The sequence below is a fragment of the Gymnoscopelus braueri genome (assembly GCF_963280865.1).
Source record: "Gymnoscopelus braueri genome assembly, chromosome: 3".
NCBI lineage: Eukaryota > Metazoa > Chordata > Actinopteri > Myctophiformes > Myctophidae > Gymnoscopelus > Gymnoscopelus braueri.
In genome coordinates, this window is record NC_137612.1 from 4286625 (window position 1) to 4358349 (window position 71725).

At 40.4% G+C, this 71725-nt stretch overlaps 5 protein-coding genes across 9 annotated transcripts in view; 3 read left to right on the forward strand and 2 right to left on the reverse strand.

The window, feature by feature from the left end:
• Window positions 1–4496: 4496 nt before the first annotated feature.
• Window positions 4497–7851, reverse strand: LOC308082433 (cytokine-like protein 1). Of its 2 annotated transcripts, XR_013932923.1 has the most exons (5): window positions 7620–7851; window positions 6825–6869; window positions 5986–6132; window positions 5059–5874; window positions 4497–4635 (listed from the first exon to the last, which is right to left on the reverse strand). XR_013932923.1 is itself a non-coding variant. In XM_080424181.1 (4 exons), exons 1-4 carry the CDS (start codon window positions 7764–7766, stop codon window positions 5773–5775), a joined length of 441 nt encoding a protein of 146 aa, XP_080280307.1. In that variant the 5' UTR covers window positions 7767–7851; the 3' UTR covers window positions 4497–5772. The 2 variants fall into 2 exon arrangements, 1 of the variants encoding a protein (XP_080280307.1); XM_080424181.1 differs by having other exon boundaries at window positions 4497–5874.
• Window positions 7852–8607: 756 nt separating this feature from the next.
• On the reverse strand, window positions 8608–36015 carry LOC308082597 (limbin-like). 4 transcript variants are annotated; one of them, XM_080424442.1, is made up of 25 exons: window positions 34861–36015; window positions 34625–34686; window positions 34020–34080; window positions 33425–33612; window positions 32593–32649; window positions 32071–32257; window positions 31880–31980; window positions 31722–31787; window positions 31460–31594; window positions 31054–31193; window positions 30089–30413; window positions 29437–29511; window positions 27859–28098; window positions 25903–26078; window positions 25074–25233; window positions 24640–24816; window positions 23782–24095; window positions 22027–22219; window positions 19700–19843; window positions 18266–18493; window positions 16585–16808; window positions 15650–15737; window positions 13809–13984; window positions 10510–10611; window positions 8608–10093 (listed from the first exon to the last, which is right to left on the reverse strand). In XM_080424442.1, the coding sequence occupies exons 1-25, from the start codon at window positions 35759–35761 to the stop codon at window positions 9715–9717; spliced, it is 4899 nt and encodes a 1632-aa protein (XP_080280568.1). In that variant the 5' UTR covers window positions 35762–36015; the 3' UTR covers window positions 8608–9714. The 4 variants fall into 4 exon arrangements, with proteins under 4 accessions (XP_080280568.1, XP_080280566.1, XP_080280569.1 ...); XM_080424443.1 differs by having other exon boundaries at window positions 8609–10093; window positions 35101–36015; XM_080424440.1 differs by having other exon boundaries at window positions 34625–36015.
• A 651-nt stretch (window positions 36016–36666) lies between these two features.
• evc (EvC ciliary complex subunit 1) lies at window positions 36667–52175 on the forward strand. Its single transcript, XM_080424206.1, has 20 exons — window positions 36667–37166; window positions 37756–37872; window positions 38166–38255; window positions 39280–39503; window positions 40040–40124; window positions 40245–40343; window positions 40819–40959; window positions 41108–41272; window positions 41924–42140; window positions 45318–45463; window positions 47229–47327; window positions 47433–47645; window positions 47825–47934; window positions 48784–48997; window positions 49180–49395; window positions 49543–49678; window positions 50137–50239; window positions 50568–50694; window positions 51642–51741; window positions 51928–52175. The coding sequence occupies exons 1-20, from the start codon at window positions 36987–36989 to the stop codon at window positions 52074–52076; spliced, it is 2931 nt and encodes a 976-aa protein (XP_080280332.1). The 5' UTR covers window positions 36667–36986; the 3' UTR covers window positions 52077–52175.
• A 2634-nt stretch (window positions 52176–54809) lies between these two features.
• Window positions 54810–60028, forward strand: LOC308082246 (major intrinsically disordered Notch2-binding receptor 1-like; the record flags this gene model as incomplete). Its single annotated transcript, XM_080423927.1, has 3 exons — window positions 54810–56852; window positions 57833–58051; window positions 59834–60028. 3 exons carry the CDS (start codon window positions 54810–54812, stop codon window positions 60026–60028), a joined length of 2457 nt encoding a protein of 818 aa, XP_080280053.1.
• A 5048-nt stretch (window positions 60029–65076) lies between these two features.
• Window positions 65077–71725, forward strand: part of LOC308082451 (rac GTPase-activating protein 1-like) — a 12055-nt gene continuing 5406 nt past the window's right edge. The window contains exons 1-9 of the mRNA XM_080424202.1: window positions 65077–65200; window positions 66496–66607; window positions 68858–69060; window positions 69518–69663; window positions 70077–70155; window positions 70665–70718; window positions 70905–70976; window positions 71236–71350; window positions 71539–71684. Of these exons, the coding sequence (XP_080280328.1) occupies window positions 66505–66607; window positions 68858–69060; window positions 69518–69663; window positions 70077–70155; window positions 70665–70718; window positions 70905–70976; window positions 71236–71350; window positions 71539–71684 (918 nt within the window). The 5' untranslated portion in view covers window positions 65077–65200; window positions 66496–66504. The remainder of the gene's footprint in view (window positions 65201–66495; window positions 66608–68857; window positions 69061–69517; window positions 69664–70076; window positions 70156–70664; window positions 70719–70904; window positions 70977–71235; window positions 71351–71538; window positions 71685–71725) is intronic.

Sequence of the window (71725 nt, forward strand, 5' to 3'; positions counted from 1 at the left end):
AAATAAATAATTCATATTATTAGGGGGCCAAGCACATCAGTGCGAAGGCACACTTTTTTTTGTTTTTTGTTTTAATCTTCGTACGCCGTTTTTTTGCAGTTCTGGCTTAACCGTGCAGCAAACTTGGCAACATGGTAGAGGGCATGGCTAAGCCACACGGCCAAGAAATGAAACTCACAACCATTGGCCAAAGGGTATAAAGCTACAGCCATGAAACTTCATTACACATAAGCGTCTCCTTATGACGAACAACTTTGTCACTTTGACCTTTGACCTTTAGATTTTCTGCCATTTTTTATTACATGAAAAAACGTTAAATTAGAACTTCTCCTGGGAGTTTTGAGCAATCTGCATGAAAGTCTCTACATATGAACTTTGGACCAATATCTAAAATCCCACTTGGAGAGAAGTTTGTATGTGAAAAGTTTGTATGGGTCTCCATGACCATGAGCCAATGAATATTGCAATTTTATGAAAAGTATTATTCTGCTCCTAGCTACATAAATGCAGTATCATATTTTTTTCAATGCTTTGCAGTATGGTACAGGGTCATGAAAAACTACCAGTGGCTTACAGCACTCAATTGAAAGATTTTGAAATTTTGAACCTATATAACTGTTGAGCCGTTTGACCTACAGCCATGAAACTTCTTTACACATATGCATCTCCTCATGAGGAACAACTTTGCCTCTTTGACCTATGACCTCTGACCCTTAGATTTTCCACCATTTTGAATTATATAAAAAAAACGTTAACATTCTATCTCCTCCTGGGATTTTTGAGCAATCTGCACGAAACATTCTACACTCAAATTTTGGAACAATAGCTAATCTATATCGGCGTAAGTATGGGGGGATTTCTTTTAATGATTTATTTTTACCGACAGCAGCTGAAGTCCTTGTTATGTCTGTCTGTTTATCAGTCCTTCCTGGTACACACAACACCACTGCCCACTTTCTTAACACGCTGAGGAAGGCTTGACACCGAAACGCTATTAATTAAAAAGTACCAGAAGTTTTTTTTTAAAACTGCCAGTCTTGACTGAGGGGGCTCGATGGTCTGGTTCGAGCCCCCCCTCCTAATAAGTTCTAATCCTGACTTATCCACGCTTAATTTAAATTACTGCACAGAAATCATTTAATGCCATTTTGACAGTATTTATTTTCAACTTTGAGACGTATTTCCTAGTGAAACAGGGGCATGGTGCATGACTGAAGGCAAAACTTTATGCTTTTTATCAAACCTAAACAGGGCAGTTGTAGCTGAATAAGTGGAGAGGACGCCTGGGAAGCAGAAGATCACAGGTTTGATTCCGGGCCCCGGCTAAACCGACTGGCCAGGAATACTGATGAAAAGCTATAGCCTGATAGATTAGAATGCTACAATTGTTGTGTAGATGAAGCAGAGAAACTGGCAAACTTCTTCATAACTTAATTTTTAACACGAGTTTGAAATCTACCATTATAAGCAACCTAATAGAGACATGCATTTTAATATCCACAATCCCTCAGAACTCTGCTCAGCGGTTTCCAATGCTCATGTGTTAATTGCATGGTCTTCTTTCTCTCAAGTTCAGTCTAACATCTTTCTATGGCTTATTGTGCATATTGCATATTGCATATTAATCTTTGCATATTGCATTGCTTGGACCCCGTATTGCTGCTTGCAGCTATATTTATTATTATTATTAATAGTAGTAGTAGTAGTAGTAGTTGCAGTAGCCTAGTAGAGTAGAATTGAGTAGGGGACATATCATGTATATTCACATAGAGTCGCTCTGCCATGGGGCCACTCCATCGAAATCAGTAGGGTTCATCCTGCAATCTGTCTATAATGAAATATGCTGTGTAAAGATTACGTTTTGGTTATTATTGAGCACAGGAAGTTTGCTGGCAATCTACCCTTTTGATTTTGAGATATCTTGTGTTCAATTGGACATCTTGGCCCAAGGGTGGCGCTAGAGGAAAGGCCATGGGTTCACCAAAATCGTTCTCAGGAACACTTCGACACACTTGACTTTCTGATTGCCAGAAAGGCCTCTAAACCACTAAGCACTGCATGGCCAAACAGGGAACCCACCACATATAGGGGCAGGAAGTTCAAGGGATACTTCACTTTCACATAAAATAAACATTAAAAATAAATATTAAAAAAAAATTAAAGAAGTTATGGCAAAATCACGGCCCCCTCACAGGACACTCTAATGCGTGAGGGGGCCGTGATTTTTCCATTACTTTTTTCATTTATTTTTAATATATTTTTTAAATGTTTATTTTATGTGAAAGTGAAGTATCCCTTTCATACAATTAAAACATGGCAGTGTTAATAAAAAAACTGCAAAGTTGGATAAACATACCTGCAGTAGCAGTTGATGTTGAAAACAAGAGCTCCAACAGGCGAACTCAGGCTTAGCCCTAGAATGTCTGTGATCTTACATACATTTCAAGTATTCCAAATACACAGTCATAGATCTCTCTCGGTCCCCCACTGTGTAGTGCCCATCTGCGCGGCCATAACAGTGCTCTAAACTCCGTCGATTGCTGCGGGGTAATGAATCATCACCTGCCAATTGTGTGTCCCAAACATTTGTGCGTCCTAAAGGAAGTTACGTATATTCAGTGCTGCAATCATTCCTGGCCCCTCGCGTCGTACAGAAAGAAGTCCGTGTGCAGCTCGTGAAAAAGTGGAGATATTTGACTAAACACACGTTTTCTAGCAGAACTTTCACATGGATATGAAACTAGAGGACAAAATATGACTACACGTCTTAGGAATTAATTATTGGGTGAGTACAGACGGAGTTTAGAGCACTGTTATGGCCGCGCAGATGGGCACTACACAGTGGGGGACCGAGAGAGATCTATGACTGTGTATTTGGAATACTTGAAATGTATGTAAGATCACAGACATTCTAGGGCTAACTCAGGCTGAGACAGACCGGACTCATCAACTACTAAACCAACGTCATCTCAGGCTTGACTATTACAACTTACAACTCATCCTGGCTGGTTTGCCTGCATGCTCACTCTAACCCGATATATTATAACTCATGTTCAAAAACCTTCATATTGTCGTGGTTATGGTCTACAGCAGCGTCCCAAAATGTTCACATGTAACTCCTTCTGCACTCCCTTTATTAACTTCCTGTTGTTGCCTGCATCATTGTTCCAAAATGTAACAGGAGGAAGGGTATATATATACGTGGTATATAGTGTATGTATCTTCTGTAAACATGCCTTGTTTTCCTAGATATAGAGATGAAATTTGTTCTATCCTAATAAATGAACACAATTTGACTTTATCGATGTCGTGACGTCTTACCTCCTGGACAATTAAAGTAATACAAGTAGCCTATTTGTTGTGCATGCATCAGAAAATGCAACAGAGGGCACCAGAGTCCACAAATAAAACTGCAAATGTACAGGTAAACCAACCATGTCCCTAGTGGCTAGTCTTTACTGATTGTATCTCACACCACTTCACCATTACATGAGACCTGCTACTTATTGCAGACACATTAATTATCACATAGAAATATGGTAAACAAACAAACAAACAAACAAACAGAAATAAGGTAGTTCCCCAAATTACTGTTAATTTCCAGTGGGTCCCCAGACAAATTAGTTAGTATAGCATCAAAATCAGTTTAACCACTTTAACCCTATTCAATCTCACAATGCTGTGACCATTTGTAAACCTTGTAGATTATTTTCGATATTTTTGCATCATTTGAACAACACAAATCTTGTATGGGGGTCCCTGGCACACACATGTTTTCAGATGGGAATCCGTGGCCAAATACTAGTTGGGGGCCCTTGACATGAAAAAGAGGACCACTGCTATAAAGCATTGTTATCAAATGGTCCTACAGAACTTTAACTCAGCTGAAGAACCAGAAGAGAACCTCAAAAGAACTATGCATGCAGAGGCTTTAACATGTTATTTCTATGTGCTACGATGTATACTGTGGCACCTCAACCACAAAGAGCCATTGAAGAACCACTATTTAGTGTGTACTAGAATCCATCAGTGGTTCCTAACCTTGTCTGGAACAGGGCCCAGCCATCTGACCACTTAACACAGGAGCCCAATCGATCAATAGAACCAACGTAGTAAACTTTAAGTTCTTATTCAGTTCTTATTTACAATGTTTCAAAGAAGAAGAAAAAAAATATTGTGTCACATTTTTTCACATGATCCTTTAAAAATATGAATGTTATAGTTTATTATCACTAAAATCGTAGTGTTTTGCCAATTATTTGGGGGCCCACTAGCCATACCCTCCTGGGTCACTGTACTACTAGATAGACTGAAAGAAAGCTAGATAGATACATTACATGTACAGTAACAGACAGATAGAAAGATGGATACATCATGTACAGACAGATAGAAAGATAGATAGATACATGTACAGACAGATAGAAAGATGGATACATCATGTACAGACAGATAGATAGATAGATACATGTACAGATAGATAGACAGGGAATCAGGGATACACGAAAACGGATTTATTACTTAATATAAGATACACATGGAAGAATAATAAGGCATACATGAAAAGCACATCGTCACAAACTATTTCAGGATGTTTTATTCACCAAAGATGAATTGCTGAACTGTCTGACATGTAGTCTATGTCAGTGGTTCTCAAACTTTTTCATGTCAAGGACCCCCAAATTGACACTTATTACCCCGCGGACCCCCATTTGAAAAGATAAGCCAGGGACCCCCATAAGAGAAGGTTTTTACGGCTCTCTAGCAGTGATTCTCAACCATTTTAATTTCAAGGACCCCCAGTTTAACATGCATTAGGCTACGGACCCCCATTTAATGGTATTTATACCTCTGGGACCCCAATTCATATTGTAAAATCAATGTTAATTTAACTCTGAGAGTGTACAAATGGAACCAAATGGACCCGTTAGGGTCCATTTGGTTCCATTTGGACACTCTCAGAGTTACAGACCCATAAGGGTCCATTTGGTTCCTGTCCATCATTTAGCTGGGGACCCCCTGGAACCCCCTCAAGTACCCCTGGGGGTCCCCGGACCCCACTTTGAGAACCAATGGTCTCTATGTGGTAGTGAGACCAGGCCTTGTATTTGCATCTTTGCTGGAGGTAATGACTATGACTATGACTAAATCATCCCCTGGTATATTTTCATCAATTCTCACATTCATTCAAATTATATATAAAACATAATGTTAAAACATGCTAAGCTAGACTTATCATTACCCTATCTATGGTATTTCTTACAGTATGTCTTCAAACATCATGTCAAATACTCAAATGTTTACAAAAGGCAACATAGTATACCAATTAGAAACATTTTAGTCACGCCAAGGGTTAGGCCAACACAAGATATTTTTCTTAACGATACATGAACCTTTGATCAGTCCCTAGTACATAAGCAGCGCTAAGTCTGGCTCACAAACATTTCTTATTGGTTTATTATTTCAAGGTTTTCATCGGCATGGCTGGCATTCAGCAAATTTCCTGTGGAAAGTTCTCCACTCCTTGATGGAATGTAGCCACACACATGCTGACTAACACAGGCCTTCCAGTAAAGCCAATAACACAAGCTCAGCTAGGTAGGTAAGAGTTGAAAGAGCACTGCATGTTTTTGTAGCCTTTAAACATCATACGCTGTACTGACGTAAAACAAGACGTATAGGCTGTCTGATGGTGGTATATACTACCATTCTGTGTTCTTGATATGTGTAAGCTATTTTGTATTAAAGTAGTGAAGTGAATATCTGCCTCTCGTCTCATCTGTCTTCTTGCAGAAGCTGCAGTCTGTCTTCTCCATAGCGAGGGACACTATGTCCAGTATCGATGGCCTCGCAGTCATCTGTGAAAAACACAAGGTCCTGTGGGGGCATCCACACATGCAAACACAGCACATGGAGTCAAGCTTCATGTCAGTTTCAATAGTGTCAGATGCTGAACATGAATGCTATGTACGTTTATGTTTATCTTACCCGGTAACAAACTTTGTTTATGATGACATACAAGTTCTGCATTTTCTGTTTTAGCAGAAGCATTCTTGGACGGTCTTTGCAGTACTGGCTGGGATGGTTTAGCAGCACGTAGAGAAAATCACGGAGCTTGGCAGATATGCAGGCGTTCTAGAGTGACATAATTATCATATTATTTAGAAAGTGAGATCATGCCAATATAAGAATTTCATCCAAGGTGTTTCCCCCACTTGGCAGTTGGATGTCTCGTGACTGGCTGGCTAGTTTTTCATTATTAAATTAATCTTCTTCACTTGTGATTGTGTTAAAAGGTAGGGTAAATGATATTTTTTGGTAAAAAAAAAGAAAGTTATTTTGTTAAAAGGTTAAAGCCCAATATAGAGTATTTGTTCAGGGGTCTCCCCATCTCTCTTTTATAAACAGAAAATACATTTTTAGGTGGGTTGCCAATTTCACCCAATCAGAAGAGATTAACCATTTATCAGCTTCAATTTTATAGTGTTCCAGTTCCAATTGTGTCTGCTTCTTTGTGTCATCACTTCCAATTTGACTTGTTTAAATCTGTATCCTGTGTGAGTTGTCTCTCTTGATTGGATACAATCGGTAACCTGACCTGAAAATGTATTTTCTGTTTAATAAAGAGCTGGAGAGACATGGTAACAAACAGTCTATAAAGCAATGATTACTATCAGAATATAGAGCTATTTAACACTTATTTTATCAAAAACATATCACTTACCCTACTTTTGATTCTGAACTAGTCAATAGGACTATTTAAAAATCAAAACAAACAAACCAACAAAAAACACTTAGATTTCTGGCCTTTAAATGCTGTAACTTACATGTACATCAAGGAAGATGATGGGCAGTGCCTCAGCACAGGTTTTCTGTAATCAAAACCAACAGCATCATTAGGCAAATTATCATTTGTCAATTAAAAGTTAGTTGTCCAACATGCACATTATAAATTAGCAGTGGTGGAAAGTAACTAAGTACGTGTACTAAAGTACTGTAGGTACTTAAGTATAATTTTGAGGTATTTGTACTTTAATTGAGTATTTCCAATTTCCAATACTTTTACTTCTACTCAACTACATCTCAGAGGCAAATATTGTACTTTTACTCCACTACAGTTATTTGAAAACTTTACTTAGGCTACTAGTTACTTTGTAGATTTCGATTATTATTACAAAACATACATACCCACTTCAGCCCTATATCATGAAAATAGCTGATCTACAATACAAGCTTTTGTAGATTGGCTATTTTCAAAGGATTTAAATACATTTTAGACGTAATGATAACTTGTGAAACGGAACATTCTTCATAATGAGTAGCCTACTTTCTACTTTTGGTACTTTAAGCACATTTTGATACCAATACTCTTGTACTTTTACTCAAGTAAATTCTGGACTTTTACTTGTAACAGAGTATTTCTACAATGCAGTATTGATACTTTTACTTAAGTAAAAAAAATGTAAGTAGTTTTTTTCCACCACTGCAAATCACCATTTGACAATTAAAAGTTAGTTGTCCAACAACAACATGCACATTATAAATGAGTCGATCTGAAACTAGAGGTTACGTATGTAACCCCTGTTTCTTTACCTTCGAAGTAATATATTCACAACTCTTACCGTGCGATGATACGTATGCAGTCTATCGAGCAGAGTCATGATCTCTTTGCTCAAACCCAGCGCTCTAGAATAGCAGGTCGGTGGAGAACATTGTGACTCCAGCACCAAGCTGAGGAGACACAGAGAGACAGCGAGTCCAGCCTTCATTGTACAGGCTTAGGGCTGGTCAGTGATCACTGACCGTTAGTTAGTTAGAGAGCGTGTGTGGAGTGGACGGACCATAGAGTTACAAAATAAGGGACGGACTAGAGAAGCTTAATTGGCTGACGTTTTAAGGCATTGGTTCTCAAAGTGGGGTCCGGGGACCCCCAGGGGTCCTTGGGGGGGTTCCAGGGGGTCCACAGCAAAATGTGTTAATAGCATCACAATAATAGTAACTTTTTATACTTTGGCTATTCAAAAATAGCAGATCTACAAGCTCATAGCGTGGCACCGAGTGCCGTGCTATGAGCTTGTAGATCTGCTATTTTTTTAATTTGTGCAAACCCTTGAATATATATATATATACTTTTTAGTTGACATTTGTGACTAGAATCTTTGTTTCTGGTCCCTGGAACAAGATATTTGAGATGGGGGTCCGCGGCCAAATACATATCATTTTGGGGGTCCTTGACATGAAAAAGTTTGAGAATCACTGTTTTAAGGACGGTGTGCAGGGGAGGGAAAAAAAGGAAAGGACGATGACGTTGACAAGAGCAAAAACATTTAATTTTCAGTGCAATTGGGACATCACGTTATTTTTCACATGCAATATCACATAGTCAGTGGTGGAAAAAGTACTCAAAATGTTTTTACTTAAGTAAAAGTATCAATACTGCAATTTGGAAATACTCTGTTACAAGTAAAAGTCCAGAATTCTACTTGAGTAAAAGTACAAAAGTATTGGTATGAAAATGTACTTAAAAGTAGCAAAAGTATAGCCTACTCATTATGCAGAATCTCCCATTTCACACGTTTTCAAACATATAAAATCTTTTTAAAATAGCAGATTTACAAGCTCACAATGCCTCACATGAGGCATTGTGAGCTTGTAGATCGGCTATTTTCAAATGGCCGAAATGTATAGGGCTGAAGTGGTTAATGTTTGTTTTGTAATAATAATCAAAATCTACAAAGTAACTTGTAACTAAAGTTTTCATATAATTGTAGTGGAGTAAAAGTACAATATTTGCCTCTGAGATGTAGTGGAGTATATAAGTAAAAGTATTGGATATTGGAAATACTCAAGTAAAGTACAGATACCTCAAAATTGTACAGTACTTGAGTACTTAGTTATTTTCCACCACTGCATACACACTGACGATAAATCTAACAAACACAATAGGCATATGCATATATATTTTTTATTTTGTGATACAGGAAGACCATTTAAATAACTGGACACAAGGCCTACTTTTACCCGTTGCAAATGTAATGGAAGGCCTTGTTTGAGGTGGTGTTGTAGGCCCTATTTGTATCTGCATTCAGCATTCTCAGAAGAGTCAATCACTATGAGAACTTGTCATATCTGTTTAGTGACAAAAACTGTGTCAAATGACCATTTCTGCCCTGACATATCATACACAGTCTATAATAAATGATTAAAAAATATGAAAAATGTTAATGTACAAAATAAAAATCAGCTGCCTTTACTTATAAAAAGGGGGAAAAAGTCAATTACTAAACAAAATGTTAATATTGCAACATAATGTCCTATTTTGTTCCCTTTCTTTATTATTATTTAAAACAATACAAAATAGTGAAAATAGTGAAAATAGCTGATCGACAAGCTAAGCTCATAACACGAACACGATGCAGCGTGTTGTGTTTGTAGGTCTGCTATTTTCACCACTTTTGTGCGATTGATTGATTGATTGATTGAATACTTTATTAGCAGTTTGCAACAAAAAAAGCACAGGAATACAGTTCAATACAAGGTCAGCTAAGAGTTGACACTCTTGTATTTCCTGTCAGGGATAATAAAGTAGTACCTAACCATGATGAAGTAGGGCAATAATTGAAAAAATAATAATATATATATATATATATATATGGGGATACAAGGTTTCTGCCCAACAGCGACGATACAGCAAAATTAAGGCGCCGTTTGGAAAGCTCAGTGTAGGCATGTTGTTGGGGCTACTGAGCCCTTCTTCAGATTGAGAAAGTTCCTCTTCCTTTTTCTCCTGGGGGCAACCACGCGGTCATGTGACTCTGGCGGATCTCGAAACACAAACACCCGTTCGCCAGTGGCAGGGATGCCTAGGATTGTTGATGATGACCTGGTGGAAGTAGTAGCGTCTGCCTCCACTACTCCTTCTGTTACGGTGTGTTGGCGCTGCTGTATAGAAGATTTGTTAACAGGCTGCTGTATGTCAGGAGGATCACCGTCCTTTTGCTTCTCCTCAACCAACACTGGAATGACATCTCTTAGTGCCTCGAGTCGAGGACTGTGGAATAGCTTTTCCATCAGATTTGGCCTCTTCTCTTGAAGTCTGGGGGATTGGGAGGACAAGTGAACGTTTGTTAGTCAAACAACTGTGTCATTTGGTCATTTAACCACATGAACCCCAGTGCCCCCCCCCCCCATATACTGGGCATGTCATAGTAGGCTAACAATCAGGCGAAAATAGCAGATCTATAAGCTCACAACAGTTGCATCGTGTTCGTGTTGTGAGCTTTTCGATCGACTATTTTAGGCAGAGAGATGGTGTAGACTGGGAGAAAAAGGAGGGGACCTTTTCTCGAGCCTTTGGGGACCCCAGTCAACGAAGTATATAGGCTATAGGAGTTTTAAGTGGTGGGTTGAACTCATGAGATTTAAACAGAAAACTAATATTTTTCAGTGGTATGGTATTGTGCCTAGCAGATTGTAGTGTAACAGAGTAATTTGCTATGTAATTGAGCTCACCTGTGTCTGTCCTTGTTATCCATGTTATGGCTCAGCATATTCCTGACCACTATGTCTTTCCTTAGTTTGACCAGCATAGTCCTACTTGATCCTTCAGGACACCTGGTGATAAGAAATCATTGATAGTGAGCTTCAGTAGACAATGGCAGCTTTGATTTAACAGTGCAGCATGTCTCTTGAATGGAATGTTGTGTTTTTGTTTGCCTACCATTTCTGCTGAGGTAAAACCACTTAAATATTGTTCACAGTGCCTTGAATATTGTTTAACATTGCTCATAATACTGTACATTTTAGTTTAGTTACTATTAACCCATTGAGACCTGAAGCCGATTCTACATGTCTCCTAAATCTCAACAGTTTTCTGAAAAACGTATGTTTCTATATCAGTGGTGCTCAATCTTTTTCATGTCCAGGACCCCCAAAATGATATGTATTTGGCCGCGGACCCCCATCAAAATATTTTGTTCCAGGGACCCCCAGAAGCAAAGATTTGAGTTTAAAATGTTCGCTTTAAAAATATATATATTCAAAGATTTGCACATATTTTCACGATTTTTCAAAAATAGCAGATCTACAAGCTCGTAGCGCGGCACTCGGTGCCGCGCTATGAGCTTGTATATCTGCTATTTTTGAATAGCTCAAAGTGTAAAATAATGCTTTTTAGCTCAAATAAAAAAATGACACAGGTCCAGGTCTTAATGGGTTAAGCACCCACAAGTTACCAAGAACAAATATTACTAGTACTACAGCACATTCCAAATCCAGGAGCCTGCAATCTTTCAGCAAAAGTAAAAGTTTTCCAGATGGCGTCCATAATGCGTTCTGGTTCTGTGAGGACTCCGTGGCCTATAAATCAAGGTGAATTGTGGAGAGAATCCCTCATGGTTAGTGAAGGATTGATGACGATCAATGTTAAGATTAATATTGAAAACTGTTGAACTGTTGAAAAATAAACTATGTAGAAATATAGGTGCCCATGTGAATTGTAATTGATATCATTATTGAACAGTACACAAAAAAAGCTTTATGATTTACAGTTAACTCTTTCACTGCCAAGAGTATTTTCATAAAGTACTCCCCCAGTGCCAGCAATTTGCGTTTTTTTTTTTTTTTTTAATTTTGTAATTTTTCATTCAAATAAATAATCTGATTGGGTTTTTAAACCCATAATACAGTTCTACCAGTAGAGAGCAACAAATCGACACATTGATGACCTCGCTGGCTCACTCGCCCCCTCCCAAACAGGCTCGCGTCACATCCGGTCATAACCGGATGTTGAAATTTTCGACAATCGTTGATCGGGCTAAATTACGATGTGATACACGACTACGATGACTGATCGTCACCCAGACCAAAGAGAGTAGACGTGGACCTCTCCGTTCGTTTTTTATACCGTGTGAAAAACCGTGACTTTCCCTATTCTGGCCGAAAATGACAGCGGGAAAAAAATGAGAACCGGAAACGGAAACTGCGTCATGAAACCGGAACCCAATGAGTCTGAAGGAGTCAGGAAGCGAAAGTGATCATGAAAAATAAACAGAATAGCGCGACCACAGTCAAAAGTAAAAACTCGGGATTTCTCGTGCTGGCACTGAGGGTACTCGGGAAAAACTCGGGATATCTCGGGGCGTGGCACTGAGAGAGTTAATAAGATGCAGCTGTTGAAATCCCTTCATGGCTTGAATATATGACACTTTAATTAGTCCCAACATAATGTGGAGGAAAATGTCTTACACCTAGCAGACACCAAATACCCAAACACCAGAGATGTTACATCTTGGTCCAATCTAACCATTTTTATTCCCTTGTCCTTTGGCTAGACAGCTCTGGGTCCAAGCAGGGGACTTTGTTCATAGAGCATTATCTCAAAAACAGCCCAACCACAGTGTGGGCCAGACAACAGCCGTACGTATTCCACAGACGGAGCCAATAATGGATTACGAGGAGATGGAAATAGAATGATGATATATGATTTGATATTTGGCCTAATGTGGGGGAGAGGTCCCCCGTGGGACCTCATAGTCAGGTGAGAGTTGTTAGAGACACCAGCAGTTTGGGTTGGATGAAATGACAGCAAGCTGCAGTGAATAATATCATAATTTACTATGCGCTCACATTAAATCACTCAAAAGGTGTGGAACTTTGAATTATTAGGAGTCTATGTTCTTCTTTCGAAACACAAAAATAAAGCTATTCCCAGAATTTTTTTATTTATTCTTTAAACTGTAAAAAAAGAAAACTTGAAAAGGCCCACAATGGAAAATGTGGATACTGTCACATGATGACAATGGCTTTCAGAGAGTTGCTTAGTGTTCATTCAAGTTCAAACGAAATGTATTATGCAGACAAAAACTTGGCTGGAGAGTTTGAAGAGCTAACCACATCTTGTATGATGATCAGTGGCTTGATATAAATTCCCCCTTTTCTCTGAAAGAGAGACAGGATCTGTCCACAGTATTTTGGACACGGATACATTAACCAGTTCATCAGCAGTTGAGGTACAAAATATGTGATTATTGTCCTATTGAAATGTAAATCAGTGTGTTTATGGGTTTTAAATACACTACAAAGAGCAGTCAGCCTTTACAGGTAAATGCCAGTACAGCTCTCACGTACTGACAGACTAAATGCCAAACATCTGTTGTAGGCTGCATATGGCTCCAAAATTGCTAGCTGTGGGGGGTTTGGACTTGTCATGTGGAGACATTTAAAAAAAAGAATCTAAAAATGTACTTTTTCAGTAACACATGGTTCTGTGTGGTGAAGATCTATTGATTTTCCAGTCTGAAAACAATACATTTGTGATGAGTCTATTCATGGCCATTCTGATGAGAAGCATTCTGATGAGACAGCAAAGTACTCTGTTACAATATTCCTCAGAACTGTCTGTGAGATGCTGCTTATGCATATATTCCATCATCATGTTACAGAACCTTCAAAAAGTCCCAAATTAAGTTATGATAGGAAAATAGACGGTTGCTCTAATGGCCATTTTCCTCAATTGGGTCCAAATTCAAAATACTGTATCATGGTTACTAAACGGATAAGACAAGATTTCAGAGTTTAGCTATTTCTCTAACAAGCCCCCTGATGTTTGCCAAGGTTATAGCAATGGTAATGCTTCTTGTACTGGTTATCTTTTGAAGGTAAAAAAAAAAAGCATAATAATGTTCTGCATTGTATAATGTATATGAATGTAAATATACAGTAGCTGAAACTCTTGTATCTAGTGAGTGTGGATCTCACAATGTGGCAAACGTAAGACTCAGGCCCCTATTTTTCCTAAAGCAGATTCTCACCCAGAGGGCTCCTGCTCCGAGGAGCATGAAACAGGAGGCTGTTTGGGGCAGAGGGCATCTATGATGGAGAGGAGCTCAGATTCAGGCAGGGTAGGGAGAAGAAGGCGCAGGGCCTCCAGGAGAACATCTGTAGATAGCTGACTCTGCCTCACCAGCTGCGATGCAAAATCTAAGTCCTAAGATGAAAAGAAAACAGGACTCAATCCTAACATGACATACTAGGCAACAGTAGACGGAACAGACAAACTACCCATGAATAAACAGACACAGCATCATCAGTAACATGAATACCAGTTTCCATCACTTGCATGAACAGACGCAGTGAGTGACCTTATTTAACCAGAATCCTATCATTCTATCATGAAGGTGGCAATGGCTAAAACTAACATCCCAATGCGTGCTGTAGCTAGCCTGCGTAAAACGGCGCATTTAACACATTTTACATAGACTGGAGGAGATTTTCCAGCACAGACAGTACGAGACACCGAACACAAGCTATTTTTTTTATTGGTGGTCTGCTGGCATGCTCTCTCAGATCCCTACAACTAAACCAGAGTGCTGTATCATGCCTGCCTGGCCTTCAACCTCCCACAAATATTCATATCTCCCCACTTCTGTGTTCCCTTCACTTGCTTCCTGTTGCTGGTTGCATCAAATTAAAAACACTGGTGATGACCTACAAGATGATATGATCCACCCCTACATCCTTTCCCACACAGCAAACACAGGCTGTCTGTCTGTCTGTCTGTCTGTCTGTCTGTCTGTCTGTCTGTCTGTCTGTCTGTCTGTCTGTCCGTCCCTCCCTACAACACCCTGGCCAACGCTCAAAGCAAACAAGACTCTGCTCCCTCCTGGCTCTCAAGCTGTGGAATGACTGCATTGTCTGCATTTACTCATCCTACCTATTAGGAGCAGTGGGTGTTATCAATACAGAGCTGTTAGGGGTTAAGCGTCTTGCTCAGAGACACATCGACATAGTCTGGGCGAACCGGCAACCTTCCAGTTCCCACACTCAGATAGACGCAAACTGTTTGCTTATCTACAGATGCTAAGTATTTATTTATTTAGATAGTTGTTTATTCACATGCACGCTTTGAGGTTGACCTGGTATTCTAGTTACTGTACATTGTAGCACTAAATTGTTTTCTTGGCACTTTATTTACTTGACCACTTAGCCTGTTGTTTGTACAACTGGATAAGAGCGTCTGCTAAATGCCTAAATAGAAAGATAAAATGTTCACATGTCCTCCTCACGATAGAATGACAGGATTCAGGATACAAAAATAAATGATACATTATTATATAGAAGGAGTCATTGAGAGTCAGACCTGGTCCAGTGGTGGAAAGTAACTAAGTACATTTACTTAAGTACTGTACTTAAGTACAATTCTGAGGTATTTGTACTTTACTTGAGTATTTCCAATTTCCAATACTTTTACTTCTACTCCACTACATCTCAGAGGCAAATATTGTACTTTTACTCCACTACATTTACTTGAAAACTTTAGTTACTAGTTACTTTTCAGATATAAATTATGATATAATGAAACATACATTAACCACTTTAAACCTATTTTAAACCTAGGCTATTTGAAAATAGCAGATCTACAAGCTCACAACGCGTCGCATCGCGACGCGTTGTGAGCTTGTAGATCGGCTATTTTCAAATATTTAGTACTTTTACTTTTGGTACTTTAAGTACATTTTGATGCCAATACTTTTGTACTTTTACTAAAGTAAATTTTTAATTCTGGACTTTTACTTGTAACAGAGTATTTTTATATTGCAGTATTGGTACTTTTACTTAAGTAAAGAATTTGAGTACTTTTTCCACCACTGACCTGGTCACAGTTTGCATACAGCCTCTTGAGTTCCAGTTGTTCCTTCAGATCCTCCGTGGCTTGACCCCGGGTCGTCAACCCTTGCAACCTGGTAGTGGCGGTCGGAGAGAGTTAAAACATTGCAACGATTTGCAGAATAGAATTGACGATTGATGGAAATTCATCTGCATGAATAAAAAGGTTTCGCAATCAGCCTTTGATGATGTGCCACTGACACAACAGAACAGAACAATATGGGCGCTCGCAACTCACTTTTAAATGCTCCAACTTTTATTTACGGCAAACAGCAGCAGATATCTGCTGTAAATAAAATTTGGAGCATTTAAAAGTGAGTTGTGAGCCCCCATCAGTGGTGGAAAAAGTACTCAAATTCTTTACTTAAGTAAAAGTACCAATACTGCAATATAAAAATACTCTGTTACAAGTAAAATTCCAGAATAAAAAATGTACTTGAGTAAAAGTACAAAAGTATTGGCATAAAAATTTACTTAAAGTACCAAAAGTAAAAGTACTAAATATTTGAAAATAGCCAATCTACAAGCTCACAACGCGTCGCGATGCGACGCGTTGTGAGCTTGTAGATCTGCTATTTTCAAATAGCCTGTGTATAAAATAGGTCTAAAGTGGTTAATGTATGTTTCATTATATCATAATTTATATCTGCAAAGTAACTAGTAACTAAAGTTTTCAAATAATTGTAGTGGAGTAAAAGTACAATATTTGCCTCTGAGATGTAGTGGAGTAGAAGTAAAAAATATTGGAAATTGGAAATACTCAAGTAAAGTACAAATACCTCAAAATTGTACTTAAGTACAGTACTTAAGTAAATGTACTTAGTTACTTTCCACCACTGGCCCCCATCTTGTTTTTCATTATTCTGTTTTTGCAGTTCGGCACAGCACCAAGTACCAAGCACCACTGACACAACAGCCCACCTATCGGCCAACAGCAAGAAGACCTGGTCACACTTGTACAGCGCCTCCTGGAGGATGGTGGCCATCCTGTAGTCCTGCTGCACCTGGAACACTCTCTCCTCCTCCTCCTCCTCCTCCCCCTCTTCATCACTGTTGCTAGCTTGCTTTTCTCTGGGCTGAGCTTTCTCCAGGCAATCCAGTTCAGCCCTTTCCTTCTGAAGCTGCTGGTCTGCTTCTTCTAGACCCTGTACCCCCATCCAGAGGCAAATTAAAAAGGAGAAAATGAATCTACTTAACACTCACATGTGAGCAGTGGTGGAAAGTAACTAAGTACATTTACTTAAGTACTGTACTTAAGTACAATTTTGAGGTATTTGTACTTTACTTGAGTATTTCCAATTTCCAATATTTTTTACTTCTACTCCACTACATCTCAGAGGCAAATATTGTACTTTTACTCCACTACAATTATTTGAAAACTTTAGTTACTAGTTACTTTGCAGATATAAATTATGATATAATGAAACATACATTAACCACTTTAGACCTATTTTATACACAGGCTATTTGAAAATAGCAGATCTACAAGCTCACAACGCGTCGCATCGCGACGCGTTGTGAGCTTGTAGATCGGCTATTTTCAAATATTTAGTACTTTTACTTTTGGTACTTTAAGTAAATTTTTATGCCAATACTTTTGTACTTTTACTCAAGTACATTTTTTATTCTGGAATTTTACTTGTAACAGAGTATTTTTATATTGCAGTATTGGTACTTTTACTTAAGTAAAGAATTTGAGTACTTTTTCCACCACTGCTTAACACTCACATGTGAGGTCAGTAAGACTTTGTATGAGCCGTGTGATGTGAAAATGTCACACAGCTTCTTTTTCATGGTGGCGTATAACTGCGTTTTATACAGAGTCTGGATATTTAGAAAAACTTGTAGAAGCGAGTGTCTTGGCACGGCATGACTAAAGCGCATCTAAGTCTGACCAGAACAATACAGTGTTTTCAATGTGAGGAAAGCAAACCAAACAATGAGCAGTCAAAGGAAAATCTTCATAGATGGATGGGGTGAATTGAAGAGAAAAACAAGATGGGCGCTCACAAGTTCACAACTCACTTTTAAATGCTCCAAATTTTATTTATGGCAAACAGGAGCAGATAGGACGTTTCGACCCTTGTGGTCTTTTTCAAGTATATATATATACATATACTTGAAAAAGACCGCAAGGGTGGAAACGTCCTATCTGCTGCTGTTTGCCGTAAATAAAATTTACAGATACAACGTTTCGACCCTTGCGGTCTTTTTCAAGTACATATACATATACTTGAAGTATAAATCAAGCATATGCTCAAGTATATATACATATACTTGAAAAAGACCGCAAGGGTCGAAACGTCGTATCTGCTGCTGTTTGCCGTAAATAACATTTGGAGCATTTAAAAGTGAGTTGCGAGCCCCCGTCTTGTTTTTCATGTTTCGGTTTTTGCAGTTTGCCTCAGCACCAAGAAACAGAGGACGTGCGTTATTTTTTCTTTGAGTGAATTGAAGAGAAAGCACAGCAGAGTGAGAACAATGAAAACTAAAACTTTGTGAGAGCGGTGCCAGAAGCCAAGACGCTTGTTGTTGGTAATATTCCCGCTGTCCTTGTGCTTGCCCTTCAAACACATCCAACTGGAGGGGATGGTAATCCTACCGCACAGTGGTTCTGTATGCTCTGGGCCAGGTCCTGTGTCTCCAGGTGCTTTCCCTCTCTGAGCTGCTGGGGGAGCACGCTGTGCAGGGTGAGCATGGCTTTGGACGTCTCTAACACCTTGGTCCTCCTCTCTGCCTTCTGATAGTAGATGGCTGCCATCTGCATGGCCAGGCCGTCTGCCTGTGAGTGCAGCTCACTGTCTCTGTCCTTCTGCATCTCCTCCAGGACCTGGAACCAGAAAGACAAACACGTCATATTGTAACAATTCAAAGTCCCATCCCTTTAGAAAATGACTTCTGGTCCAGATTAACTCTATAAACGCCATTGACTCGAAAACGCGTCAATTGCTACTTAATCCACCCACGCCGTCGACTCGTTAGACGCGTTGGATGCGCGTTCATTGTTTAATCTCTGATTGCGCTATGCTGCTTAATATTCAATCTTATTTTCGAGTTCCACTTACTTCACCCACATCTGCATCCGGTTTCATGACCTGGGTTCCGTTTCCGGTTTTTGATTTTTTTCCCCCGGTCATTTTCGTCAAGAATAGGTAAACACACGTTTTTTCACACGGTATAACAAACGAACGGACAGGTTCTCTTCTATAATCTATGGTCTGGGTGACGATCAGTCATCGCCGTCGTGTATCACATCGTAATTTTGGCCGATCGGACAATCTGAGACCACGTCACATCCGTTTTCATGTATTTCACTGTTTAATCTCTCAAGAAGGGTGCCAGTGAGCCAACGAGCTCATCAAGCTGTCATGTGCTGCTCTCTAGTGGCGGATTTGTGCTGTGTCTTTAAAAAACAATGATAAATTATTTTCATGAAAAATTTCAAAATATAAAAATAAAAAAACACGAAAATTGCTGGCACTGGGGGAGTACTTTATGAAAATACTCTGGCAGTCAAAGAGTTAAGGATGGCGTTATTAATAAAAATAATTGTTTCGTTGATTGACAGACATTTATACAAATAAAAATGTCAATATAATTTAGATAAATGCAATGGTTGAGCACTTTCATATTATTTAAATATATATATATTTTTATATATGTGCAATTTACAACTTTTTGATGTATATCATAACATAAAATGAAAAGTTGTGTTTTTGGCTGCCGGTTAAACTGGATAATTGTGATCTGAATTAATTGCATACATTTACTGAATATAAAAAAAATTGTAATGGACAGCTGCTCCCCTAGTTCACACAGAGCTATTTGCTCTTGGGTATGACCTCTGAGGGTCTAGAAGTAGTGACATGTGCTGATGTCTGATGTCAAGTAAAGATCAGCTAACAGCATCATACATCTCCCATCATAGACATCATAACTCAGTCACTGCAGTTTTAACCAAAAAGGATTTATGGTTATGATGATAATTCACTAGAGAGAGAAAGACACTGTGCTGTTCTCTCCAGCCTGTCTTCACCTTGTCCATGACACTGCTCTCCATCTCCTTCTCCTTGTCAAGCAGTTGGATCCTGTCCTCCAGTCTCTGGTGGAAGACAAGCAGCTCAGATGGGTCTGCTTTGTGTCTGGCCTCGCTGGATTTCCCCTTGGAGTGCGTCTTCTTCTGCAAAAGCCACAATGTGTTTGAGGTGGTTCAGAAAAAGAGCCCACAGCATACTCCCATGATGTGATTAACAATTGAAAATGCTGCAGAGCCCATTATGATCTCCGAGCAACATTGTTCTGTCATCCCTTAGCCTCACAATTGATGTGGACCACATTGTTGGTTACACTGTTGGCCCGCTATTCCCCACACTTGTTACTACATCAAAGAAAACATTAGTATTCACATTACTGCCCGCAGCGGTTTAGTTCAAGTGGCGGTCTGTGAATTTACTTCATTGCAATTATCTGCATAAGTGATCGTAAACAATAGCGAGACAACAGAGAGACAGCTAAATAAATGCAGGCATACCCACCACTATCTACAGGAGCGATAAAACAAAAATACAATGAGAGAGGAAATACTAGGTTGAAAATAAGTTTCTGTTTCTGAGAAAACTATTCTGTGTACGCACATACAGTAGATAGTTCTCCTTTCCGTGGATCTAGAACTTGGGGGTTCCTATTGTTCCAACCACCACTCCCAGGTGGAAACAAGTACGGTATGTGCTAGTGCACACTAGTAACTAGGATAGCAAACAGACATAGACCCTGGCTTGTAACTAAATAACATACTTTGCATTTTTGAAGTAAAAAACTGATGATTTATAAAAGAGGTATGATATTTTGGCATCAAAGCATTAGCAATTTGGCACAAAGCATTAGGCACAGCTACCCGTATAGTTAAATCAAAACTAGGCGAACTCAAACTGGAAAGATGGATCAAGTAAAAAGCGTTAACTCATTCACTGCCATTTTTTTTCTCTCACACAGAACCCAAGATATCGTGATCCGAAGATTTGCTGCTCCATTCACTTCTTGGTTAACTTATTACTTAAAAATCCTGTATCTCGGCTCCTGTGTACTTTTTTTTTTACTATGTATTTTTGGCCGAGACTATTTTCAAAGGCGTATAAAAGCGAACGGGAGGTCGCGATGATTTTTTTCTTCTTTTTGCAGCAGCACAGTGAAACCCTCAGTGATTAGCAACCATCAGGGGATCGATCATACTGGAGAATGGAGATAAATATTCTGTGACTACTTCAAAAGGTAAGAAAATCGAAAAATGGCTGGCAGTGGGTGCACACAGTCAGAAATAAGTCTGGCAGTGAAAGAGTTAATTGTATACTTTGGCCCCATGATGGTACACTCTTATAACCTCTTTGAACACTTACATAAAATCTATTTTCACAGTACTGAATTGTCACACAATCAACCGATCATTAATTTAATTTAATTAGAGAATACTATACATGCATCAATTTATAAAAAAATCATGACCCCTTGGTATTTCAAAGAAACAGTGTTCAGGTAAATTGAGATGAAAGCTCCCTTCACCAATTAATGTCAATCATGAACGGAAACTTGCAAAAAATATATGTTTTTATGAGACAGTGATAAAAAGGGGTGACAAAAGGGGCTGTCTGTGACACAATATTACAGAGGTTGTCTTCATTTTTCAGTACACTCACTCACCAGTTTATCAAGTTTGTCTCTAGAGGGCACCACTATAATTAGTATTGTCTGTGGCTATGTGCAATAGAGCACCGAAGTCTGGCGTAATTTACACATCCTACCTGGTTCGCGGTTTTCCAACCCTGTTCTGAATCCCCATAGACGTCTTTAATATCGCGTCAAATAAGAACTGTGTTCCAAAAATAAACAAATTATCCCGGCGGTTTGACTCTTATGGATATGAAGCATCAACTGACGGTGAGAAAACGATAATGTTACTTCCGCCGAATTAGTTAAATTTTCGCCAGAAACAGACTGTTTCAAACATAAGTGACTGACTATCATAAACGATACAGAGCCTCCTCCCTGACAATATCGCCAAGACAGTTTGTTTATTTTTGGACCACAATTCTTATATGAGACGATTCTAAGATGACCCAATGTTATTCTCCATAGAGAAATGACTTTACGAACCAGGGGATGAACGAGTGTCATCAGGACTTCTGTGCTCTATATAAGGCTTGATAAACAGGTACTTAATTCTCACAACACTTCGCACTCTTGTTGTGTGCATGTAGATCTTGTATAAGAGCTTGTATATATTAGGCTTTAAAATGTAATCAAAGAGCAGGCCCCAGAAAGAATAGATACAAATAGAATTTAAGAATTTAACAAGTTGTTTTTCCACACCTGTGTATGAGATTTTTCAGTTTGCCCATGCATGTCTTTCCTCCAGGCAGAGAGGGCGCTGTGGAGCTTGGCTCTGGAGACGGCGTGAGGCAGCACCAGGCAGCGGTCCATCACAGACAAACACTTCTGGAACTCCAGCTTCATCCTCAGCATGTCGTCCTCTGACAGGGTCAGCTGGGAGGAACACAGACACCTGGGATGGACAGACAGACAGACAGACAGACAGACCGTTTGTCATCATATACTGTAAATCAGTGGTTCTCAAACTTTTTCATGTCAAGGACCCCAAAATTGACCCTTACTAGCCCACGGACCCCCATTTGAAAATATTTGCCAGGGACCCCATAAGAGAAGATTATTTTTTTACGGCTCTAGCAGGGATTTTCAACCATTTTAATTTCAAGGACCCCCAGTTTGACATGCATTAGGCTACGGACCCCCATTTAATGGCATTTCTATCTCTGGGACCCCAATTTATATTGTAAAATCAATGTTTATTTAACTCTGAGAGTGTACAAATGGAACCAAATGGTCCATTTGGTTCCATTTGTACACTCTCAGAGTTACACACCCATAAGGGTCCATTTGGTTCCTATAAATCATTTAGCTGGGGACCCCCTGGTAACCCCTCAAGTCCCCGGACCCCACTTTGAGAACCAATGCTGTAAATGACAACGATACGAAGAGGACAGACCATCATCACATCAGTAGCATGTTCACTTTAGAAGTGAATTTAACTTTGAGTGTACCAATGGAACCAAATCGATGTGTTTCCTGTGTGTGTATGAGTGTGTATGAGTGTGCATGTGTATCTGTCCTCTGTGTATCGCAGAGGACCTGAGAGAGCACGATGCCTGGCATGAAGTCGGTTGGCTAGGCGGTTGTCCAGAACCGCTGATCTGACCAATATGCCCATATATAGGCATATATGGAGATCCGGTAGTCCAGAACCACTGATCCAGACGATATGCCCACGTATGGGCATATCCTGGTGATATCTCCACATGGGCATAAAAGGCACACAGACAGACAGACAGACAGACAGACAGACAGACAGACAGACAGACAGACAGACAGACAGACAGACAGACAGACAGACAGACAGACAGACAGACAGACAGACAGACAGACAGACAGACAGGCAGGCAGACAGACAGACAGATATAGATATCTCTACAGACCAGATCAGAATGTTTGCAAACAAATGGGTATTTCGCGGTAGAATACCTATTATCTATGGATATTTACACAGTATAAAATAAAGTGTCCAGAACATTAGCTATGTCTAGTTTGTCAACCTGTGGATATTTAGAACAAGATCATATATTTCTAATAGTCAATAACAATATCACAAGTGTCTTGTTCTTCCAGAAATAAGGTGTGCTCAAGCACCCCTAAATTTCACACCAGCACCCCTAAAAATGTTAAACCTAAAAAGAATATGTATATATACATATAATTACAACAAAGTCTCCCACTTATTAAAATGTTGCTAGCAACACAGTCAGCCCTGACTGAATGGTTGCATAACTAACAGGCTAACGTTAGAACTGTTGTATACATACTATCTATCATATGTCTTAGACTTTTCTTAGTGTTTTTTACCCCCCTAATAAAGTTGTTATCTTTGTTGTTTTCTCATGCCCCCCATGTAAAGAGTCTTTGGGTACTTAGAAAAGCGCTATAGACATCTGAGATATTATTATTATATAGAACAATGTGATATAGTCAAGCAGTGTGTCATACTGTACATACCTGAAGAACGCCCGGCCCTTGGCTCTGATCTCCTTCTGCTCCTGTAACTCTCTCTCCATGGCCTCCTGCAGGGCCTCCCTGGTGCACCTGAGGGTGTGCACGGCCGACTTGCCCTCCTGGTGGAGCCTCTCCTGGGCCTGGAGGAGAGCGCTGCCCCCTTGCCCCCCCTGGCCCTGTCCGGAGCCCGACTCCGGTTCGAGCTGGAGGAGGGAGCGCGGGGTTCCAGGGGGCCAGAGGGTCAGCAGAACCTGGGTTGCAGAAGGCTGGATGGATTTGACCTCTGCCATGGCGGTCTGTAGCACACGCATGGTCACCTAGAGAACAGGGTGGAGTATGGAGATAGGGGAGGATTTTTATAATATCATTATTATTATTATTTGCAGTGGTGTAAAGTAACTAAGTACATTTACTCAAGTACTGTACTTAAGTACAATTTTGAGATATTTGTACTTTACTTGAGTGTTTCCAATTTCCAATACTTCTACTTCTACTCCACTACATCTTGGAGGCAAATATTGTACTTTTATATAAACCTAGGCTATTTGAAAATAGCCGATCTACAAGCTCACAACGCGTCGCATCGCGACGCATTGTGAGCTTGTAGATCTGCTATTTTCAAACATTTTTGTACTTTTACTTTTGGTACTTTAAGTACATTTTGATACCAATACCTTTGTACTTTTACTCAAGTAAATTTTGAATTCCGGACTTTCACTTGTAACAGAGTACTTCTACATTGCAGTATTGATACTTTTACTTAAGTAAAACATTTGAGTACTTTTTCCACCACTGATTATTTGATGTTGCCATGGGTGTTTTCACACGTTAGCAACAGCAGAATGTTGAAAAGTGTGTCACCTTGCGGATGTCTGCAGCAGCCTCTTCATCCAGGTTGTTGATGAGCTCAGCCAGCTCCAGGCTCTGAGAGGTCAGCAGGCTCTGCCAGCAGTGCAGGTGCTGGGCGATGTCCACCGTCTCCTCCAGGCTCTTAGACAGGCCCGACAGATCCCTCTGCCTCTGCTTGTGACTCTGCAGCTGCCTCAGGGATGGAGGGGGACGGGTGATTGAAAAAGAGGATCAGTTAAAGCTGCAAACCCGGAACTTGAATGAATAAAATGTTATTTTAAGCCGGTGGTTCTCAAAGTGGGGCCTGGGGACGCCCAGGGGTCCTGAGGGGATATAGCATACAATCAGGGCACCGGTTGGTGATCTTTGCCTTGGGTGCTGGGATGGCCAGAAACGCCACTGGTGGCGAGTGCTTTCAATTCTTTGAAAGAATGTGGCATATTCACCATGTCAGAGATGAGTTCCCTCCTCTTCTTGACCAGCCCACAGTGCATGGCTCTCCTCTCCTGGTTCAGAGCATCCTCCAACCTCTGTCTCACCAGCACCAGGTCCTTCTGAGCCTTGTCCTGAAGCTGCTCTATCTGCTCTGCGGGCACACTGCCCCCTCTGGTGGACAAGAAGAGAACAACCATTGTATTGTTTGGATAAAGATGATAGGTTTTTATTTCTGCTGTTTAGAACCATTTGTATTACATTTTATTACATTATTGGTCTTGCAAGCAAATAATTAACTCATAGGTATTTGCCCACATCCTGTCAAACATTCTGGATGGATGGATAGATGATGGATAAAACATCCCGTTCTGACTTTAAACCTTCCTTGCTATACATTAAAATGTATGAGAAACATGTGAAATATTGACCGTTATATGGGAGAAAAGATGAATGTATGCTAAGTAGGGGAAGAAATTTGGTGATTCTGCTTTATTCAAAGCTAAAAGCTTCAGAGTTAAATAATAATAAGAACAAGAACACCTAAAGTGCATTTTTACTTATTGTCAGGAAGACAATCTTTTCTATGAAAAATCAAGAAATGGTCTCAAATGGGATCCTTAAGTAAACCCCCTGTGTTTCAGTATTCTCACGCTCAATCTAGCCTAAACTCTTACTGAGATTTCTGAGATTTTTTTCCATAACTTGATCTACAAAGCTTACATGTCAACCTATAGATGTAAATATTTGGCTCTTAGCGTGATTTTATTTTATTTTAATTTATTTTAACACTCATGTGACTCTTTCACTCTTTCAGTGACTCTTTCACAAGCATGCTCTGACCTTTTGATGTGGTTGAACCAGTTATCCAGATTATTGGAGGTGTTGGAGAAGGTGTCCGAAATCAGGCCTTTGAGACTCTGGAGGCTGTGGACCAGAAACTTCCTCTGGGCGTGGCGTTCTGCCAGCATGCAACGCTGATTGGCTAGGACCACGTCTAGCACCTCTTCCAGTTGATCCTGGGCAAATGAAACATTATTCAAGGTCAATTCACTTGCACTCAAAACTGGTGCATTGACCAAACAATACTGGATGTTAAAAGGACATTCCAGATCTGTTCTCTGTCTCCAGAGCTCACTCTCAAATGCTCTTTTCCACAGCCTTGGAAAGTGTTGTCATATTTTCATCACAATCCTTGTCACAATAGAACAGTAGGATTCAAGTTCAAATCAGAGAAATGGTGCTTTTAAGACCTGAGGCCGATTTGTCCTCTTTTAGAAAACAGTTTTCTGAAAAATCTGTGTTGCTATATCAGTGGTGCTCAAACCTTTTCATGTCAAGGACCCCCAAAATTATATGTAATTGGCCGCAGACCCACCATTTCCAAATATTTTGTTCCAGGGACCCCCAGACGCAAATATTTGAGTTAAAATGTTCGCTTTAAAAAATACAAATATATTCAGAAATGTTCACAAATTTTCACGATTTAAAAAAAATCACACCCAGTGTGAAGTGGGCGGTGTGGTCACAGTGGTCATCACAGTGATGGAAGTTCACTTAAAGAAAAGTAATATTGTGGACCAACCATTGTACACCCCTAACTTAAAAAAACCCATAAATGTGTTTTTTTTAAGTGCATAGTCCTATTTATAGGGCTATGCACATGTGTCATGTTTCACTAGCCAATCACAGTCCTGAATAGACTGTGATTGGCCAATCACGGTGCAGGGTTAGGGGGGTACAATGGTGGCCAATCACAGCGCAGGGTTGGGGGGGTGCAATGGGTGTCGATGTCCAAACCTCACATATAGGGGCGGTTTCACCGCCCAAAAATAGCAGATCTACAAGCTCGCAGCGCGGCACAAAGTGACACACTGTGAGCTTGTATATCTGCTATTTTTGAATAGCCAAAGTATGAAATAATGGTTAAAGTGGTTAAAATCTAAAATAACACGGATGCTTTCCCGGTCTTAATGGGTTAAATCAACTTGTGGTGCTCACTTGGCAGGTGAAGTATTGGTGCTGAAGGCTCTTAATGGGTTAAATCACTTGGCAGGTGAAGTATTGGTGCTGGAGGCTCTTAATGGGTTAAATCACTTGGCAGGTGAAGTATTGGTGCTGAAGGCTCTTAATGGGTTAAATCAACTTGTGGTGCTCACTTGGCAGGTGAAGTATTGGTGCTGAAGGCTCTTAATGGGTTAAATCACTTGGCAGGTGAAGTATTGGTGCTGAAGGCTCTTAATGGGTTAAATCACTTGGCAGGTGAAGTATTGGTGCTGGAGGCTCTTAATGGGTTAAATCACTTGGCAGGTGAAGTATTGGTGCTGAAGGCTCTTAATGGGTTAAATCAACTTGTGGTGCTCACTTGGCAGGTGAAGTATTGGTGCTGGAGGGTCTTAATGGGTTAAATCAACTTGTGGTGCTCACTTGGCAGGTGAAGTATTGGTGCTGGAGGGTCTTAATGGGTTAAATCAACTTGTGGTGCTCACTTGGCAGGTGAAGTATTGGTGCTGAAGGGTCTTAATGGGTTAAATCAACTTGTGGTGCTCACTTGGCAGGTGAAGTATTGGTGCTGGAGGGTCTTAATGGGTTAAATCAACGTGTGGTGCTCACTTGGCAGGTGAAGTATTGGTGCTGGAGGCTCTTAATGGGTTAAATCAGCTTGTGGTGCTCACTTGGCAGGTGAAGTATTGGTGCTGGAGGCTCTTAATGGGTTAAATCAACGTGTGGTGCTCACTTGGCAGGTGAAGTATTGGTGCTGAAGGGTCTTAAAGGGTTAAATCAACGTGTGGTGCTCACCTGGCAGGTGAAGTATTGGTGCTGGAGGCTCTTGGTGGTGCTCTTGTCCAACTCGCCCATCCTGGTGGCCTCCTCCAGCTCTTCAGAGAAGATCTTGTGGAGCTCCACCCGACGCCACTCTACGATGTGCCTCTGGACCTTGGCGGAGGCCTCTTCGTGGCGGACCAGCAGGGCACGCTGGAGCTGGCTCTGGGTCAGCTTGTGTAGCCTCTCCAGCAGGACACTGCACTGGAGAAGCTCCTGATAAATTAGATAGATAGACAGATAGATATACCTTTATTACCTAAATTCAGTCGCCCAGAGGCGGCACAGCAGTTAACGTTACAGAGTTATAGGTAAAGAGTAAGGAAAAGAAAAAGTACCGTTGTGTACAGCAATACAAGGCAAAAAGAAAACCAAGAATCATCAACAACAATACAGAGCAACGGTATACAGAAGTAAAAAACAAATAAAGTGTCCATTACAGTCAGTGATTCATAAGTGTCTCACCGTATCTCGTCATAAAACAAATACTAATAATTATCAGTGCAATGCAAATCAAAAAAGTGTCCATTCACTCAATGCAAAAGCATGAGAAAGTGAAAGTGCTCACACCGAAAAACAGCACAAAAACCTTACCTTAGGAATGTCATTAACAGTATTATTATTATAGATAGTTTATTCATCATTATATTGTTGTTGTTGTTGTTTGGAGATGTGTGAAAGCCTTCTCGTCCAAGTTCACAAAGGTTGAATTATTCAGGACAGTGTTGTTGTTCTTTACATACTGAAAACGTTTATAGATTGGTCATAAACGAGGACTCGCTACAATGCAAACTTGCAGGCTTTAGAGAGGACAATGCGTGCATACTGATTATTATCATTATTATAATGCTGAACTTAATAATATTCCACTTGAATGAGAACAAAATGTGTAAATATACAGTATGGCAGGGAATTAATGTCCACAATTCCATTAGCCAAAATACTTGACTGTTCACTTGCAGTTATAAGTTATAAAACTGCAAGAATGAAACAACACTAAAGCGCCGTTCACATCAAGCACGATAACTATAGCGATGACAATAAAAATGTCTAACTTCTAACTGAAGTGGATAACAGATTTCACACCACAACAATAACGACAATGATAGTCGTAAACGATATCATTTGGATCATTTTCAGACCAATTTTATGAACGATAAAAATCCATCAGAAGGACATCTGGAACGCAATCTGTCTCACTCACCCTAAGAAAGTTTTGTTATTAGAAAAGGAGATGATTATAAATAGTTAACGCTAGCTGGTAGACAAGCTGGTATTACCTCAGGTAGGCCACAACTATCTTGCCTCGTATATTCACAGAAGGTACCAATAGCTGAAGCTTAGATGTAAAATAAGAAAAAGTTCTATAATAATAGTTACTATAATAATAGTTACTACCACCCTCATGCCTAAAGGCATCAGGGTGGTAGTAAAGGAAAGGTAGTAAAGGAAAGGCCATGGGTTACCAGCAGGGTTTATCCTCTGGGGAGAATACAGCAAATGTGCTGGTTTCATGGCAATCCACCCAATAGATTTTTTTTATACGTATCTTACTATCTTGTGTGAAATTGGACATTTTGGCACTGGAAGAAAGCCCATGGGATCACCAAAATCTGTAGAGATCATCCTCTGGGGAGAGAGAGAGAGAGAGAGAGAGAGAGAAGGGAGAACAACTCGAGTCCCTTGTCTGCAGTGGTGGAAAGTAACTAAGTATATTTACTTAAGTACTGTACTTAAGTAAAATTTTGAGGTATTTGTACTTTACTTGAGTATTTCCAATTTCCAATACTTTTACTTCTACTCCACTACATCTCGGAGGCAAATATTGTACTTTTACTCCACTACAATTATTTGAAAACTTCAGTTACTAGTTACTTTTCAGATATAAATTATGATATTATAAAACATACATTAACCACTTTAGCCCTGTTTTATACCTAGGCTATTTGAAAATAGCAGATCTACAAGCTCACAACGCGTCGCAGCGCGACGCGTTGTGAGCTTGTAGATCGGCTATTTTCAAATATTTAGTACTTTTACTTTTGATACTTTAAGTACATTTTGATGCCAATACTTTTGTACTTTTACTCGAGTACATTTTTTATTCTGGACTTTTACTTGTAACAGAGTATTTTTATATTGCAGTATTGGTACTTTTACTTAAGTAAAGAATTTGAGTACTTTTTCCACCACTGCTTGTCTGTACCTGTTGGTCTGCATGCTGACACAGCAATTCAGCTCTGGCCTTCTCCGCTGCTTCCCTGTGGTGCTCAACCTCCATTTCCTCCCGCGTCTCCAGGTTGCACTGGCCGGCCAGCGCGGCCATGCGGGCCCCCCGCTCCTCTTTCAGACGGCCCTCCATGCCCAGCAGTTGGCCATGGAGCACACTGAGCAGCCTCTGTTGAGCCTGGGCGCTGGCCTTGCCCTGGGAGCGCAGGCTTCCCAGCAGGGCGGCCATCGCGTCTTTGTAGATCTGAACCCGGGTAGCCTCCAGGTTGGTGGTGGCTCGCAGCAAGCTTGACATCTCCAGACTGACAGGGACAGACGATAAAGCAAGAGGTCAAAATGAAAATATCAAATGTGTATGATTTATCATAAAAAGTAAAGACCTGCAGTCACAAAGATACATTAACCCATTGAGACCTGAGAAGATTCTAGAAATGTCTTCTAAATCCTAACAGTTTTTTGAAAAAAATCCAAAAACAATATTTTCGCGATTTTTCAAAAAATAGCAGATATACAAGCTCGTAGCGCGGCACTCGGTGCCACGCTACGAGCTTGTATATCTGCTATTTTTGAATAGCCAAAGAAATCTAAAGTGACACAGATGCGTTCCAGGTATTAATGGGTTAAAATGATTTTTGATGTATAGCAGCATTCAAAAATAGTAATTACGGCTATTCAGCTTTTTATATTTTACTCAAAATATTCATTAAAAGGCAACAGAGAGGGATGAAAAACAAGGGAAGTAACCACTGAATCCTAAGTAGCTGAAGCTAACTTAATTGTGCTGATCTAAAGATATATAACACTTTATCGTCCATTAAATCTTACATAAAATGGAAATTTGCCTTTGGCACACTGGCAGCCAGTATAAAAACAATAAAAACCCATAATTCATACATAGAATACACAAATGCAATAAAATACAATATAACAAAATCTACTCACTTCTCCAGAGCCTGGGACATGTTTTGAGGGTCCTCCAGAACCATGACGTCCACCATCTTGTCTTCAAATGCTGCCTCGTCTTTGGCCGTCTCACTCATGTTGGAGTCTGCATACTCAGGGTCTGAATCCCCCCTCCTCTTCTGAGGGAAACCAATTAGAAAACACTATAAACTGAGTGCATATTGTTTATGCAGGGCAACAATACAATGACTGCATATATACTCATGTGAAATTATGATATTCACTCAAAAGAATAATAAATGTACATATTTTTTATCAGAATACAAAACATGCTAAAAGGTTTGATTGCTTTATAAATGTATTATCAACTAGTATTGCATAAGGTAGTAATGTACAAGAATCATTTTGATAACATTTAATGAAGTTATAGTTAGTCTCTTAATACCCTTTGTTGTAGAAGGTTCAGTCTAGTTCTGACACATAAAATGTTCATGGCCAAGTATCCCAGAGAGAGCAGTGTCAAGGTCACAAAGAACCCGCCGACAAATCCAGCAAAATGGACCCCGTGGTTAGGATAAATCTAGAAAGAAAAGTGATACACATCATTCAAACTTTACAACAAAAGCTCCTGCTACTGCATATTCTGTGGATCGTTCCATTAAATGACTGTGTAAATGTACTGTATATGCTGAGTGCTCACCACTTACCCTGTCAGTAGAATTCACCCTCAAGGTTAGATTAGCCATTAGAGGACCAAACATGCTGACATCATTCTGAGGGGCAGAGAAAATACATCTCCACAATTAGTCAGGGTCTTATTAGAAGAGAGAATTCCAATAATGTGAAGTATGGCAGCTGACAGTACCTGAGAGGCATTAGAGAAGGTGAGAAATGCTGGAAGGTCTAACACTTCATTCTTATTGGCCTTGATACGAGCTGTATAATTCACATCATGTTGGGACCCAGCTAAAAAGACAAAAGAGATGGTTATTTATTGAAAACCCAACATGGGCACAGTTACTTGCAAATAAAACATAATAAAAAACATATTCCTACCGGGCAGAAAGTCGATGGCAAAGGTCTGGTACCCTGTTTCCACCACCTTGCCTTCAGTCTTTACAGGTACTATCCCAGAGATAGAGTCCCGGATGGCCACCTGTGTAAGGTTGGTGCCCCCCACTGGTCCAATGTTGTGAACCCGCAGGAAGAAGGTTAGCTGAGGGGGATCGGTACCAAACTTCACCTGGTCCCATGGAAATCGAAACAAAAGAATCAGAAACACTTCATGAAAAAGTATGATTCAACATGGACATACTATCTCAACATACATTACATAGAATAATAGACAGACTACTGACAAAGCTCACCGCTTAACCTTGACAAAGAACTGTAAAATGTACGTTAATCAGAGGTAAAAACTATCTTTATTTCCTTTAGTTTTACCGAATGGGTTCTCAGATTGCATTTATAGTACAATTGACTGGAGCACAATTAAAACTGTAATAGGCATATTGAGAATAGAAATACAAAACACATACTGAGGCAGAAATACAAACAATCATGCTTGGTGTAGCCTACCTGTGCACACTTGGAGAATTTGACTCCAAATGCTGATGGGTTTGTTACACTCTGAACCTACAGGACGATTCAAATGCAAGACATTGTAATACATACATACTAATACATTCCTTACAAACAACAAATCGTTGCACAATTATGTCATCTATTTTAAAAAGGCACATAGCGATTCTGTTAAAGCCAGCAAGCCACGTCTATAATCTGTTAACTACTTAAACCCTATATATACTTTGTTGATCGAGGTCCCCCAGGGCTCTATACTTGGTCCCCTCATTTTGTCCCTCTCTCTTTGGTGAAAATAGCGTTCGACTTTTAATCTGAATCCTATTGTGATGAGGACATGGAAATATGACAATACTTCCCAAGGCTGTGGAAAAACTATTGCCGGTGTAACAGTTAAAACTAATCGATTTAGGCGATTTTAAAATGTTATCGATAAATTGATAATTGAATACAACAATCAATTAAAAATCAATCCCTAGTTTGGGCATAACATTATAAGCGAAAAGTTAAAAAATAAAAAATAGTGAAAATGGCCAATATACAAAGCTCACAGCGCATTGCATCGCGAGATTTGCGACACGTTGTGAGCTTGTAGATGGGCTATTTTCACAATTTTTGCATGTCACTGTTGTGTGACAAAGTACAAAATAACACTTATGTTCAGTTAATTTGAAGCCTATAGGCTATACTTCTTGATTATTCCATTCATCGAAATATTCATCAATAGATTAATTGCTAAGCCCTAGTATTTTCAGGGCATTTGAGAGAATTGTGACAACTGACAAGTAGCCTATCTAAACTAAAGGTACCAGTAAACAGAGAAGCATACCTGAGGCAGAGTACGACCAGGGTTGTACCTGGTGAGAGTGCTTCTCCGTCTTCTACGGTGTATGAGCTCTGATAACATGTAAGTAAATGAGCTGTAAATGGAGTGGCCCCATGGGCCGGCAGGAGCTGCGGACAAGATGGGTCCCTCCTCATTGGAGAACATCATGGGCCCACGCATTTCCTTTACTCCTGTGAAGTTACATTAACATATTATTGTTGGGGCAGTCTTAGTGAAGTGATGTGATGGGGGGTGAGAATGGCAACAAATGAGAGTAGCAGCTCTGCAATTCTATACACACACACACACACACACACACACACACACACACACACACACACACACACACACACACACACACACACACACACACACACACACACACACACACACACACACACACACACACACACACACACACACACACACACACACACACACACACACACACACTCTGCTTAAATTGTCTACCAGTTATTAGCAAATAATTGCATATTATTTACCTCTCACAGAGTAATATGGAATTTACAATTGATTGCAGACAAGCAGACCAATAATAACAGACTGTCTTGTTGTATTTTAGAAAAAATAAACAAACCATGATCCATCCTCTGGGAACTCAGCTCAGATGATTTCGTACAAAGGGCAAAAGAAAGACCCTGTGAAAATAAATGAACACATAATAGTGCATGCATTATTTAATGATGTTATTGTTATGTTGATGTAAAGCAGTATATCCTATACATGAACACGACAGACTGCTAGCTGTAGTAGACTGATTGATCGAATACTTTATTAGACAGAAATGTAAACAGTATGAGGTACAGTTAGCCTTGGATCAAGTCTTGTGTCAAAGCTAGAGGTACAGTCAGACATTTGGGCTAAACGGATAACAACAAAAAGTCCTGGACATATACAGTACATAGGGACACTTCTCCCTGGACATATAGTATCCCAGTTATTATACCCTCCTAGCACTAGGACATATACATTATATAGGCTATTTATAGCAGGTTTGACATTCAAACATTCTTTCAAACAATTTTCGATTAATTGAATACACAGGACCGCAATGGGAACCAGCCATAGTGCTTTCTTGGGTTTATCCTTTTAGCATCATTTTGTATGAAACTGTACCCCTGTGCTTTTTTTTGGTCTGTTAATAAAGAATTCGATCAATCAATCACAACTTAACTCACTCACCTCGGGTCCTTCCCAGGTACAGTTTGAGGCAGACATGGAGCTGGACACATCCTGAGAAGAACCTGGTCGACAACCAGGGAGATGCTCAGCCCTCTCCAACATATGAGAACCTGGTCGACAACCAGGGAGATGCTCAGCCCTCAGATCCCTCCTGTCCTCCAACATAGAAGAACCTGGTCGACAACCAGGGAGATGCTCAGCCCTCAGATCCCTCCTGTCCTCCAACATAGAAGAACCTGGTTGACAACCAGGGAGATGCTCAGCCCTCAGATCCCTGTCCTCCAACATAGAAGAACCTGGTCGATAACCAGGGAGATGCTCAGCCCTCAGATCCCTGTCCTCCAACATATTAGAACCTGGTCGACAACCAGGGAGATGCTCAGCCCTCAGATCCCTGTCCTCCAACATAGGAGAACCTGGTCGAAAACCAGGGAGATGATCAGCCCTCAGATCCCTGTCCTCCAACATATTAGAACCTGGTTGACCACCAGGGAGATGCTCAGCCCTCAGATCCCTGTCCTCCAACATAGAAGAACCTGGTCGATAACCAGGGAGATGCTCAGCCCTCAGATCCCTGTCCTCCAACATATTAGAACCTGGTCGACAACCAGGGAGATGCTCAGCCCTCAGATCCCTGTCCTCCAACATAGGAGAACCTGGTCGAAAACCAGGGAGATGCTCAGCCCTCAGATCCCTGTCCTCCAACATATTAGAACCTGGTTGACCACCAGGGAGATGCTCAGCCCTCAGAGCCATGTCCTCTAACATAGGAGGATAACCTGGTCGACAACCAGAGAGATGATCAGCCCTCAGATCCCTGTCCTCTAACATAGGAGAACCTGGTTGACCACCAGGGAGATGCTCAGCCCTCAGAGCCATGTCCTCTAACATAGGAGAACCTGGTTGACCACCAGGGAGATGCTCAGCCCTCAGAGCCATGTCCTCTAACATAGGAGAACCTGGTTGACCACCAGGGAGATGCTCAGCCCTCAGAGCCATGTCCTCCAAAGTAGCGGATCGCCGTGGTATCATCAACTCCGAGTAGGTTACATTGTTGCAACATAAAGGGGGTCGGAAACAATGTCCCAATTCCAGATGAAATAAGAAAGAACATACTGTGATCACCTCCTGAAGCATTCGATTAGAGTTACTGAGAGCCGCACGTTAACTTAGTGGCTTCCATTGTTGTTCCTCGCCTATGATGAAAACATTGGAATAACTTGTCGTTGATGTAGCACAACCTGGACATTTTCCTGGTTATTTTGTTGATGTAATCACATCTGAAAGCATCTGCCCGTTGGTGTTAAAGAAAAACCCCACAACATACCAGATCCACTGGTAATGGAAAAAACTAACTTTTGCAGACATTTCTAAACTTTCAGAGGAACGAGCTCCTCCTCCAAAATGTGCGTAACTGGGATTTGGAAGAGTAGGATCTGTATCCGGTCTGGCTCTAGTATAGCGGATATGGAAACGGTGCGTGCACAGCGTTGCCATGTCGGCTTATCATAATCGACTTTGGGTTTCTTTTTCTGTGAAGTTGCTTGAAAAAAATGGTAGTTGCGGGTTGCGTTTTTTTTGGGCTTGTTTCTAAAGTGTACTTGCTTATACGTTTCTGTATTATTATTCAAACCAGTGATTCTCAAATATTTTCATGAAAATGTTTTTTGCCCAGGGAGCATTTATTGTGTTGTTAGAATGTTTCAAAGAAAATGTCACATTAAAAAAATATTCCACATTTTAGTTCAAGAGTTTTTGAAAATAGCAGATCTACAAGCTCACAACGCGTCGGGTTGTGAGATAACATAATATGTTTACTTTAAAGTGCTCATGTGGCCTAAAGTTGCTTCTTTTGGGCTTGTTTTCATAGACCTGGGTGCTTGTTTATCTCGCTGAACCTGGCAACGCTGTGTTTTCGAACTACCGGATACAGTAAAGACTTCTAGACCGGATGTGAGCTCTGGGCAGCAAATAGAAACCAGCCTTTTCCATCCATAGAGGAAAGCCTGGTGACGCGAGGATTCCATTGGCTACAATCTTCATGGAAGCTGTTGATGCCGTAAAAAGTTACTTTAGTTTTGATCGTTTGATGTTAAAGGAAATGCATTGACTTCAGTTCATACTATGAGGAAAACATCCAGCGATACATCTTCACCAAAGGCTTTGCCTGCTTTTGTCAGATCTTCCAGTGTTTTCGTAGAGACTACATTGTGGATGTTTTCGTTTGGAGATTCACAAAACGACAACAATGCAACTACTTTGCCTTTATTTCCACGCCGTCCCGCTGCTTGATGGAGTTGTTAGATCATGACCATACTGTAGCATATTAGATCATGACCATACTGTAACATATTAGATCATCATGACAGATCAGGAGTGGACAGCTGAATGCACCACGGATGTATTGGTCAGTTTGACTGAATCTCTGCATATATTCACAGGACTGCTTACAGTGTCTACTGTGTGTGGAGTGTTCTCTGGGCTCTTAGCCTCTAGTCTTCTGTATGTCTTCTGCCTGAAGCCTATGCTGTTGACCAGACAAGTGAGTTCAAACCACAACCTACCCATTCACAAATAACATGTTTTTAAGTGAAGTAAAGAATACATGATTAGAACATGCTTAAACATTCGACAAAGGTCTTACAGGACCCCAATGGAAACAAGCCATAGTGCTTTCTTGGTTTTATCCTTTTAGCATCCTTTTGTATGGAACTGTACCTCTGTGCTTTTTTTGCAAACCGAATTTGCAAATCAATCAAGTCTAATATTTCTACTATTGCTACAAATTGCTACAAAACCTCGTCATTTTGGGGCATAAACAAGAAATTGAAGGATAAAATTTGATAATGATGCACCCGTGCATGTTCACATCATGTGTACTCTACATTACTTAAGACTTCTTTTTTTTTATGATTTTTGACAAAATAGCCAATTTCAAATCGAGGTGCCTAGATGTCCCTAGTGCCCACCTATCCTGTATCCCAAATAACTATACCCCACCCCCACACCCTTCTACACATAAGCAGACGTCCTTAAATCTGTTAACCTGTGGCTTTTACAGATTTGTTGTGTTCAATGAAAAGCACACAGAACCCCTGGTTAATCATGGATTTGTATTGTTGTTGCAATAGGGTTACAATGCGAGGAGATTGTTCGAACCAGAGGATGCAGAAGTCGACAACAACAACCAAAGTGACTGTGTCAGCAACAGCAAAAAGGAGGTTCAGAGTGGCACCATTAATGTTAAAGTAAGTATAGGCCTATTATTATTCTCCAGTATCACAAGGAATAGTTTGGCCTAAATACAATCAACGTGGTAAGTGTATAATGTAGCTTGAAACAACAGTGTCAGTCAGTGTATAGCCTACTTGCAGGAAAGATACAATTGTACTTCCATTGTATAACATCTACAAAATGCTTATAACATACACCATTTGATAAACATTAAAGTGTATATAATTGCATAAATTAGGTCTCAGGGGTCTTGATGAAGCCTAGTTAATGTTTCACAAGCTCTTCATTCTGTTTATTCATCTTCCAGGACAAGAAGCAGCAGCTGCCCATAAACAGCGATGTGGCTGCGTTTGCATCCAGAGCAAAAGTGGTTTACCCCATCAACCAGAAATACAGAGTAAGAAGACTGAACCCACTTTAGATCAATACAACTGAACCCACTATTGACCCATATGACTGAACTCTTCAAAAGATGTTTAGGGTTGCCTTAAGCCCAAAAGGTTTGAGAACCACCGGACTCTATGCGATTGAACCCTCCATATATCCATATGACTGAACCCCCTATAGATCCATATGACTGAACCCCCTATAGATCCATATGACTGAACCCCCTATAGATCCATATGACTGAACCCCCTATAGATCCATATGACTGAACCCCCTATAGATCCATATGACTGAACCCCCTATAGATCCATATGACTGAACCCTCCATAGATCCATATGACTGAACCCCCTATTGAACCATGCGACTGAACCCCCTATAGATCCATATGACTGAACCCTCCATAGATCCATATGACTGAACCCCCTATTGAACCATGCGACTGAACCCTCTATAGATCCATACTACTTACTGAACCCACTATGGAGCCATACGACTGAAACCAATATGGATCCACGTGACGGATACGGTGGTATAGTGGTTTCATACTACTGAATCCACAGTGTAGATTCATATGACTGAGACCACTATTGATCCATATGACTGAAACCACTATACTACTGAATCCACAGTGTAGATTCATATGACTGAGACCACTATTGATCCATATTACTGAAAACACTATACCGTAGCGTAGATCCATATGAATGAACCCGCTATGGATTCATACGTCAGACACTATCCATACAACTGAACCCACTATAGATCCTGCAGTCTCAGACTATATGACAACATATACTGTATGTAATGGTCTCTTTTATGTTGTAGTAAAATAGAAATTACTTTTCCCTTTAGTCAATTTAGCAGGTTCATGTTTCATCACTTTGCTGAGGAACAATATGGTTTACCTACTCTATGTAAAATGAGCAGAGATGTTCCAGTGCAATATAACCGGATCCAGGTTAAGAACCACCTAAGTTTCCAGTCAAAGTTTACAAATGTGACGATCTGCCTTTAAAGATGTCCCTTGTTCCAGCCTCTAGCAGATGGAGCGTCTAACCCCTCCCTACACGAGCATGCCAAGCTGCCATCGATGCCCAATGATGAGTCCTGCTCTTCCTCATCTGGGGAGTCTCTGAGCCAGGAGCAAGACAATGACGACAGCAGTCAGTTTATCTCCTCCTCACTGCTCCCCAAGAGCCTACAGAACCAGAGCTTCACCAGGGTCTCCCACTACCCACACACACTGACACAGATTGGGTATGAGCCTATCATTATTTATTATTATTATTATTTTGTGTATTATCTGAGAGTATATTGTCAATGGGAGATTAGATTAAGAGCACAGAATAAAAACAAGAAGCTAGAAAAGTGCGCTCCTCTGAGAGCAGATCTCTGCCAGGCCAGGTTGGCTACCCAGGGCCCACAAACTTTGGAAGTCAATCATAGCCAATTGAAATGGAATATAAAAAAACAAAAAAGCCTAGCCTCTGGCCTTCGGCCGTCCAACCTGGCGGCGATAAAGAAACCAAACCTACAATAACTAGTTGAGCTGCCAACTTGCCAAATGTTGCTAAATTATTGTATTGAGGGTGTCTGTTTGTTTTTCTGTGTATAGTATACAGTAAATTATGTAATTCTGTCTCCTATCTTCCACCAGAGGGCACTCAAGCAACTCAACTATTCACACCTTTAGGTTGCCTTATTGCTGTAACAGCAATTACAGTTAGACTAGATTTAGTTAGACTAGTTAGTTAGATTTAAAATCACAGTCTTATGGAGTCTTGTTTCTCCAGGTTTGAAGGTAGGATCAGCTTGTACTGTTTGGCCCTTCAGGATATTCAGCAGCATTGCTCTCAGCTCCAAGAAGAAAAATGTCAGGTGAGTGTACATATCCTTTACTTTTTACATAATCATAATAGATATCAAGTAAATTATGTAAAATGAATCCAAGTTCATAGTGTTTAATTTTTGGGGTCTCTTTTTGTCTTTCTGTTGCAGATCTTCCTCCAAATTATGAAGATAATATTCAGTCATCGTTTTCCCAAAGACAAAAACTATGCAGACTTCTCCACAAATATTCTTCAAATGCAAGAAAAGGCAAATAGTTTACTGTATTTGATCTATTATTTGAAATAATGAACTGTCATAGTCATTGGTTTTATTACACAGTTTTTTTAACACAGAAACAAACGCAAACAAAGCAGATTCTGCCAAGATATAGCATCACAAAACCCAGTGCAACATTGTGATGTTTATTTAGCTATTTGGTTTAGGAAGCAAACCCGGACTGGATACACAGATCCAGATCTGGATTTTCAAATACTATTAAAAGCAACAAGAAATGCACTTTAAAAAAATGCCGTACCAGGTTTTGTCATATTATTTATTGGTAGAATCAGCTTTGTTTGCATTCGTGGAACCCCATTATGTAAATATACCTTTCAAGCCGGGAACCCCTTTTGGGGTTCCCTTTGCTATGTACAGTATATAGTAACATCTTTTTTTCTTTTTTTTTTAAATACATATTTGAAGTTCAATTTCAATGAATTCTCATCACTTGTTGTCATTCCAGGAACTGGATGAATTGAAGAAAAAGGTGTCAACAGCCCAGAATAGTAGTGATGGAAATGAGGACCAACAGGCAGACGCTCCTTGTACCCTGGAGGAGATTGAGAGAGCCCAGAAAGATCAACTAGAGCAGAGCCTTCAAATGGTACCAAACACCAGAAACATTTGGATTAAAGAAATCCAAAATTAAACAATGCCTTCTAGGTCACACACAGACCAAGTTCTTTTTAGAATAGTGAATTATTGTGTTCCACTTTTTTGTTGACTGCATAACAAAGTTTGTCTTTTCACAGACCAAAGGATTCAGCAGGCAGGTTGAGGCCCTCTGCAAACATCTCCTGGACAGGAGGACCAGTGTTGTGCCTACAGAGGAGGCCCAAGAGATCATTCATTCTCTCACCCATACTCTTCTATTGATGGAAAACCACTTGAGTGACACACAAGAAGCAGACTTAAAAGTGAATGTATATTTTTTTTGTGTATCGTTTGAATTACTGTCACCTGATGCCACACGTAAGAGTAAACCCACTCCATTCTGTGGAAAATACCATTCAGATCACACAGTGGCATTAGTGACGTGTCGTTCATGATCGATTCGTTCAAAAGAACTAGTTCATTCGCCATGAACGTGAACGAGCTCGTTCACTTTCTGAAACTGTTACGTTCACTTGCGACATAAAAAAAAACGCTCCCGCCATGGTGTTTTACACACATTATAAAACATACACTAACCACTTTAGCCCTATTTTATACCTAGGCTATTTGAAAATAGCAGATCTACAAGCTCACAACGCGTCGCATCGCGACGTGTTGTGAGCTTGTAGATCGGCTATTTTCAAATATGTTAGTACTTTTACTTTTGGTACTTTAAGTGTATATTTTGATGCCAATACTTTTGCACTTTTACTCGAGTAAACTTTGTACTGAACGAGAACGTGAACGAATCATTTGAACGAATCATTGCCGTGAACGTAACGAAATCGTTCGTTCACTGAAATGAACCTTTTTTCCCACCACTAAGTGGCATGTGGTGGCCTTGTTTATTGCATTATTTTAGATTCCATTGTACACTTAGTTTCAATAACGTCTGTGTTTTCCCCTCCTCTCAGAGGACCCAGCAGAGGTTACTGTGGTGGGAGCAGTTGATGGGGCTGCTTCAGTCCCAGCCTGCCCTGCTCAAACAGGAAGTGTCTCTGAGGCAGGCCCTGGCAGCCAGGACCCTGGAGCAGCTGACGAGTGACGATCACCTGACCTTCGTCTTCATGGAGAAGACCCTATCGGAGCTGCATGCTGCGCTGACTGGGGCCGTTCAGCAGTGCAATGAGGGTAACAAAGAGAACAGAGCTTTGATGTCAATTTAACCCTTTAACTCATTCAGTGGCAGTGCCATGCTTATTTATGGAATTTTGAGTGCCACAACCAAAATTCATTGTAAAAAAAAAGTGCTTAGGAGCCGAGATACAGCCTTTTTTAGTAAGTAGTTAAACAAAGAGTGAATGGAGCAGCAAATCTTCAAATCATCATATCTTGGGTTCTGAACATTTTTTTCAAAAAAAAAAAATGATATATATATATTTATTTTTTTTGACGTCTTAGACGTCCTGTGGCACCCAGGGCTATTTAGACGTCGGACGTCTTAGACGTCCTGTGGCACTGAATGAGTTAAGACAGGGAACGCATCTGTGTCATTTTAAGATTTCTTTGGCTACATAAAAATAGCAGATATACAAGCTCATAGCGCGGCACCGAGTGCCGCGCTATGAGCTTGTATATCTGCTATTTTTTTTTCAAATTGTGAAAATTTGTGCAAATCTTTAGGTTGAATACATATATATTTTTTTAAAGCGAAAGTTTTTAACTCAAATCTTTTTACAAAAACAAAACTCAATTTTACAAATTTCTTGTAAATCCTAAAAAAAAAAATTTTGTGTCAAGGACCCCCAAAATAATATGTATTTGTCCGCGGACCCCCTCCCATCTAAAAATATTTTGCCTAGAACAGTGGTTCTCAAACGTTTCAATGTCAAGGACCCCATAACTCAAAGTGTACAAATGGAACCAAATAGAGCCACAAGGGTCCCTTTGGTTCCATTTGTACACTCTCAGAGTTACAGACCTGTAAAAGGTCCTTTTGGAACCCCCTCAAGGCACCCTGAGGGTCCCTGAACCCCACTTTGAGAACCACTGGACTAGAATTCTTAAAACAACACTCCCAACTGCTGTGGCAGCGTCTCAAGTGAGAAGTATAATAGCCTAGTTCTCAAACTTCAATGAGCTGCTTTCTGAAAATAGACCGTTTTCTGGGAACCCTCTTTTGTTCCCTAAATAAGGTCAAGTTTGCACTGAACACCACCATGCCTGTACTGACATTTAAACTCTCACCAGTCATTACCTTTAGTTCGTTTTGGCCTTTTCAGGGGTTTGTAACAAAAGATAAGACGACGTTGTTTCCAAAAGATGATTGTAAATAATAATATTGATGTAATAATAATAATATACTATTGTTGCAAATTGTTTAAAAATCGAAATGATGGTATATGAGAGGTGTGTCGGTCCATTATGCTCATGCATCGCAATGTGTTGTGAGTTGTAGATCGGCTATTGTCGGCGCACGACACCTGCGTTCAACAAAGTATAATGAATGGGGCTTTAGATCAGAGGTGTGTGTGTGTGCATGATATTTTGCATGGGTAAGTTGTAAAGTGCAAAACATAACAAACCCAAACCAATAGCAACCAAAAACGGCCGTGGAAGAGAGAGAGCTACCACAGTGTAGAAACAGGGCGATAGTAATGTGGCGCGTGCATCCGGCTTTGTCCAGCGTCTCTACACAAACACAATTGGCCCGTGTTCTGGTGCCAGTTGCACCACCTCTCACTAAGTTCAAACTTAGCCTAGTTATAGCTTAAATGGCTTTTTAAAAAAGCCATTTAACCCATTTAGCCGGGAAAGTATCTCTGTCATTTTTAGATTTCTTTGGCTATTCAAAAATAGCAGATATACAAGCTCATAGCGCGGCACCGAGTGCCGCGCTATGAGCTTGTAGATCTGCTATTTTTAGTTTTTTATGTGAAAATTTGTGCAAATCTTTAAATATATATATTTTTAAAATATATATTCAAAGATTTGCACTCATTTTCACGATTTTAAAAATGAGCTTGTAGATCTGCTATTTTTGAATAGCCAAAGAAATCTAAAAATGACAGAGATACTTTCCCGGATTGAATGTGTTTAAAGCTATAACTAGGCTAAGTTTGAACTTAGTGTGAGGTGGTGTTCTGGCCCCTGGGGAGGGAAGCCGGGCGGGGAGGGTGATATCGGTCACTGCACGTATTCCTACGGGCTGGGGCGGCACCTGTCAGCGGGGAGTGTTGGGCGGGAGGAGTAGGACGAAGGCTCTACGTCCTCCCGGTAGGGTCTCCTCACTGGCAGGTGAGTCAGTAGGATACGACAGCAGTGACGACACAGAGATGTGTGTGGGGAGGAATCAATTGGCATAACGACTAAATTGGGGAGAAAAAGGGGTAAAAAATTATTGGCTACTCAAATTTAAAATTAAATTAAACATTTTTTTAAAGTAATGTGGCGCCGTATTGGATGCATAGTCACACTGTCATTAAAACGCATTGTCAAATTTAAACCAAAAGCTTACTATGACTAAAACATCCAATCTTTAGCTATGATAATAAGGTACTATGTGTACTATATTTTTATTGAATATTTTATCAGGCAGAAATGTTAAAAACAGCACAAGTAACAGTTAAAACACTTTGTCTAAAAGGTCTGTCCAAAAAAGTCCTTGCGGTCTTGTTTCCATTGAGGTCCTTGGTATTCAATTCATAACGTGTGTGTTATTTGTGAACAAGGCCGCACTAATCACAATGCAGTGTTCAGGCTGCTTGTGTACATGTCCTAGTGTGGTGGCAGTCTACGCACACCAGGCAAGACGAGGCAGGCAGACTGGGGGTGGGGTAGTCAAAATACAAATACTGTATATTATTACTATTATCTACTGTGGAACTTCTCACTGGCTGGCTCTATGCCTGATTGCAAATAAGATGCAGAACTTTAATTACTTATTATGGGTCCAAAGCAAGTCATTGAATTTCAGTTTAACCTTTGAGCCACGCAAGACTCTGAACTAGAAAGGAGGCAATCTGGGAACCCATCGTCAAAAAAAAAAAGAATTAGCTTGAGATATTAGAAAGGAGGAGGCTGGGGTGCAGCAGCATGTGAGGCAGCATTGGCGTAGCAGAGATCAAGTGTAGGAGGAAGCCATAATTAAAAGGACCACCATGTTGTGAGAAGGGGTTTGATTGGTACGTAGATGCGTGGCTGATTAGAAACGCTGATTCAATCACTGACATCTGATTACAGCTGGGGCGTACGACTTATGTGCCATGCATTAAATATCACAATGCTTCATTTCTGTAAATCTGCCACTTTAATAATTGATGTATAAAACCCAGTTACCCACTATAAATTTGCTCTATTTTGTCCCAGAGTGCATAAGAAAGGCAAAAGAGTTGGTGAGTGACAAGTGCAGGAAGACGGAGTCAAAGCGGAGGAAGCTTCAGAGGAGCCAGGTGAAGGAAAAGAGCTGTGTCCTGGGTTCAACAACCCACAATAACCCACAACACTTCCTCAAGGTAAGTACCTCTCCCTCCATATCACAGCATCGAACAGGGATTATTATTAAATTACTGGTCCTTTTCATGTCTGTGATTGTAGACCACTGCCACAAATTACGTTTACAAAAAGGTCGATCGGAGTAATTAAAGTGTGTCGACTAGGGGTGTGCCGATATATCGTCCCGCGATATATCGCGATACGTTTTCGTGACGATATGTATCGTTTTTGACAACATTTTTTTTCGGGTCAGGTGTCACACTATTGCCCTATTTGGATTCAAAACGGCTATTGTAGCTGAAAAGCTACAAGTTTGCATGTCTGAATAATGCAAAACAGAAATATTTATTTGCATTTGCTTCCCCCCCCCCCATATATTTTCATAATAAAAAAGTGCCATATATCGTATCGTATCGATGTCGTGAGCCCAATATCGTATCGTATCGTTTCATGAAATTAGGCACACCCCTAGTGTCGACCATAATCACCACTGCACGCCCTCTGTTCGAAAACAGCAGGAGACCTGTGTTGCCTCTTCCCTCAGTTTCCTCTATCTAAAGCAGAGGTCTTCAACAGGGGGTCCGCGACCCCTAGGGGGTCCGTGGAGGTACTGCAGGGGGTCCACGAAATTGTTTCTAGATGAAAAATACATATAATATATATGTTTTTTAAATAAAATCTTTAAAAAAAATGTCCATTTGTCTTTAAATATTTATGTTTCAAATAAATCATGATTCTGTCCATTTTTAATAGCTTCTATACATGATTATTGTGCAATTGACAGATTGTTGATAGTATTAACATTGGTTCTCAGTTAATAAGGTATGTTTATAAATGACAGTGGTACGGACACCCTACTCACTGTACCTACATGTATGTTTAAAATAAAAGCATGAATATATTAATCTGTCTATTATTTTAATAGCTTAGTATTGAATGCACAATAACATGGTATGTTAATACATATGAAACACAATTTTATACATAATTATACAATATATGTTGTAGCCCCCCCACCCTACGAGGTAGGGCAGTGTTATTCAACTGGTGGCCCGCGGGCCAAATCCGGCCCCAGCGGAGCTTTCTTGTGGTCCCTGGAACATATTCCACGTTCCAATGTAAAATGAAATGCAAATAATTTTTACTAGATAGTTGGTTGTACAGGAGGAACATTTTGAATTTTGGTTGGCATGGAAGCGTCTCATATGAATGAAAGTCTTTTCATTAGTTTTCAGCACCCAGGTAATAAGAGCACAAGCTCATATGATGTGTTTGTCCATCTTCCATCTTCTCCATCTTCATCCACTTCAAAGTCCACACAAAACTAACACATACACGCTAATGGATGCATTAGGAGAATAATTTCTTTGGTGTAAATAAACGACTCAAAACTCAGAAATAGTTACACATGGATGGTCTGTGTTGTGTGATGTGATGTGATGATCCTTTATGTGCTCCTTTTAGTTTTGCGTGGATTTTGTCCAGCTTCCATCTTCTCCATCTTCATCCACTTCAAACACATCATATGAGCTTGTGCTCTTATCACCTGGGTGCTCAAAACTAATGAAAAAAACGGCCCCTGACTTCAAGTCATTTTACAATTGTGGCCCCCTGCCTAATCTAGTTGAATATCCCTGAGGTAGGGGGTCCCTGCTCCATCTCCCCATCAGTTTGGGGGTCCCTGGCCTGAAAAAGTTGAAGACCCCTGATCTGAAGAGTATCCAAGCAATGAAATGTAATGGTGCAATTAATGTACACTGAATTGAACCTGGACCTGTACTCTAGGTCTACCAAGAGCTGATGTTGAAACATCAGCAGCAGAGCAACGACCTGGAGCTCCAACAGGATGACAGAGTGGCTGAAGCTCTCTGTGACCTATGGAGGGTATGATGACCTTTTTAATGGTGTGGTATCTGAGTGTTTGCATTGTGTGTGCTTGTCTGTCTAGCATTATTCTTATAAAAAAAGGTATCACTTATGTATCCCCAGAAGCTCCACTCATCCTGGTCAAAGAAACTTGGGGAGCTAGCCAAGGAGGTGTTCCTCAACGCTCTCCCAGCCCAGTCAGAGCTCCCTGTGGAGCGCTGTGAGAAGCTGTGGTTGGATCTAGAGGAGGAGCTGCTTTCACAGCTCCAGCAGTCAGAGTCCACAACCAGCCGGCAACTGGAAGACATGAGGGTTCACCTGGATCATGATGGACAGGTAAACTTATTGTATTTTCAACTAACTATCAAAACCTTCAAAGTCCAAAGTCCAGCTATCTCATTTCTAAACATTTCATGAAAATATTTTCCTTTCATGTTATGTAGTTTATAGATGAAACATGTTAAATTCATGTAATTGATAAGGAAAACTCCCATGTATCTAACCTATGATGATAGGTATGGTGTGAGGAGACAGCTCTGGTGCTGTCTTGCCTTAGACATCTAGGGGAACAACAAATGAAGATCCTCCAAGCCATGGTAGTCAGGCAGAGCTACTCACTCAACAGGTGAGTTCGGGAGGCCTCTTGTATCATATGGTGCTGTTAGTTCTAACATCCAAGTCTAACTGATAATTGTTAGATTCATGAATTTTAGACCCCTGGTCTAGTCTGGAATGACTGGAACTGACTGGCTTTCCTTTAGATCATTTGTCTCCATAAATGGAAAAGTAACAAATTGAATGACATGTGCACCAGTAACAGATATACCACACAGTTTTCTCTAATCTGATTATTGTATGGCTAGCCTTTGTTGAATAGGTTGTGATTGGTCAATCAAGGCACTTTGCAGACTATTTCTGAATAACAGACTGGTCTGCCTCTGTTTACATTGCTATGGAACTTTCAAATTATTGTAGCTGTGTAATAAGCAGCATAATGTAACAGAAATAATTCAAAATAATCCCTCACATGGTGATGCAGGACTAACACAACGCAGAGGTTCACACTATACCTCTTAAAGCTGTTACACACTTAAGAGTGACACCATAAACCACACAAAATAGCAATTTTGTAATGGGCAGTTTATTGATCAATTTGTAGAAGTGAACAACTGTATGGTAGGCTATCATCAGTATCATTGGAGATGTTGGTTAGATGTGTTTATATCGTGGCAAAACGTAGGAGAAGTTTTTACCTTGTACAAAAAAAATGATGTCCCAATTTTGCTTGACGAAATCTCGTTGCTGATACGCAAGTTTACATTGACTGGATATGAGGTATACAAATGGTGTTGACGTACGAATGAATTGCACAAATAAATGGCCCATGGTGTGTAAAGCCCCTTACATTTGTCAGCATTTTTATTCCAAGGTATTATCGGTTGACAGTAATAGCCTACTGTAATGTGTTTTCCAGCCAAGTGGGTATGCTGATAGAGAAGAAACATGAACACATGGTCGTGGCAGTGCAAAGACACTTTGTGACCAGGCACTTCTGTCTGAAAGTGCTGAAGGAGATGAGGCTCTCCAAGCTGAAGATGCTCTCACGGGCCGATTTCAGAGCCCTGCTGTTGGAGGATCACAGTAAAAGCCAGCTGACTCCCAGTTCAAGTCCCAAAGCTCAGAACAAGGTGGGTAAAAATATACTAAATACAGTCCTTTCAACTGAACACTCATTTTCGTTGTGATTGGGAGTTATGTAGACACTCGAAAAGTGGATGGATGTTACATGTTAGCTTTCTAATCACTGTTATTTTCTATATCTCAAAATCGTGGTATACTATACTGTAATGTTTCCTCGTGCCGACCACAGGACAGCACTGCTAGTCTAGCAGAGAGACACCTGGGCCCAGAGAGCCAACTGGTGGGCCACAGCTTCCAGCAGGAGTTTCTGTCTGAATTGGAAACAGGGGTGGAGCTACTACAGAGTCATGCCCAGTTGCTGTTAGGCCACACCCTCAGCTATGCCATCTGGCAGCTGATGGCAGCTAAGTCACAGACTGTCCCGCAAAAAGACCAAGGCTGGAAGGTAGGAGTCCTAGTTTCCATCATGCCATGATCTTCCTGCTTGATAATGATCTTACTCACCTCCCATGAAATATACGAACATCCAATGATTGTTTGTGTTTTAGAAAACAAGTTTTCTTTTTTCCCCTCCGAATGCTCCTTACTGTAGCGTCACTTGACAGAAGTAGCCTCTGAGAGTGTGTATGTGACCAAAGGTTCCCTCTGTGCACTGGTCCAAAGCTACTACTCCCATATGCAGGACACTACCAGAAAACTACAACAGGATCAGTCAAATATAAGCAGAGGTGAGATGATAACTGAGCTCAAATAAAATGATATGCATGCGCAACCATTTGCATAAACCTCTTGTATATAAGCCCTTACATTGCTCTGTATCAACACATGATAAAAGTAGTTTATGATATAAATATACCATGGAAGCATATCCTTTTTAAATTTAATTCGAATATATATTGTAACCACTTTACATATTGCAATATATCCATCTCTAGCTTTTCTTTATTTGTATGTTATTTGTGTTTTGGTCCTTAAGGGGTAATGCCTTTGAAAGCTGAACTATGATTAGACTGCCTTTGAGCATCTATAATAGTATTATATCCAATGCTGTTGCCATTGCGTTATTACTGCCAACTGTTGTGCAATAGGCGCATTATGCAGATAATATTTGGAGGAGACAGAATTCCAAAATTCTTTCAAATGCTACTATATATAATGCTTGGCCTATATGTGTGACATTATCCAGAGGAGATTGAGAGACAAGAGAGCAACAATCAGCTCAACAAGGCCCTGCTTAGAGAGCTGGCTAACTGGGGCAGGAAGCCCACGTCCACTGAGTTTCAGCAGAGGTACAACAAACCTATATTGCCCTCTGTATGCAGAAATTCCTACACATCATCGCTGTTGGGCAGAAACCTTGTACAAAATGGCTTAACCATTTTAAGTTTTTCTTATTTTTTTTATAAAAAAATAGCAGATTACAAGCTCACAACGAACGTGCATTATAAGCTTGTAGATCTGCTATTCTTGCTACTTTTGTGTGATACATATAGTATGACAAAGTAGGGCATTACTTTACGGGGGAAGAAGAACAAAAAGTTGAAATATGGGGATACAAGGTTTCTCTCCAACAGCAACGATATGTTACCTGAGCAGACTCTTTTTTTTTTCCTGAAGGGTTGAAGTCCACAAACGGAGGGTGTTGGAGCAGTATGAGCTGGAACAGGAAGTGGTGTGTGAGATGTTGAGGCGAAAAAAGGTCACCCAGGATCAAGCCATGGACAGAGTTAAAGAACAGTTAGTGGTAAGTACTGTGTGTGTGCATGTGTGAACAAGCATTGCTAGCATCATATGATGTAGATTACATCACCTGCTCATGTCCACAGGGACAAGTGCATGACTATGTCACGGCACAAGTCCTTCAGCTGTCTGGAAGAAGGTCATTACCTTGTGTATTGGGTGCAGCCTGTGTTGCTCGTGTTGCTAAACACGTGCACGTCTGCAGACACAAAATTGTAGTAGGGCTGCAACTATCGATTATCTTCTTAGAGATTATTTTATTGATAGATTCTTTTTTCAATGAATAAGCTGTTTTATACTTTGTCACACAAAGGTGTCGTGCAAAAATAGTGAACATAGCAGATCAGCTATTTTCACTATTGTTTTACATTTTCATATGAACAAAATTAAAGAATTCTCCACCTATAATGACATACTCCAAATCAGGTTAGATTATTACGCAATTATCCTATATTAAAATTGGCTAATCGGCGGGCGGACGGACCACGTCACTCTGACTCAGACGTAACCAGACAGATGAGATCTCCATATGGGCACAAAAGGCAGGCACAGGCAGTAGGGTACATCGGATATATTCTGACAAACATGACACTATGACTCTGACATATCGCTCGGATTGGCGGTGCGACGTAGGTGTGAGATGCTAGATGCTAGTTTTATTAAATTAGCGATTATTTATTTTTATAATCTAAATGGATCAGTTTGGTTAACTGTTGCACCCAATTGTAGTATAATAAGAACCACGTCGTGTCAGCTGTCCGCTAACCCTCGCGGGGGGCAAGTAGAATCAGGCCTTTACTCTTACCTGTACCTCACCTCTCCTTACTCTTAACCTGTTGCCACTATATGCAATTCCCCCCAGGGATCAATACACGTTTATCTTATCAATATAATATGAAGTAGAGCCATAGTAATGCCCAGATTTTGCCATTGTGGTGTTGTGTCCATCAGGAGGCAGAAGGAGCCTTTATGGCTGAGTTGGCTGCCTTGGCCAGAGTACCTCTCCACTGCCCAGAGCCAGAACCCAGCAGTCAGGAGGATAACAACACCGGTAAAGGAAGCTTAAGTTATGTGCTGAGGCACAGTTTTATATACAGTTGTCCTGAACTTTCCAACCTTTGTGAACGTGCTGTTTGTAACCATTGCCCTGGGAAATGACAAAAGAACAAAATAATATATAGCGAATTGAAACCATCTGTATGCTCTCCTCAATTTGTTTTGTGCCGTGATTCCACAGGTGATGAGAGTCCTAATGTATTGAACCTGCTGGCCCTGAATCCAGCGTTGGACCCTGCCCTGAATCCATCACTGACTCCAACCATTGTGACTCCAGCTGTAAAACCAATGCAGAAGAGAAAAAGAGAGCGGGAATCTCAGCTGAAATGAAGTGTTTAAAGCTGTGTGTGTGTGTGTGTGTGTGTGTGTGTGTGTGTGTGTGTGTGTGTGTGTGTGTGTGTGTGTGTGTGTGTGTGTGTGTGTGTGTGTGTGTGTGTGTGTGTGTGTGTGTGTGTGTGTGTGTGTGGTTGCACGTGCGTGCATGCGCGTTTGTGTGTAAATAACGTTGTGTGTGGAATGTAAAGGACATCTTTAACGCCTGATATTGATGTTTGTTTGTTGGTGAAGCTAGTGTATGAAAGATGTATCTGTAGTTGTGTTTTGGTTTAGCAACATGAATCTACAGTATCTGTTTGTTTTATGAACCATCCCATCTCTGTTATTTCACACCATGATGCATGTTTCTCTTTTTTATTAAATAAAATACTTTTTACTTAACAATCTTTTTTTTTGCTGATAAGAAAATATTTGTAATGTATAATTGGTATAATAGAAATGACATTATGACAAATTGTGCAACATAAATGTACTTTGAGGTTTCACCTACAAACTTGATTATCTCCCAGGATGCATTAGTCAGTTTAAGTCAGTGTTGACACCATATGGATTGCTAGACAGTAACATATCATAATTCTTCTCCTATACACCCACTTTGTTCTCCATGCCACGGCTCACTCACTGTATTGATTCCCAGTGATTCCCCAGTACATGCCTGATGGATGCGCTCCTCTCTGAGCTGTCGGGTGATTTGTTGATGTCCAGTCTGATTGTGCCAGAGTGCTACTACTCAGGGATGAAAGCCTTGCCTTTCTCTTCCTCTAATGGGGTTTTAAGTATGTCTTTTATGGATGATAATGCAGGGTAATGGTTGACAGCTCTGGGCAGAACAGACTGGCGGACAGTTGACGGTGTGCAGGCACCAAAGTAACAGGCCTTATGGTTTACTGTCAGTGCAGTGATGATTTAGGAGCCTCAAAGCATTCATTTTTAAACTTCCCTTTCTCCATATGCAAACTTAATGCCAATTGTGCAATTCGGACATACCACTCCTGCAGAAAATGTGATGTCTGGCGATGATTGTCTCTCTAAAATCTAATTTATAAATTAGATAGGCCTTCTATGTGTTGACTTTGCAAGTGTAGTTGAAGATAGTGAGGGAAACCGTTTGGATGTACATGTAGTTAGCTGTCCCTTAGGAGACTGCAGGGACTTGTGGGAAGATGACCTCGTTTCTAATTTTCTCCTCTCTGCCTGGGCTGTAGGCTAGTAGCTGCTTCAAACAGAGAAGCCCATTAGAAACACAAGATGCTCCGGACTCGATCTATCTGGCGGAATATGGTCTCGATATTAATATAGAACACAGGATTCAATCTTTAATCTTTAAGGATCTGTTGGAGTCTTAACTCTCTCAGGTAAGTGAGTTTAATTCTACTACAGCTGATTAGAGGCGTCCTGCAATCCAGTTGCTAGCTGACACAGATAGATTGACTGATTCCCATCGGGTGCCATTATGTTTTATATCAGCACCAGAGCCACGAGCGCTGAAGGCGCACGTAGCACCGAGTTGCGTCTTGATATCGGTAACAGGATAGGTGGGCAGTAGGACATCTGGGCACCTCCATGTAAAATTGGCTATTTTGTCCAAAAAAATAAAATATTTGAATAATGTTTTAAAGTAAAGTACAGTATTCATGATTAGAACCTGCTTAAACATTCAACAATTAAGGTCTAATATTTCTACTATTTCTACAAATTGCTACAAAACCTGTATATCCAGTCATTTTGGGGCATAAACAAGAAGTTGAAGGATACAATTAAGTCCGATAAATGATGTAGGCTACCGTGCATGTTCACATCATGTATACTTTACTTTACTTAAAACACATTTTCAAATATTAAATGTTTTAACATTTTGGACAAAATGGACAATTTTACATCGAGGTGCCCAGATGTCGCTAGTGCCCACCTATCCTGGATCCGTCTTTGATTTAATTCCCCCGTATCCGTATGTTCCACAAATGATGGAATGTGGGGGTTTTGTAAATGGACCCAATTTAAAGTTCTTCTGTGTTGAACTTGTGAGTGAGTGACGCAGCGAGGAGGTGCGCATAGGAACACCGTCACCAGATCAGATGGTCAGTTATTTTAAGGTTCCAAAATAAGGTCGCGCTCAGAATTCTGACTCAAAGGGCTTTTTCCGTTCGAGATGAACGAGTCCTGGCTGGTTTTCATACGTTTTGTCTGGTTGTGATGATGTAGAGCTGCGTGTAAAAACTGTTTAAATGTGCATGACTGAGGATGAATGTTGTAATTGTATTTATTATTTATTTATTTTATTTATTATTTATTTGTATGTATCTTGTATTGTGAATTTGTACTTCTATGTACTGTCATGTAGCCTACTGTTCTCATGTCTTACTAAATAAAGTACATCAGTCAATCAATAATTGTCACCCACTCAAACTGGTTATTCATAGTATTTGTCAATATATAGAATGAGGCCTTGAAAATTACATATGTTTTTGACACAAAATTTATATTTTATGCCATCATTATTCAGCACTTCTATCCTACAGAATTTTGATGAAGAGGACTAAATGTAGCCTGTTTAAAAATATATCCCTTATGTGCAGTGACAGTCCATTAAAATGATGATGATTTATTTTTTATTTACTTTGGACAACAGGAGAATAACTAGTCTCAGACTATTCAGTCTGAGACTGAATAACATACTCTTCCTTTCCACCTGACAACAGTTTGTGTTCCCTTTCCAGGAGAGCAGCCATGGCCAGCCTGCAACAGGAATACCCCTTGGTACTTCTAGGGATTTTGGAGGAGCTGTCCAACATGCGGCATTGGCTCTCTTTCCAGGACCTCTGCCGTATGGTCAGCACCCGCTTTGATCTGGCGCACCTCGTAGAGCTAAGAAGCCTGTTGTTTGCTGCTGCCAGCCAAGACCCTTGTTTTCCTGCCACTCTCTTCAGAGACAGGGTTACAAGCAGAGGCCTGGGGTTATCCCCCATAGGCGTGGCCGCCGATATTGTAACCATGTTCAATCTCATTCAGATGACGGGCGTGGCTCTCGATGAAAGCCAGCCAATGAGAACCCAGGTAATCTTCCCCGGCAACCAATCCCTAGGGCGCTCCCTGCGTGGAGTCAATCACCAGAGCTACGTCGGACGGGAAAAGGCACGTACCCTCTCAGACTCTGACAGCCGGCCCACTGATCAGGAGTTGCTCTACCCCGCGTCAAGTTACTCGAGTCGCAAGCGAGGAAGTCTTCCTCCTGATCCGATCTCTCTCTTATCCGATCTCTCCTCCACCCCTCCGACCACGACCAGGGCCAGGGCTGTGTCTTTTGATTGGCCTCACAACACACCACTGTTCCCTGGTGGTCAGATCCCCAGCCAGGCTATGAAGAATATCTACCTGCCTTTGGAGACGGACAGTGAGTCTAGTGGAGATTCTGCACAGATGGAGGTTTTTGAACCTGAACAGGGATCCTCTGCTCAGAAGAGAAACATCTTCAAGAAGGACTTCCATAACCAGCCGCCACTCATACCACAGGTGACTGTTAGTAGTGAGTCTCCTAGTCCTGGCATAGGGCCGAATTCCTTTGACAGTCACAGCTTTGAGATGCTCCACAACCCTTATCCTTCACCCACACCTGGCCACACTCCACCAGAGCACCGGGCCAAACATGAGAGCCTAGATGGTCTGCACCTGGACTCTACCTACTTTGGGCCAGGATCACTCCCAGAAAGTTCTCCCCACCATCTTCAACCCTCTAAAACCCCAAAGTCCATCTGGAACAGCAAGAGTCACAGTCTGGAAGACCGCATTTTGGGAACAATGGGGCTAGGAATGGAGTCACCAGGGAACCAGCCCCCAAGGCGATCATCCCCAGCCATCAGCAAATTGGGGGCTTCCACGGGATGGGAGGGTACTGGATTGTTTATAGGACTTGATGGACAGGTCAGGGCTATGGGAACCCAAACAGACCCTCCGGACCCCCGGCTTCTCCGGAGCATTGTCCAGGCTGACCGCCTCTCCTTTATGACCTCATTGGACGACCCCGAGTTTGGCGAGGACGACATCAGTGCCATCTTCCGTTTCTTGGACGATATGAGCATGTGCGGCTCTACCGGTGTCCTGCACCACAACGATGGCACTGCGCCTATCAACCAGGACACTCCTGAGGCCCGGCGCGGCCGCCTCGGCCAGCTCCAACGGCTCTTCCACTCACTGGAGAGCAGTGATGACGGCATTAAGGCCAGCGTCTGCAAGCTGCTGCTCCGGATGAGCCAGATTGAACGGCAGCTGGAGTCACTGACCGATGTCAAGACGGAGATCGGCCGGGTGCTTTCCACCCTACAGCGGCTGGATGACAAGATCCCCCCGCAGCCCATCGGGGTAGGTCCTGGTGTAGGAGAACACTCAGGGGGCCGGTGGCTGGAGCCTCTCAGTGCTGGTGCTTCTTCCTTTAGCAGCCACCCCGTGACCCCTGGATCAGAGATATCAGACCCTCAACCTCTGTCCGTGTCTGGGCATCTGTACCCAGCAACCAGCACTAGTAGTCTGGAGTGGAGCCGATGGAACGCTTCTGGGGTTCAAACAGATCACAGCAGCAAGGGTCAGATTGAGTCTAAAGGCGTTAAGGAGGGCAAGAGGGATGCATCGCTGCGTCGGGCGGCCAAATCCCAGTCCAAGGAGAAGAGTAGTAGTATGGATTACCAACGACCAAGCGTGTCAACCTCTGCACGAGACTGGCCAGTATCGTTTTCAAAAAGTACAGACAGCAAAGATTCTCAAGGGAAAACACGACAGGTATTTTCCTTCTATTCTGTGAAATGCATTTTATATTTGACTTTAATAAGAGGGCAAAGCAAATATGATTGTGTGGGTGTACCAATTGTGTGCATGCCTGTGTATCCTCATGTGTACATCCAAAAAGATTGGATAGGTATCAGGATAGATGATAGGGTATCAGAGAAAATTATGAATGATGTACAGTACAATAACTGATTCCACTGACCTTATGTTCATATGGGAATGGCTCAAACCACTAAATATGTCAGATGCGTAATTAGTCCACTGCAGCAGACATTTGTGATTATGTGGTTAGACCGCCGTGGCATATTCTGTTAGAAATAATTGTTGTTTTGACTGGTTTGCAGAGAAGCAGTACCTCAGTAACACTACTATGCAGTTGTTTAATATCACTGCTGTGAGGGGCTGGTGTATAATTGCAGTGGTGTAACTAAGTGCATTTACTCAAGTACTGTACTTCTCAGAGGCAAATATTATACTTTTACTCCACTACAATTATTTGAAAACTTTAGTTACTAGTTACTTTGTAGATTTTGATATTATTACAAAACATACATTACCCACTTCAGCCCTATATACATTACGGCTATTATAAAATAGCCGATCTACAAGCTCACAATGCGTCGTGATGCGACGCATTGAGAGCTTGTAGATCTGCTATTTTCACATTTGAAAACTTGTGAAATGGGACATTCTGCATAATGAGTACTTTATACTTGTGGTACTTTATGTACATTTTGATACCAATGCTTTTGTACTTTTACTCAAGTAAATTTTGAATTCCGGACTTTTACCTCTGAGTATTTCAGTATTGACACTTTTACTAAGTAAAACATTTTTTTTAAACTTTTTCCACCACTGTAGCCTATAACTGGTTGTAGCTCATGTTATAGCTATTTTCTTTTTCTTTAAATAAAATGTTTCTGGTTAATTAAACATTCATTAGCTTGATTATTATAATACACACTCCTTTCTAGATGGACCAGTCAAACAGCACCACTAACCTGCTCTCCCAGAAGCCCAAGAGCTTGATGGACCAAGTGTTTAACTCCGCCCTGTTTGGACAGAAGGAGAGCAGTCTGATGGGGGGGATGACCTCTGGGAAGATCATGGACCCCAGACTGGCAGAGGGAAGGGGGAGACAAGTCTGGACCGTAGATGAGAGAGAGTCACGAATTTCCCCTATGAATCTTCAGGTATTACTGGAAATTCGTCATTTTCCCCCCCAAAATACACAAATACATACACATACACATACACGTACAGCATGTTTCCTATTGTCTTCATATTTCATATGTAGTTAATACTTTTGTTCCAAAAGCCCATCTAAAGTTTATATTAAATATTATACGTATTTAAACACTAGTATTGTTCATGTCACCAGTAGTCAGGGGATATTAGCAGAAAGATTTCCAATCTTGGAATATCATCATTTGTTTTGCACCAAAACCACTCCTTGGGCTAAAAACAGCCCAATCTCAATGGGCTTTTTACACAAAAAGTATACCTGGACAAGGATGGCTATGGCCGTTTTTAGCCCAAGGAGTGGTTTTGGTGCAAAACAAATGCTTGCAATGGATTCAGAATCATAAAAACACCCTAGTTTGACCCCTCACATGCTACTTAAAACAGAATTAAAATTGGATTTCTTTTGCCCTGCATGGAAATGCAGCGAAATGGTGGGTACCCCAACTTTCAGCAGCTGTCAAAAATTCTCCTAGGGAAACTGAATTTCAGTCTTTGTGAGATGTGTTACTAGACACCTTTACAAACACATTGGTGAAGATTTTTTTTGGTAAGGAATTTATTCCAAGATTGGAAATCTTTCTGCTAATATCCCCTGACTACAGTCCAAAGTATGTGGGTTTGTTTGGGTGGTGTTGCCTTCATGGGGATATGGATATGATGACGGATCTGCAGTAGCCTGGAAACCAGACCAATCTGCCATTACAAAAAAATCGGCAGATTTGGTCTCGCTCAGTTGTGATTGGATTTCACTCCCTCCGAAGTAGTGAGGGACCAATCAGGGCCCAGTATGCAAATATGGGGCGGGTTTATCAGCAGAGGCATCTTTTTTTTTTTTGCCCCTTAGAAATGCAGGTTCCACACAGAGATTCCAGACTAATGTCTACGCAGTGATATTAGTCTGGACATGCCAGGCTAGATCTGCAGCGTGTGGAGTTCTGTACGTACAGTAAGACCAGAGGGCTTCCTTCCCCCACTCACAACTATTTTACAGTAGCTTGGTCTTGAACATCCTATCTGGACTTTTTAATTTTGACAGAAATCTTCCACGAATCTTTGTTGTTTGTGGAGTTAGGTAGAGGTATGTATTAAACATTATATTTGCATAACCTTTTTTCTTGACTGCATACAATCGTTGACTCGCTTGCGTTGTGATGCTTTGTGCCCTTATTCACGTTTTGGAGATTTATAAAGTTGAATCTCTTTACTCTAGACTATTAAGGTTATCTTATTACGGTAATTTACAGTAGCTCTGTAAGACAGACAATTGAATTCATAGCAAATTTTTACTTTGTTGCGTGTCGGTGTCATATGTGGAAAATAGCGGATTTACAAACTTACAATGCTTCATAGTAATGTTCTTTTCAGCTTTACTCTATTTTCTTCTTTCTAAAAGAGGCCTCAAGTCTAGCCTTAGTCTAAGACATACCGTATCTCTCGGTGGAGATCTCTCTTGGACAGAAAATGTAGGCAAGAAGTCAATCTCTGTGAATCAATGTTTCTCCTTTGGCAACCTTTTAAGAGCCTTGTGTTCAGGCCAGGGCACGCCCATACCTGACCAGACAGTGCATCAACCACATAATGTCAACAGCTCCGACTGCAGACCTTTGTTGCATTTCTTTCCCTTCTCTGCCCTTGCTCGATTGATTCTACACTGTCTTATCTATTTAAAAAAAATTACAAACTGCATTAACAATAATTGTAAGATTGCTGTTATGTGTTCTGTCCCTCAGACTCAGGAGTCCCTAAACCCCAACAACATGGAGTTCTGGATGGAAGACATCTATACTCCAGGATACGATGCTCTACTCAGGCGCAAGGAGGCCAGCCAACGTCGGGTCAAGTTCTGCAAGCTGGGTGCGCTTATTGCCACCGCAGTGGCCATTATCCTCGTCATTGTCGTTCCCATCTGCACCATGCGCTCATAAAGGTCCTCACTCAGTGCTCTGATTGTCGCGCAATTGTCTATGCTTCTTTTTGAAATGTTTACCTTCCACTCGCATCTGCAAGCATATGAGTGCTGTACCCAGGGACACAATTTCTATGCACTTATACCCAGAGAGATTAGTGCATAAGACTATAAGACATACAAGAAACTGTGACCCCAAAGCAATGAATCAATATAATGATTAATTGATGATTTGATGCATTTCCTGCCACTCCACATGCAGCACCATCAGGTAGCCTATGACTGTTTTGCAAAAACGTGAAGAATTTGGCCAGTGTTCACATTACCATGATGTTTGCCTCAACACCTAATGCACAAAAAGTGATCTCAGTTTGTTCACTCCTATATTTTCTCTTATTTGACCGTAAACAGTTATGTTCTTGCAAATTTAGTTACTAAAATTCAATAACTGTGATATCACTCTGAAAGCAAAAACAGATTTACTGAGCCAGTACAGAAATGCTCATTCTGATGCTTGTTTATGAAAAATAACACTGGTGCAAATACATTGTGAATAAGCTACAGTTATGAGCACTGCCTGACTCTTCAAACTCAGACTTAGCCCGTTGCCTTGTCAACACTAACAAGCTTATTGTTGTCCTCTGTGTATACTTGTTTTATAAGAAATTTAAAGCTAGTTTTCAACAAATGCCCTCAAATGTATTTTTTCCTGGTTTTAGTTTGAATGTTTCTGTGACTCATTTAAGCAACATGCTGCACAGCTAAAACTTACATTAATAAAAAATTATAATATTTTATAGAGAATTTCCTCCCTCAGTGAGACTGGACACACACGCTACGCTTTCTTTAGTTTACTCCTAATTGCATTGGGGGTAAATGGTAAAGAGTACTCTCCAAGCATCACATTTCATGAAATGGAAGGTAAAAAGTTCCATTGATGTTTTTGCTCTGAAGCATTGTGGGAAAGGAGCCTTTTCCAAGAAGCACTCTGAGTGGCTGATTCAATGTGTAATCAGGTTATTTCGATGGCCTGCACACATAATGCCATCACATAACTATAGACTCACTCAGTATCAACAGACAGTCAGAGAGGTGCTGAATGTAGTTTGGTCAGTGGTGTAACGTTCCCATTTGGCATCCTGTCAAATTATAGTTTAACTGGGGTTTAGCTCCATATTTTGACCTGTTCTGGCTGCATTATAATTTTACACTATTTATGAGTCAGCAATTTACATGCCAAACAGACGTTGACTTTTTCAGTGGTTTTGTTTTGTTTCTTTACTGTAGATAAACATGTTATGAACATGAATGAGGTGTACACTGAAGTGGAGGATAGGATCATCTCTATTGAAAGATCACAATGCTTGTTTAAATTGTGGTTTATTTAGACGAGCAAACTTCACCCATACTTTATTTATACAAACATCCACAGGATGTCCAGATAGAGAGAGGGTCTTATGATGCATTTTCCTAAGTACTGTAGAGGTATGTTTGCCAAGTGGTCCCCATGAGGCTGCTTGTGGATCCATTACCGTTCTGATGGTGCAAAGGGGAAACCCTAACCTTAAAGTCAGCACAATTCAGTGGTGCTTGTTTCTGAAACTTACTTATGAGGGCTTACTAAACATTCTTCTGTCCTGGAAATTATTCCCCCCCCCTAGTTTGAGTATTGTAGTACATTGTTTTGTGTGACCAGCATAACGTACAAACCTAGAAAAGTGCGCTAGAAAATAATGTGCAAGCCTCTTGAGCATAATGCAAATGTTATAGTGAAGGTGAAGAAATATCCAATATGTGGCTGTTAAAGGAGCACTTCACCCATTTTCAACCTTATCTTCATATAATTTGTCTTTACTAATCGTCATTACAAGATGGCACAGTTTTTGTCTACAAACTCTGCATCTCATTATGTACAGTTCAGAAAGCTGCCTACCAGTGACATCATCACCGATGCGAATTCCAAGGTGTTAGAAACTACAGTCTTTCTCTTCCTGGAAAGCTAGAATGCTATAATAGAAGCCGCTGTTCTTGTATAAATAAAAAATAACTTTTATATTGTGTTTGAAATGACCAAACCGGCCTAACGATGATGTCACTGGTAAGCAAGTTACTGAACTGTCCACACTCACTCAGCCCTCCTCTGAGACAGGGCAAGTAGGCAGAAATAAAATGGCATCTTATAATAAGCGAGTGAGGACCAATTATATGAAGACAGGTTGAAAATGGGTGACGTGGTCCTTTAATAGTCTGAAAAAATAGATTTGTCAGGTGGACATGTTCCAATTATTTGGCCTCATTAATAATGAATTAAAAGCTAATTGTATGGGGCCACCAGAAACATTTAGGTATAAAACAATTATCTTCTGAGAGGAACTGCTCCATTTCGCAACAATAATGATTTACTGGATTACTTTTGGCAGCACATTCTAACTCTTGATGCCAAAGTATACTTGTAGAGAGAGATAAGAGAGAGAGAGTGTTGTCAGTCCAAGAGAAGGCATGTTGGTGCAAAAAGAAATGTCAGGTAGTTAAATAATGGGCATATATAGAGTTGAATAATTGATAAAGACGGAGAGCCCATATTGACTGGCAACCTATTATCTCAAATAAACTCTAATGGACTTGCAGTCACTGAGAGGCATTGTGAAAACAAAACACACTAACCAACGCTGGCACACACACACACACACACACACACACACACACACACACACACACACACACACACACACACACACACACACACACACACACACACACACACACACACACACACACACACACACACACACACACACACACACACACACACACACACACACACACACACACATACACACAAAATTGATGGGGACTCCTTTTTATGAGTTGGAGTGTTAATATGAACTCCATCTTCCCCTATATGACAGGAGGAGGAGATGTATGGCCAGGCCTCCCTTTGCATTAAAAAATTACATGCCTTCAAAGAATAAGGACGTTTTCAATGACAGGTTAACTGGCAGCAGAGTGACATCCTTGTGCACTCTCTCTCTCTCTCTCTCTCTCTCTCTCTCACACTCACACACACACACACACACACACACACACACACACACACACACACACACACACACACACACACACACACGACACACGACACACACACACACACACACGACACACACACACACACACACACACACACACACACACACACACACACACACACACACACACACACACACACACACACACACACGCACGCACGCACGCACACACACACTGTTGAGGAGAAGTAGTCAGACCAGTTCGTTGAATATTTTTAATGCTCCAAATATTTGTGTCTAATAGCACACAAATAAGATACAATATTGATTGTCAAATATGTTTATATGTTAGTGTTACATAAATGATAAGTTATTTACTTGAAATATACTCATTTTGTCTTTGAATGTCTGTGTTCCGATCATTAAGTCTTACACAGCTGCTGCACTGCACCTAGATATGCCAACTGGAAATGATTAATGATGCTATGGGACATATTCCTTGTGCCAGGCGTTCTAAAGAGGACACACACAGCCATTGTCTAGTTCACATGATGTAAGGTTTTCACACATAATGTTACTTTATCTTATCTTGATTCCCGGTAGTGACAGCAAACTGCGCCTATATTTGACTGTGCACCATCACACACACACACACGCACGCACGCACGCACGCACGCACGCGCACACACACACACACACACACACACACACACACACACACACACACACACACACACACACACACACACACACACACACACACACACATTTTTTTTAAATAAAAAAATACAATAAGATACAATAAAATGGTATGTTATATATTGGCAGAATCTGCTTTGTTTGCATTCATTTATGTGCCAAAAGAGTGACTCTGAGAGCTGTTTCACTGTGCAATGCACATGAGAAGAATATATCCATTTCTAATCAATTGAGCAATTATTGAAGATATCTCCCCAATAAGTTGAAGGGTAAATTTAGGTCTGATAAAGTGATAATAATGATGTACCGTGCATGTTCAAGTCATGTATACTTTACAATATTTCCGACCATTTTCCAAAGCATGCAGTCATTTTTTTAACAGCCAATTTAACACAGTTCTTATTTGATGCGATATTAAACAAGTCTATGGGAATTTAGAATGGGAAAAATAACCGTGACCCACGTAGGATGTGTAAATTACATCAGACATCAGTCCTTAAAGTGTCCAAATTGTGCTTTAATTACTTCAAAAGACATACTATTATTAGATTGCACACTAAATTTGATTAAATGTGGACTTACAGAAATACATTATTAATGTTGATATAATTGGAATTTGGATATACAGTGGTGTAAAGTAACTAAGTACATTTACTTAAGTACTGTACTTAAGTAACATTTTGAGGTATTTGTACTTTACTTGAGTATTTCCAATTTCCAATACTTTTACTTCTACTCCACTACATCTCAGAGGCAAATATTGTACTTTTACTCCACTACATTTATTTGAAAACTTTAGTTACAAGTTACTTTTGAGATATAAATTATGATACAATGAAACATACATTAACCACTTTAGCCCTATTTAATACATAGGCTATTTGAAAATAGCCGATCTACAAGCTCACAACGCGACGCGTTGTGAGCTTGTAGATCGGCTATTTTCAAATATTTAGTACTTTTACTTTTGGTACTTTAAGTACACTTTGATGCCAATACTTTTGTACTTTTACTCAAGTGTTTTTTTTATTCTGGACTTTTACTTGTAACAGAGTGTTTTTATATTGCAGTATTGGTACTTTTACTTCAGTAAAGAATTTAAGTACTTTTTCCCACCACTGTACATATATAATATATATTATACAATATTCAATAGGCTAAAGGAATTTAAAACTGATGTGGACTCATTGCCGTTACAACCCCGCACTGGTGGGGGCGACAGAGTGCACTCGACTCTCTTCCGGAAGAAGAAGACGAAGAAGGAGGGGCGCCGTTTTTCGAACTTTCAAAGCAGAACTGATAACAGAAGTTGTGGAATGTGTGGAGTTACTTAGTTCAGTATCACACACATAGGTGTGGCTTTTACAGGCTAACTCTCGTACAATTTAGTCATCTAATCTTAGTTTTTTAACTTGTGGAACCCGGGCAGCATTACATGTTTACAACATCATTACAAAGGAGAACCGGTGAGTTTCTGTTCTTTTCTACTTGACTAACCGACACATTACCTGATGGGAGAAGTTATGCTAACTGCTAAGCTATTCACACTAAATGGCATGTTGTGACGATCAGATCGCTACATGTTAATACACGACGGTGTTGTCGGGTCTTTTCACCCCGAGTAACGTTACTTTTATTTATTTATAAAAGTTTATATAACTTTATTATGCCTCAGTGTAGCTCTGGTCCATAGCGCTATGTTACCGTTGTCAATAGAAACATTCCATTGACCAAATCTGTAGGGGGCGCAGTGGAGCAACTAAAAGACGTTTTCCATCCGGTGGAATATTTTCTTTTCTGGCTAAAAAAGTGTATTTTAGACGTGAGGTGGGGGGCTCAGAGTGTTCCCACTAAGTAGAGTAGGCTTTCAACGTCTTAAAACCCGTATTTGTTTTGGTGAGTAGCGAAAGTATGTTTTATTTATTTACTAGAGACAAACGGCTGCGATACCGCGGGTGTGCGGGCAACGGCTGAAAAGTAACATGGCGTTAAAGGAGAACTCCTTCTAACGCTATGGACCAGAGCTAGTCTCAATGTAACATCATCTGCCACTACTCAACTCAGCCATTTCTCTGTGCTAATGTTAACGTTCATTGGCTGATCTACTAGGACAGTGGGTTTCAACCATTTTCATATCAAGGTCGATTATTTATTCGGCATTTGAGCCACGGCACAGACCACCATTTGAGACTCTCAGACCCAAAACTTTGAATATGTTGTTGTTGGATAAGATTTTGTCCACAATTCCATGCTGTATTGATGTTGGTACCATAGGATAACAGGCAAACGTTGATCAAAATAAAAAATCTTCTACATTCTCAGTGGAGCCTTCTTGTAAATTAAGTAATGCAGATGTTTAACAATAATTTAACTCTTGAGAGTGGACCCGTAAGGGTCCATTTGGTTTACAGGTTTAAACCTGGTTTAAACCAGGTTTACTGGTTTACAGGTTTCATAGTTCATACTCTCAAGAGTTAAAGATCTAATAAGGGTCCATTTGGTTACCAACTCTCCATTGATTTAGCTGGGGACCACCTGGAACCCCTTCAAGGACAACTGGTGGTCCCCAGACCACTGGTTGGTTGAGAACCACTGTACTAGAATATAGTCTATAGACGTAATGGTGGAGTCGTCGTCTGGTGTCAACCTGCACAACCAGTTCCACAAGCTGCTGATAGATAGTTTATATAACTTTATTATTAGTATGTCTCAATGTAACATCATTTCTCTGTGCTAATGCGAACTGATCTCTGATCTCTAGGCTACAGACATGATGATGATGATGGAGCCTCAGTCGTCTGGTGTCAACCTGCACAACCTGTTTAACAAGCTGCTGGCCCATGTGGACGTCCTGAATGAAGGCATCGAACCACGTGAGTAGTTAACCACTGTAGGCCAGCGTTGCCATGTCGGCTTATTATAAGCGACTTAGGGCTTGTTTCTATAGTGTAGTTGCGTATTTGGGCTTGTTTCCTAAATGTTGTCAAACCAGTGGTTCTCAAACATTTTCATGTCAGGCACCCCCAAATTAATATGTATTTGTCAGCGGACTGAAAATATTTTGTGCCAGGAGGACCCTGTGTACCAGATTTTTGTTAAAATGTTCCAATTTCTTTTCCAAGATTCTTTTGAAAATAGCAGACCTACAAACTCACAACGCGTCGAGCCGCAATGAACTGTGAGCTTGTAGATCTGCTATTTTCAAATAGCCCAGGCATACATATAGTTTTACAGTGTTCATGCGGCCTAGTTGCTTCTTTTGGGCTTGTTTTCATTGACCTGGTTGCTTATTTCTCTCACAAAACCCAACGACCGCTTAAAACTAGGATCATAGCGACCCTCCAGTCATATCAAACACAGATGAGATGGGAATCTTTAAAAATGTATTGAGCCAAACTTAACGTCTTATTGTACATAATGCGTGAAATCGGGTGACATATATAGACATACTAACTGAACATAAGCTATTAAAATGGACAATTCCACTCATCTCTCTCAAAATCTGGCACCACTGGTCTCACTGTAGGTTGAGGCTCTGGTATGTGACACCTCAATGTGTGCTTCAGGAGGACTTCCAAAACAGTCCTGCATTGTTTTGATGGTAACAGGTCCAACAGGATAGGTGGGCACTAGGGACATCTGGGCACCTTGATGTAAAATAGGCTATCTTGTCCAACATCAATGTTAAAAAATCTAAAATGTAATATTTGGAAAATGTTTTGAAGTAAATTACACATGATTAGAACATGCTTAAACATTTGACAATTAAGGTCTAATATTTCTACAATTGCTACAAAACCTGTATATCCAGTCATTTTAGGGCATCAACAAGAAGTTGAAGGATGCATTTAAGTCTGATAATGATGTACCATGCACGTTCACATCATGTATACTTTACTTTACTTAATACCATTTTTCAAATATATATATTTTTTAACATTTTGGACAAACTAGCCAATTTTACATCGAGGTGCCCTAGCGAATGTTTTGTAATAACAATCAAAATCTATAAAGAAACTAACTAATAGTAACTAATGTTTTCAAATAATTGTGGTGGAGTAAAAGTACAATATGCCTCTGAGATGTAGTGGAGTAAAAGCACTGAAAACTGGAAATACTCCAGTAAAGTTAAAAAAATACCTCAAAATTGTACTGAAGTACAGTACTTGAGTAAATGTACTCAGTTACTTTACACCACTGGTTTTGATCTTATAAACTCTGATTATATTCATCACTTTCTATAGGGTTTGGTTTGACAAACACACACCCTATAAATCAAAATGTTGCCCAGTTTTAATCCAATGTTTACAAATGTAAAAGAACAGCCCAACAATGCTTAAATACAGTTTAGAAATAATTTCTTACTGTTTGTTGACTCAATCACATAGTCATAGAGAATAAAAACATGTCTCATGGTCTGTCTGGATGGTGGTGGTGGGGCTACTTGTCTTTTTACATTTGTTCACTGATTGGGTCTGAACATTGTGGCTGTTAAGAGCAAATGTACCATCAGAGTCCCTGAAAGGAAAATGAATGTTGCTGATTATGGAATTAATTATAATATACTGTAGGTTCATTGTGATAAATAAAGCAATCAGGCTACACTGGCTAGATTAACTGTGCGGTCTTTGCATACAAACATGTACCACATCTGTAGTCTACTCTGGTGCAGCCCAAGACGGCTGGGAGAGTCATTGTGGCGGGGGTTGGAAGTGGCTTTTCAACATTTCCATCTGAATAATGAAAGGAGTACTATTGTTCTTCTCTTTGCATTAGATTGGGTAACTTTTTCCTTTATGTCCCCTTTCTGAAGGCCAATTCTATGTATTCTTTTCATTCTCACTAAATGCTTGAATTTAGCAGACACATTTTGTCTGTATATATATGCCCTGTATATATAACATATATAAAACAACGCAATGTGACATACCTCTGTTTGACACAATGCTGTACCCCCTCCAACTATATATACTTTACTTTACCCATTTTCTTAAACTGGTTTTATTATATGTTGACACTTGCTTTGGCAATGTAAGCGTATGTTTTCTCATGCCAATAAAGCTCCATTGAATAATTTATAAACAGATCAGAGTAAAACTATTCTTCTCCTGCGTCCAATCCAGAGTTCATCCAGTTAGCGGTGAACTTCGATGAGTGCCGCAAGAAGTGGCTGCAGGCGGATGTCGACCTGGGTTCCTGTAAGGAGGGGCTGGCTAAGGCAGAATCTGAGAACGGGTCCCTGGAGGTCAAATTGAAGCACGCTCGAAACCAGGTGGACGTTGAAATACGCCGGCGGCAGAAGGCTGAGGCAGAATATGAAAAGCTGGTTGGTATATTAAAGCTTCTATGTCGTATAAAATCGAAATGGGTTTCATGTCGATTTTCACAATGCCCTTAAGACTGTCAGGTCGAATTGTTGGAGCTTTTGTGCTAATTAATAATAACTGTCCTGATCTATAACTTATGCATTGAGGCTACAAGTGTGTGGGTGCTTTTTCTGAACTTTCCACAGTACTATTGCCAATACCTGGAAGGGAGAAAAAAATAAGACATTTGAAGTTGGCAGTTGGTCTTCTTAGTTATAATTGTTCATACCTTACTTTGATGAAGATAGGCCACTGCTTTATAAGCCAATGCATTACTTTTTGTTCACTAATGCTCATTAATACTAATAATAATCACTACAATAATGTTTCAAATCGCATAACGGGACGTACACATTTTTCCAGTCGTGAGATTTTATTTAGCTTTTAATCCATGAATCTGCTTGTTTGTGGGTCCAGGAGCGTCAGCTGCAGCTGATCAAGGACCTGTTGATCTCAGAGAACAACAGCAACAGTGTTCACCTGAGTGAGGAGCAGCGCTCTGCCCTGGCCTTCCTCAGCGCTCACTCCCAGGTAGCGAGGGCAAACCTCAACAACAGCCGCAGGTGAGCATCATAACCTTTTCTGTCAGCTCCATCATTTTTGTAATGTTTTCCTGAAGAAATACAGTTATGATGATGACCCACATACCCAACCTGAAGGGGAAAATACATGCATGTAGAATAAACATTAATCAAAATAGTAGACATGAATTTAGGCTCCTTTTTAATATTAATATTAGCTTCAGGTCTTCATACTCAATTTATTAGGGTCTGTAGCCCTCCTAGATACCAAGTACAAGAACTTTATCAAGCGATTCAATTTAATCTATATATCATATTAGTCTACCCCATAACACTGAAATCTTGAATTCTGAACTTCAGTTAATAGAATCCTGCAAACTACATGCAACTTAATGTTTTACAAATTATAAAAGATTATATCCTGATTATGTGCTTTCTCAATTTTTTTTGTACAGGTTAACTCGCATTGATGAATCGGGCCAATCGGCCTCCTTGCTGTCAGACATTAGTTATGACCAAACAGATGACTCTGTGGTATGGTTACCCCTTTTATATATCTTGTCTTTTTGTTATGCATTGTATAATAATGGTAGTAATCCACTGATTCAACCCTATGACCCCTATACTCCAAGCTGACAACCCGTTTGGTGCTAACCCATGCTTAGCTTGTAGATGGGCTATTTTCGGTGAAGAGATATGGTGTAGAAGGGGAAAAAGTAGGAGACTAAGTAATACTTAGTCTCCTACTTTTTCCCCTTCTACACCAAATCGCACACACTTCGCTGGGTCTATACTTAGTAAGTATAGACCCAGCGAAGTGTGTGCGAAGTACAGGCATTAAGTAGTTAGAGAGGCATTCAGGGATGCACCCAAAATACACTTCCCAGTCAAAATTTGGGGAAATGCAACGTGGCTGTATTCACACTACTTATTACTACCATAAATGATTGGAATTTTATAGCTTATGTACAAGATCCCTTATAATTGTCTATTATAATTAAAATTACTTGTATGTTTTTATTTATCAACATCTCTCTCTCCAGGACTGGGATTCCTCTGTGATGAAGCATGTGAGATTACGCAAGCGGCAGAAAAGAGTGAGTGATGTGTCACATTTCAGTAAGATTTGTCCACAAAGCCTATTGAGCTGTCATTTTACCGTAATACATGCAGCCTGTAGGTTCTGATGGTCATCCAAACATTGACAGTGGCTTGCTAGACACTTAAAGGATGTCAAGTTCAGTTGATGGTAAAGAGATTTTATGTCCTTTTTTCATTCTCAGCGTTCCTCCAGAAAACTCTGTGATGCTCCTCCACAGGCAGTGAAGAAACCCCGTTCCACAGGGCGAGAGAGGGTAATGATGACCTCTGGCACTAACATGCTCAATAGCTGTGGCATAGATTTTATTTTTTAAAGTATCCATAATAATAACTCATCTCTGCTGTGAATGTGTTGCCTAGCCTCATTAGAAGATCAACCTAACAAATAGCAAGATGGAGAAAAATCCACAACTGCTGTTTGTTTGATTGTTGTTGTTGTTTTGTTTTTTATAATCAGTTGAAGTGGAACTGTGTTTGTTGACAATCGTATGAAATGTATGTCTCATTATTCAGATTAATGAGTCTGTGGTAGCCAAAACCACCATCACTGTCGTGGCCAATGGTGGGCCTGTTGAGACCGTCTCCACCATTGAGACGGTGCCTTACTACTTACGCAGTAGAAGGACTGGTAAGAACCTTTTAACCCATCTTCATTTGAGCCTGGAGAATGATCTTGATCTCACTGAAACCTAGGTTTTAAGGAAACATTTTCTGTTAGTTCTGTTGTTAAACCAGTCTGACTGCTTTCATTGTTCCTTTATTGTCATGCAAGTGAAGTTTGGTGGTTTTGAAGTGTGACACATGATCTCTCTATAGGTCCAGCATGGGCAGATACGACCACTACAGATCAGTCTGAGACAGCCAGTGAGGCTCCCTGTACGCCGAGAGCAAAGGTCCCACCTCCACCCAGAACTCCCAGAGCCAATGTCGGAGGAAAGAAACACCAGTTGATCCCTAAAACGGTATGAGCCCATATTTCACTGACCTGTTATGGCTATGAGAT

What these genes read in the sequence shown, in the direction of transcription:
- evc (XM_080424206.1), top strand. Translation starts at nt 36,987, where the DNA reads ATGACAGATCAGGAGTGGACAGCTGAATGCACCACGGATGTATTGGTC. An exon ending in CGTTCAGCAGTGCAATGAGG is followed by an intron (nt 42,141 to 45,317) that starts GTAACAAAGAGA and finishes ATTTTGTCCCAG; the next exon opens with AGTGCATAAGAAAGGCAAAA. An exon ending in ACCTGGATCATGATGGACAG is followed by an intron (nt 47,646 to 47,824) that starts GTAAACTTATTG and finishes CTATGATGATAG; the next exon opens with GTATGGTGTGAGGAGACAGC.
- LOC308082597 (XM_080424440.1), bottom strand. Translation starts at nt 35,761, where the DNA reads ATGCTTCAGGAGGTGATCACAGTATGTTCTTTCTTATTTCATCTGGAA. An exon ending in TGCCATCGACTTTCTGCCCG is followed by an intron (nt 31,981 to 32,070) that starts GTAGGAATATGT and finishes TTGTCTTTTTAG; the next exon opens with CTGGGTCCCAACATGATGTG. An exon ending in TTCTTGCTGTTGGCCGATAG is followed by an intron (nt 15,738 to 16,584) that starts GTGGGCTGTTGT and finishes CGCCACTACCAG; the next exon opens with GTTGCAAGGGTTGACGACCC.
- LOC308082433 (XM_080424181.1), bottom strand. Translation starts at nt 7,766, where the DNA reads ATGAAGGCTGGACTCGCTGTCTCTCTGTGTCTCCTCAGCTTGGTGCTG. An exon ending in TGCATACGTATCATCGCACG is followed by an intron (nt 6,870 to 7,619) that starts GTAAGAGTTGTG and finishes TTTTGATTACAG; the next exon opens with AAAACCTGTGCTGAGGCACT. An exon ending in TAAACAAAGTTTGTTACCGG is followed by an intron (nt 5,875 to 5,985) that starts GTAAGATAAACA and finishes ATGCCCCCACAG; the next exon opens with GACCTTGTGTTTTTCACAGA.